The 72089-nt window shown below is 40.1% G+C and overlaps 1 protein-coding gene, 1 long non-coding RNA gene and 1 pseudogene across 4 annotated transcripts; 2 read left to right on the plus strand and 1 right to left on the minus strand.

Annotated features, from left to right (window-relative positions):
* Positions 1-1965: 1965 nt before the first annotated feature.
* On the plus strand, positions 1966-2513 carry LOC307113685 (large ribosomal subunit protein eL21-like; annotated as a pseudogene). Its single transcript has one exon. The product of its transcript is annotated as a large ribosomal subunit protein eL21-like (transcript).
* A 20353-nt stretch (positions 2514-22866) lies between these two features.
* On the minus strand, positions 22867-32933 carry LOC307093494. The gene is made up of 3 exons (XR_013812976.1): positions 32824-32933; positions 25944-26049; positions 22867-22984 (listed from the first exon to the last, which is right to left on the minus strand). It is a non-coding gene; the product is annotated as an uncharacterized lncRNA (long non-coding RNA).
* A 138-nt stretch (positions 32934-33071) lies between these two features.
* On the plus strand, positions 33072-46973 carry ARRDC3 (arrestin domain containing 3). Of its 2 annotated transcripts, none has more exons than XR_013814400.1 (8): positions 33072-33608; positions 37505-37586; positions 39281-39428; positions 40300-40402; positions 40911-41167; positions 41504-41666; positions 41899-42091; positions 44254-46973. XR_013814400.1 is itself a non-coding variant. In XM_079788012.1 (8 exons), the coding sequence occupies exons 1-8, from the start codon at positions 33329-33331 to the stop codon at positions 44308-44310; spliced, it is 1245 nt and encodes a 414-aa protein (XP_079644138.1). In that variant the 5' UTR covers positions 33072-33328; the 3' UTR covers positions 44311-46973. The 2 variants fall into 2 exon arrangements, 1 of the variants encoding a protein (XP_079644138.1); XM_079788012.1 differs by having other exon boundaries at positions 41937-42091.
* The last annotated feature ends 25116 nt before the right edge of the window (positions 46974-72089 follow it).

Here is a 72089-nt window from a genome sequence, read left to right on the forward strand (position 1 = left end):
TGGTGCAGTACCTCCCAGAAGGCTTCCAGATGTCTGCAGGTAGTCCATGCCACCAGAGTGAGCTCCCACACCAGGCCTCCTCACCAGCTGCTGGGACCCAGCATCCTAGAATCTGGATCCCATAGTGAGTGTAAGCCAGGGGAACCCTGTGCCCCACCTCTGCCCTGGACCCCAGAACCATGCTGCTAGCCTGACCCGGAGCTACCCAGTGCCCGCTCCACACCCCTCCCCCCCAGAACCTGCTCTTGGGGAAACCCGGAGCAACCCAGAGCACACCCCAGACCGGGCCACAGGGGAGCTCTCACTGTGCAACCCAGAGCAATCCATGCCCACTCCACCCCGGCCCCCAGGACAGTCCTGCTGGGGCCATCAGGAGCAACCCAAGGTGCACCTCACCCCAGGCAAACGGGGAGCATGGACTGAGTGACCCAGGGCAACTCGACCCCTCTGTACACTGAGGAGGGGCAAACTGGAGCAACCCAGGTCACATCTCATTCTGGGCTTTAAGAAAGCAGGGACAGCTGAAACCGGTTTGGCTCAGTGGATAGAGCGTCGGTCTGCAGACTGAAGGGTCCCAGGTTCGATTCCGGTCAAGGGCATGTACCTTGGTTGCGGGCACATCCCCAGTGGGGGGTGTGCAGGAGGCAGCTGGTCGATGTTTCTCTCTCATCGATGTTTCTAGCTCTCTATCCCTCTCCCTTCCTCTCTGTAAAAAATCAATAAAATATATTTTTTTAAAAAAAGAAAGCAGGGACAGTGCGACCCAGAGTAACCCATACCCACTGAAACCCAACACATGACTCACTCCGGGCCATAGGAAACCACTGCTGGGGCGACCCATAAGAAGCCAGAGTGCCCAGAGAGGGGCCACAGGACCGTGCCACAAGTACACTGCCAGAGGGATCTAGGGTTCCACCCTGCCACAGGTGCCAGGGCTGCACAGCGAATTGCATGCCAGAGGGCTCCAGGTCTTCACAGGGAGTCGCACATCAGAGGAACTGTGCACATGCTCCCAACACCCCAAGCATCTGAAGCAGACAACTGAAGGACCAGATCCATGGGAGAAGGAGATAGAACACAGAACAGAGACAATAAAGGTGTGAAACTCAAGGCAGACACAGCCTCTGGGCTAACGATTTTCGGACCCATTGCCCTGATAGTGTCTTCAACCTCTCAAACCCCAAGCAGGGTGCCCAGGGCCAGAAAGAGACAGCAAAAAAAATGGGGAGACAAAGAAACAACCCCCCAAGGAAAGAAAAGGGGGGATTGCTAGAAAAGGAACTAAATTAAATGGAGGCATGCAATATGTCAGAAAAATGATTTATAGTAAGGGTCATACAGTTCATAAACCGGATGGATGAGAAAATCAACAACTTATGTAAGAATCAATAGGAAATAAAAAATTATATAACTATAATAAAAAAAAAAAACACATCTGAAGGTTTCAACAGTAGACTAGAAGAAGTGGAGGACCAAATTAGTGAGTTAGAGGATGGAGCAAAAAACACATCCAATCTGAAGAGCAATTGGAGAAAAAATATTAGAAAGCAGGAGGAGAGCCTAAGGGAGCTTTGGGACAACATGGAATGAAGTAACATACATATAATAGGGGTGCCAGAAGGACAAGAAGAGGAACAAGGATTAGAGAACCTATTTGAGGAAATAATGACAGAAAACTTCCCTATTTGGGGAAGAAAAAAGTCACACACGCACAGAGAGTCACAAACAAGAAGGACCCAAAAAGACCCACACCAAGACTCGTTGTAATTACAATGGCAAATGTTAACAACAAACAGAGAACCTTAAAGGCTACAAGAGAGAGAGTGAGTTACCTACAAAATATCTCCCATTAGACTATCAACTGATTTCTCAACAGTAACACATCAGGCCAGAAGGGAATGGAATGAAGTATAAAAGTGATACAACCTTTTGGCCTGAAGCGCCATCTTCCAGTAATTCACCAAAATGACTAACACAAAGGGAGAGAGGAGAGGCACCCGCTATATGTTCTCTAGGCCTTTTAGAAAACATGGAGTTGTTTCTTTGGCCACATACATGTGAATCTACAAGAAAGGTGATATTGTGGACATCCAGGGAATGGGCACTGTTCAAAAAGGAATGCCCCACAAATGTTACCATGGCAAAACTGGAAGAGTCTACAATGTCACCCAGCATGCAGTGGGCATTATTGTGAACGAGCAAGTTAAGGGCAAGATTCTTGCCAAGAGAATTAATGTACGTATTGAGCATATTAAGCACTCTAAGAGCTGAGATAGCTTCCTGAAACATGTGAAGGAAAATGATCAGAAAAAGAAGGAAGCCAAAGAGAAAGGTACCTGGGTTCAAGTGAAGTGTCAGCCTGCTCCACCCAGAGAAGCACACTTTGTGAAAACCAATGGAAAGGAGCCTGATCTGATGGAACCTATTGCCTATGAATTCATGGCATGATAAGTGGGAAAAAAATAAAAAAGACTTCTGTGCTGACAATAATAATAACAATAATAATAATAATAATAATAATAAATAAAAGTGATGGAAAGCAAAGGACTGAATCCAATACTCTATCCAGCAAGGTTATCATTCAAAATTGAAAGAGAAATCAGGAGCTTTGCAGACAAAAAGAGGCTAAGAGAGTTTATCACTACTAAGCCATCAATTCAAGAAATGCTAAAGGGACTGTTGTAAAAAGAAGAACTACAAAGGAAAGAAGGAACACAGGCATAAAGAATAAAAATGGCTACAAACAGATACCTATCAATAATAACATTAAACATAAATGGACTAAATGCTTCAATCAAAAAACATCGAGTGACTGAATAGATAAGAAAATATGACCCATATATATGCTGTCTACAAGAGACCCACCTCAGAACAAGGGACTCACACAGACTTAAAGGAAGGGATGGAAAAATATTTTTCAGGCAAATGGAAATGAAAAAAAAAGCTGGGGTAGCAATACTTATATCTGACAAAATAGACCTCAAAGTGAAGGCCATAACAAGAGATAAAGAAGGCCACTTCATAACACTAAAGGGATCAATACAAGAAAAGGTAAACATATATGCACCCAATGCAGGAGTACTCAAATACATAAAAAAAAAACTTCTGGAAGATGTGAAGGAAAAGATCGACAACAATACAATCACAGTAGGGGACTGTAATACCCCATTGACATCACTGGATAAATCCTCCAGACAAAAAAATCAGCAAAGAAACAGCAATCCTAAATGACTCACTAGATCAGATGGACTTAATCAACATCTTCAGAACATTTTACCCCAAAGCTACAGAATATACATTCTTCTCCAGTGCACATGGGACATTTTCAAAGATAGACCACATTTTGGGACACAGGGAAAGTCTCAAATTCAAGAAGACTGAAATCATATCAAGCATCTTCTCAGATCACAATGGCATAATATTGGAAACAAACTACAATAAAAACTATCACAAAAATGCAAACACTTGAAGGCTAAATAGGATGTTATTAAACAACTAGAGGCCCATTGCATGAAGATTTGTGCAATAGGCCTTCCTTCCCCTGGCTGCTGGCACAGGTTTTCCTTCAGCACCCGGGATCCAGGCCTTCGCTCCGGCAGCAGCGTAGAAGCCAAGCCTCAAGGCTAGGCTTCTCTGCTTTGGCCGCAGTCAGGCTTGGCTTCTCCGCTCCAGCTGCAGTGGAGAAGCCAAGTCTCTTCAGTCTTCAGTCTTCACTCCATGCCTGTGTATGCAAATTAACCCACCATCTTTGTTGGGTTAATTTGCATACTCACTCCTGATTGGCTGGTGGGCATCACAGAGGTATGGTCAATTTGCATATTTTTCTTTTATTAGTGTAGATGATTATGTTACCAAAGAGATCAAAGAAGAAATAGAAATCATCCTGGGGAAAAAATGACAATGAAAACACAACAATTCAAAATCTATGGGACACAGTGAAAGCCGTTCTGAGAGGGAAGTTCATAGCATTACAGGCCTACCTCAAAAAAACAAGAAAAATTGGTAATAAATTACCTAACTATACAACTTAAAGAATTAGAAAGAGAGCAACAAGAAAAGCCCCAAGTAAACAGAAGGAAGGAAATAATAAAGATCAGAGGGGAAATAAATGACATAGAGACCAACAAAAAATCAATAAAACCAAGAGCTGGTTCTTTGAAAGGATAAACAAGATTGATGAACTTCTAGCCAGGCTCACCAAGAAGCAAAGAGAGTGGACCCAAATAAACAAAATCAGAAATGAAAGAGGTGAAGTAACAACAGACCCCACAGAAATACAAAGGATTGTTAAAAAAAAATACCATGAACAACTCTATGCCAACAAACGGGTCAACCTAGAAGAAATGGACATATTCCTAGAAAAATATGACCTTCCAAAACTCAATCAGGAAGAATCAAAAAATCTGAATAGGCCTATAACTATGGAGAAAATTGAAGCAGTCATCAAAAAACTTCCAGCAAACAAAAGCTCTGGACCAGACGGCTTCACAGGGGAGTTTTTCCAAACATTCAAAGAAGAACTAACATCTATCATCCTCAGACTATTCAAAAAAATTCAAGAGGAAGGAATACTTCTAAGCTCTTTCTATGAAGCTAGCATTACCCTAACCCCCAAACCAGATAAAGACACTACAAAGAAAGAAAATTTCAGGCCAATATCTCTGTGAACATAGATGCTAAAATCTGCAACAAAATCCTAGCAAATTGGATCCATAATTACATTAGAAAGATCATACACTATGACCAAGTGGGATTTATTCCGGGGATGAAAGGATGGTACAATATCTGCAAATCAATAAACGTGATACATCACATAAACAAATTGAGAGACAAAAATCACACATAATCATATCAATTGATGCAGAAAAAGCACTTGACAAAATCCAACATCCTTTCTTGATAAAAACTCTCAGCAAATTGGAATAGAGAGATCATACCTCAACATGATAAAAGCCTTATATGACAAACCTACAGCCAACATCATACTCAATGGCAAAAACTAAAACCATTTCCCCTCAGAACAGGAACAAGACAGGGATGCCCACTCTCACCACTCCTGTTCGGCATAGTACTGGAAGTGCTAGCCATAGTGATCAGACAAGAAGAAGAAATAAAAGGCATCCAAATTGGAAAAGAAGAAGTAAAACTGTCATTATTTGCAGATGACGTGGTATTACTAGTATACATAGAAAATCCTAAAGACTCCATCAAAAAACTATCAGACTTAATAAATGAATTCAGCAATATAGCAGGATACAAAATTAACACCCAGAAATCTACGGCTTTTTTATACACCGTAATAAACTCACAGAAAGAGAAACTAAAAAAAAAAAAAATCCCATTTACCATTGCACAAAAAAGTTAAGATACCTAGGAATAAACTTAACTAAGGTGGTAAAAGATCTGTACTCAGAAAACTACAGGACGTTGAAAAAAGAGATAGAAGAAGACAAATAAATGGAAGAATATACCGTGTTCATGGATTGGTAGAATCAACATCATTAAAATGTCCATACTTCCCAAAGCAATCGCAGTGATGGGCAACCTTTTGAGCTTGGTGTGTCAAACTTCGCCAAAAAACTGAGCATAACTCGGGTAGTGTGTCACTTTGAGGAAAAAACTAACTCCAAGACTCCAGTCGCAAATGTTTCATCCACAGGAGCAGCAAATGTTTCATACTCGGCATGCGGCCGCATGTCATCAGAAATGGCTACGCGAGTCAGTGCTGACACGCGTGTCATAGGTTCACCATCACTGAATGTAATCCCCATTAAAATACCAGTGGCATATTTCACAGACCTAGAACAAACTCTCCAAGAATTCATATGGAATAAAAAAAAAAGACCCAGAATAGCTGCAGCAATCTTGAGAAAAAAGAACAAAGTTGGAGGGATCACAATACCAGATATCAAGCTGTATTACAAAGCTACTATTCTCCAAACTGCCTGGTACTGGCACAAGAACAGACATGTAGACCAATGGAATAGAATAAATAACCCAGAAATCAACACAAGCCATTATGCTCAATTAATATTTAACAAAGGAGGCAAGAGCATACAATGGAGGCAAAACAGTCTCTTCAATAAATGATGTTGGGAAAATTGGACAGATACATGCAAAAAAAATGAAACTAGACCACCAATTTACACCATACACAAAAATAAACTTAACATGGATAAAGGACTTAAATGTAAGATGGGAAACTATAAAAATCTTAGAAGAATCCATAGGCAGCAAAATAGCAGATATATGTCGTAGCAATATCTTTATTGATTAAGCTCCTAAAGCAATGGAAACTAAGGAGAAAATAAACAAATGGAACTACATCAAAATAAAAAGCTTCTGCACAGCAAAAGAAACCATCAACAAAACAACAAAAAAGACCACTGCATGGAAGAACATATTTGCCAATGTTATATCTGATAAGGGCCTAATCTCCAAAATTTATAGGGAACTCATACATCTTAACAAAAGGAAGATAAACAATCCAATCAAAAACTGGGCAAAGGACTTAAATAGACAATTTTCAAAAGTGGACATACAGAAGGCCAAGAGACATATAAAAACATGCTCAAAGTCACTAATCATCCAAGAGATGCAAATCAAAACGACAATGAGATACCATCTCACACCTTTCAGAATGCCTCTATCAATAAATCGACAAATGACAAGTGCTGGTGAGGATGTGGAAAAAAAGGAACCTTTGTACACTGCTGATGGCAATGCAGACTGGTGCAGCCACTGTGGAAAACAGTATAGAGTTTCCTCAAATAATTAAAAATGGAACTCCCATTTGACCCAATAATCCCACTTCTAGGAATATATCCCAAGAAACCAGAAACACCAATCAGAAAGGACATATGCACCCCTATGTTCATAGCAGCACAATTTATAATAGCTAAGATTTGGAAACAGCCTAAGTGCCCATTAGCAGATGAGTGGATTAAAAACAGTGGTACATCTACACAATGGAATACTATGCTGCTGTAAAAAAGAAAGAACTCTTGCCAAAACCGGTTTGGCTCAGTGGATAGAGCGTCGGCCTGCAGATTGAAAGATCCCGGGTTCGATTCCGGTCAAGGGCACGTACCTTGGCTGCGGGCACATCCCCAGTAGGGGGTGTGCAGGAGGCAGCTGATCGATGTTTCTCTCTCATCGATGTTTCTAACTCTCTATCCCTCTCCCTTCCTCTCTGTGAAAAATCAATAAAATATATTTTTTTTAAAAAAAGAAAGAACTCTTACCCTTCACAACAGTGTGGATGGACATGGAGGGCATTATGCTAAGCAAAATAAGCCAGTAGGAGAAAGATAAATATCACATGATCTCACTCATTTGTGGAATATAATGAACAATATAAACTGATGAACAAAAATAGATCAGAGACAGAGAAGCATTGAACAGACCATCAAACTTCAGAGGGAAGGAGGGTAGGATATTAAGAGATCAATCAAAGGACTTGTATGCATGCATACAAGCATAGCCAATGGACACAGACACTAGGGGGATTAGGACATGTGCTGGGGGTGGGGGTGGGGGTGGCTGGGAAGAGGTCAATGGAAGAAAAAGGAGACATATGTAACGCTATATGTAATACTTTAGCTAATAAAGAATTTAAATAAATAAATAAATATCACAGCATAGCCCTAGCTGGTTTGCTAAGTGGGTAGAACATCAGCCTGTGGACTGAAAGGTCCCGGGTTCGATTCTGGTCAAGGGCACATGCCCAGGTTGCAGACTCCATCCCCAGTAGGGGTTGTGCAGGAAGCAGCCAATCAATGATTCTCATCATTGATGTTTCTATCTCTCTCTCTCCCTCTCCCTTCTTCACTGAAATCAATAAAAATATATTTTTAAAAAATCACAGCATAAGCAGAATATTTCCATAGAGATAATTGAAAGCATCTATGTACACTATTCTTAGGATGGTAGAAATTTCTGATTTGTGTCACAATGATTTAAAAAATTAAAAAGCATGCAGGAGGCAGCCAATCAATGATTCTCTCTCATCATTCATGTTTCTATCTCTCTCTCCCTCTCCCTTCCTCTCTGAAATCAATAAAAACATATATTTTTAAAAAGCTATATGGGCTTTTTACTCTGAATTTCACAGTTTATTAAAACATGGAGGCCAAAAAATACTTCTTTATCACTTATTTGGTCCTTTAGAAAATTCCTATAGAAAAATAAAGTTTAGCCCTAACCGATTTGGCTCAGTGGATAGAGGGTCAGCCTGCGGACTCAGGGGTCCCAGGTTCGATTCCGGTCAAGGGCATGTACCTTGGTTGCGGGCACATACCCAGTAGGGGGTGTGCAGGAGGCAGCTGATCGATGTTTCTAACTTTCTATCCCTCTCCCTTTCTCTCTGTAAAAAAAAATCAATAAAATATATATTTAAAAAAAAAGAAAAAAGAAAAATAAAGTTTAGAAGTCAAAACAAAATAAATATGTTTTAAAACTTCCTTTGATTACACACAATAGTAAAACATTACTTCAAGGCAGCTATTCTCAACCTTGGATACAATTACTCCTGTCCATGCCACACTCCAAACAAATTAATTTTAATTAGAATTTATGCATATAAGAACCAGGCATCAGTATACTTAAGGGTCCCAAGTGATTCTGATATGTGTTAAAAGTTGCAAACAATTGCTTTACAGTGTATTCCCAAACAGCTGGCAAGAACAGACAAGAATACATTTAAGAATATTTGCTATGATTTAATTCAGAGGGAAAAGCTGTACAACGTACCAAAGTCATTCCCAGACTTTCCAGATGGCAAGAGGTCCTCAAAGTAAGAAGATTCAAGGTAAAGATTATTTCAAGGTTGTGGCTATAAAGACTTTTTTAAAATATATTTTTATTGATTTCTGAGAGGAAGGGAGAAGGAGAGATAAAAACATCAATGATGAGAGAGAATCATTGGTCAGCTGCCTCCTGCACGCCCCACACCAGGGTCGAGTCCGCAACCTGGGCATGTGCCCTGAGTGGGAATCAAACCATAACTTCTTGGTTCATAGGTTGATGTTCAACTGCTGAGCCACGCTGGCTGGGCTGCCAATTCTTTATACTCCTCAGATTGAGAGGTAGAGTCTACATCCCAACCCCTTGAATCTTGTTACTGTTTTGACCATCAGAGTAGGACAGAAGTGATGCAATGTGACTTCCAAGGCCAATTATTGTGCCTGTCAATAACAGAATGCTCAAAAACATGAATTGACTGAGTGGATAAATAAAGAACCTACCTGCTGTAGAAGTAGGGCAAAAGATTACTTTAAATATTAATAATTGTATATAGTCACATAACCACTTTTTGGAGATTTACTTTGTGCTAGGAAGTGTGTTAAGTGCTTTTACACATGCATTATAATTGTATTTTATTATGATCATATAAAATAAATAATATAATCTGCACTTTATCAATGATCACAGAGAGATTAAATAATCCTATATAATAAAAGGGTAATATGCAAATCAACCGAACGGCAGAACAACCAGTCGCTATGATGCGCACTGACCACCAGGGGACAGACATTCAATGCAGGAGCTTCCCCCTGGTGATCACTGTGCTCCCACAGGGGGAGCACCACTCAGCCAGAAGCCCTGAGCCGGGCTCATGGCTGGCAAGAGCAGCAGCCATGGCGGGAGCCTTTCCCACCTCCACAGCAGCGCTAAGCCGTCAGTCCAACATCCCCCAAGGGCTCCCAACTGTGAGAGGGCACAGACCAGGCTGAGGGACTCCCCCTCCAGTGCATGAGTTTCGTGCACTGGGCCTCTAGTGTGATTATAATCATACTGTTAGTAAGTGGCTAAATGGGTATCCAAACCTGGGTGCCTCTAATTCCAGTAGTTTCTTTCCTTTTTTTCTTCCTTCTTCCTCTACTTTATTTTTAACTTTCTTTAGTTAGTCATATAAATGGTCCAAAAAACCCAGAAACAGTACAAAAGAGTGTATAGTGAAAAGTACATTTCCCTCTCACTTCTGATCCTAGTCTCCCACTCCCCTTCTCAAAGAAAAGTACTGCTACTAGCTTCCTGTGTATTGTTCTAAATACATCCTTGGCACATACAAATATATGTGAGTGTCCTTTTTACACAAACAGTAGTATTTTAAACATAATAATTCAACATTTTTCATGTAGTCATTTGTCTACAAAATCTTTAAACCATATATGAATTCCCATCCATGCACACACACACACACACACACACACATGCACACGTGCGTTAAAAACGGAGAAATCTCAAAGTACTATGAGGCAGTCTATTTGATAAATAAAACATCCATGTGGTCAAAACAAACCAAATATTTTATTCCTCCACTTTCTTTCAATTATATTTCTTAAATATCAGTTCTAACCCTGTCACACTTTAGTATTATGTTCATCAGGCATATAAAAAATATGTGATATAACTTAAGCAATAATATTAAAGATCTATTCAAAGTACAGACTCCTATAGAATCTTGAACAAAGGACAAAGGGCAGAGGTTTAGGTCTGACACTATTCACTGATTTTTAACTAACCACTAGGGAAAAAATACTAGAAATATACAAAGAAAATATATAGACATTTTCCACAATTATAAAATATTTCTTCTTAAACATTCTGAACCTATAGCCAATTACCATATAGGAAAACATTATCTTGGCTACTCCTTATACTGAGGTTGCTTCGATCTATTATTGATGCAAAATAAAACTTAAGTAGAAGTTTTCTGAAGAGGTAGCAGAAAAGTTTTATTAGTATAAAAGAAAATATAAATTTTATAAAAGATAAAAGAAACATTTTTGCAATATGAAAGATTAATTCAGTACTTCAAGAATCACTCTCCTGAAATAAGCATTTATGTTAAAAAATATGAGCAACTTATCAAACTGCATCTTTCAGTATAAATTTCACTGATAAATGTCATGAGGAATAAAACTATCAATTAATAAAATCTGTCTTTCCTTTAGTAGTAAGAGAAAAATGACCCAAATGTTTGGTTATAAATTTTTTATCATACATGGGTAGATTATACATCAAAATGACACCTAAGTAATATATATACATGAATAATTCACATTTGTCTTCATTTGAATTTCCCCCAGAAGCATACTTTGTGCAAAAATTCTAGTTGATTTGGGAGGAGATTTCAGAAAACACTGTGGTAGGTGGAATGGAAAGTCAGTGAAGGGGGTTTCATCAAGACCGTTAACACTGTGGGCAACCCGACTTGATACCCAAGGAGGATTCTGACAGTTGTTATGGAATATGCCCAAACGTGGAATGAGGGAGCTGGGGTATTTATCCACTGTCATTGGTGAAGGGCTGCTCCCAAAGGTGTTGATTCGTGGACACTTCTAATAGGCAAGGGTGCTCAGGCCAGAGAAAGCCCTCAGAGAGTGGCAAGATCTTGACACCACAGAGGTGGGACCTGCAGGCATACGGACAGCCTCTGCTAAGTTTTAGACCAGTGGTAGGCACACATTATCTGTAAAAGTCCAGAGAGTAAATAGTTCAGGCTTTGCGGGCCATTACAATCTCTACTGCGACGGCTCAACTGCAGTTTTAGCACAAAAGCAGCCATACACAAAACATAAACAAATGAGCATGGCTGTGTCTCCATAAAACTTTGTTTATGGGCACTGAAATTTGAGTTTCATATAATTTTCATGTGTTACAAAATGTCACTCTTCTTTTGATTTTTTTCAAGCACTCTAAAGTGAAAAAAAAAAAAACCACAAAACTATTCTTAGTTTGCAGACATACAAAAACAGATGGTAGCACTAGCTGGTTTGGCTCAGCGGATAAAGCATCGGCCTGCAGACTGAAGGGTCCTGGGTTTGAGTCTAGTCAAGGGCACATCCCCACTGGTGGGTGTGCAGGAGGCAGCTGATCATTGATGTTTCTCTCTCTCCCTCTCCCTTTCTCTCTGAAATCAATAAAAATATATTTATAAAAAAAAAAAAAAACAGATAGTAGGCTGTGTTTGGCCCACTGGCCATAATTTGCTAACCCTGTTTTAGATTATGAAAATATTTACCAAATATTTATAAAATCCCATGGAAGATAATCCTCAATTTGCAAGAATCCTATCTAATAAAGAGGAAATATGCAAATTGACCATCACGCTGTAACAAGATGGCTGCGCCCAGAGCAGAGGCAGGGATTCTGTAACACAAGATGGCTACACCCACAGCAAAGGCAGGGATCCCTAACACAAGATGGCTGCACCCACAGCAGAGGCCAAGTTCCTGTAAAGAGCCTTAAAGAGCAATCAGCAGGGACCTGAGGCTGCGTAGCACTGGGCCGGGTCAGGGGACCTGAGGCTGCGCCCCCCACCCTGGCGCCAGGCTGGGGACCTCAGGTCACACACCCAGCCCCAGCGCTGGGCCAGGGGACCTGAGGCCGCGCCCCCGCCTTGGCGGGCTTGACAGGGGACCTCAGGCCACACCCCCTGGCCCGGGCCATGCGACCTCAGGCCGCACCCCCCGGTGCCAGGCCAGGCAACCTGAGGCCGCGCCCCCACCCGGCGGGGCTTGATGGGGGTGGGGCTGGCCGGGTCTGGACCTAGCCTAATGGGGGTGGGGCCGGCTGGGTCTGGGTCTCACACGATTTCGAGGCACATGTGGGTGGGCGGGGACCTGACTCTGGTTCCCGTGGCGTGCCCCAGACTCTGACAGGAGGAAGATTTTCATATACATTTTACTAATTTTCTTTCATCTCTGACACTTCTATTATAAAGAAAGGGCAAATAGCAATATTAAAATATTTCCTCTAATTAATTCCCTTTTAATGGTGCATGAATTTCGTGCACTGGGTCACTAGTATCCTATAATATTTAATAACCAATCTAACACAAAAACTCCCTAGTGTTTTGAAATAGTTTATTTCCATTTTAATCCACTGATCTATGCTAGAGTTACTAATGAGTTATTAAATCACGTGAAAAGGTATATGAAAATGCAAGTGATACAAATTATCTCAGACTTGATAAAAACCTGATAGAGTTCATCTCATTAACCTGGTCTTTTAAGTCAGAGTAATATATCTCATGACTATCCCCCCAAAATGCATGAATTACTATATCACAGACAATTTTTCATCAGTCTTAAATGCATTGTGTTAATCTGCATATTTAAATTAACTGTAAGTCTACATAATGCAAACTAAGGACCTACAGAATGTCACTTTACAGAATGGACTTAAATAAACTGGTTGAAAGATGGGGCTCATCCTGGTATAAGTTTGCATAACAACATTATTTTTTTTTTAGACTGTAAATTTATTTGGAATTGGCTTATAGGATACAAAAGTGATTTTCAACCTTTTTCATCTCATGGCACACAAACCAATTACTAAAATTCTGTGGCACACCAAAAAAAATATTTTTGCCAATCTGACAAAAAAAAGATATAAATTTGATTGATTTACAAAAAAAAATCACAATTACCTACACTTTTTGCTCTAAAGTGATTTAAAAAAAAAAAAATCAGGTGCCTATACTTGTATATAAGGATTTCTGCTACTTTTTTTCCCCTGCTACTGAGAATTAACCAATCAGACACAACCTTATTATGCAGTGCGACCAATAAGATGCAACTCTATTACATGACCTATATATTTATGGTTCAAGACAAGGCATTCACACCAGACAGCTACTATTATATTGGCTGTTGTCATTTTCTTTTCTTTTCTTTTCTTTTCTTTTCTTTTCTTTTCTTTTCTTTTCTTTTTCTTTTTTTTTACAATCTAAGGGAAAAGAGGTTAGTGCCCCTAACTAAATAGGCACTGCATATTTTAAAAATTCCTGCAGCACACTGGTTGAAAATCGATGGACTAGAAGGAAGAAATGTAGATTATAGAGGGGCATAAAGTCTCCTCAAATACCCTTCTTTGCCAACACTACAACAGACAATAGTCAGAGAACCTAAGTGCAGACCTTCCAAGTGTAAACCTTGCGTTACCCATCTGAGCTCTCTGATCATCATTCATTCAATGAACACCAACTGAAACTACACAGAAAGCACCTTCCTAGATATGGAAATAGTCATGCTCTGTCTTCTGAAAATCCAAAATTTAGTGGACAAATCACAATAATTCACATGCTCAATTATATGTGTACACAGTGTGGTGTGGGATCCCAGAAAAGACAATGACTAACAAGCTCCATACTTAATACTTCAGCTAATTTTTAAAGAATAATCATAGCATTTATCCTGCAGACAATAAAGAGATAAGAGGTCTCTGAGACAGAGTGTGACATGAGCTAAAGCACAGGCAGCAAGGGTGAGATGAGGAATCAGACAGAGAGACATGTCTAGGCTAACATTGGCTGGACTTCCCCAATGAGATCTGGAATGAATGGGGCAGTAGTCAGTGAGGACTTAGACTACTAGGTTGGTGGATTGCACTATTGTGTTAATGTTGATCTTGATATACTGTATTATATAGGAGGAAAAGAAGTTCATAACAGTTTGGATTTTAACAACGTGTGTTTAAGATACCCACAATGTATCCAGAATACTCATAGTAATAGCCTAACACTAAAAGAAATGTCTGGGCTACACAGTTAGATTTAGGAGTCTCTAATCTTTAGAGAGCTGTGTGGGAAAATAGAAGAGGCTGAAGACAAAATCCTGGCAAACACAAAAATGTTCCTGTTAGTAAATGGAGATAGTGAGGCACCTTAAAGCAATCATGAATGCACAGAGAGGCTCCAAGAGGTTCTGTCAAAAATTATTTATTTGTTGAGTCAGCAAAAATTTATCAAATACCTCCTAGGTACCAAGCCCAGTGCTAGGCAATAGGTTTGCAGCAAAGAACCAGATAGATACATTTTATGACTAATAGAATGTATAGTCTATGGACACAGATGTTTAACAAGTAAACAAAGAAATAAAATAATTTTAGACTGTTCCAAGTAGTACAAAAAAATGAGTAAAGGATTATGATAAAGAGAATAACAAGGACCCTATTAGAATTTTTTTTAAATCCTCACTAGAGGATATTCTTCCATTGATTTTCAGAGAGAGTGGAAGGGAGAGGGAGAGACAGAGAGAGAAAAACATCGATGTGGTTGCCTCCAGCATGAGCCCCACCCAGGGCCAGGAATCAAGCCTGCAACCAAGGTACATGTCCTTGACCAGAATCAAAACTAACAGCCCTTCAATCCACAGGCCAACACTCTATCCACTGAGCCAAACCAACTAGGGCTCCTTCTTGCATTTTTAAAAAGAAAATTTTTATATTAAACATACACATGCATGCACACATATACATCCGTAGCTCAATCTTTTAAAGAAATGTGCCCTTTTAAAGAAAAAAATATTTTAAATTTTATTGAACATAGACAAGTCTAACTTCTTTTGGGAAAAGAATCTTCTTTTGTATTGAGAAGTAGGTGGCATGCATATGAGCATAACCAATGGACACAGACAGTAGGGGGGTGAGAGAATGTACTGGGGGGATGGGAGTGGCCAGGGAGAGGTCAATGGGGGGAAAAGGAGACTCATGTAATACTTTAAACAATAAAGAATTTAAATTTAAGAAAAACTAGGTGGCAGTTTTATTTGTGTAATGCTCTCAAAAAATAAATCAAGTATAAATATTAAAAACTTACTCAAAATTGAAACTCTGTCATATAACTATAGGAAGCCTACTGTAGAGAAACATGTCTTTGTTTTATATGTACCAGTTAATTACATTAATATTTGAGATACTTTTACTTACTTAATGGTATTTATTAGAAAATGTAAAGCAATTCAATGTTTCTTGGAAAATGTCTCAAGAGGGAATTTGAAAAGTTGGCATTTGACCAGCAGATGGCGCTAAATTCCCAAAAATCTTTTTGCCAGGCAAAGAAAACCGGTTTCAGAAGTTAACTTAGAGCTGAAAGTCCATTGCTTACTGACTTTTGTTCCTGAAGCCATCTTGAAGAATCATGGGAAATTATTTCCTACAGGTCAAGACTCCTTTATGTGATCCCACCAGACTTGTTTTGCTGTTCCTATTTTAATCTATCCAGGAGAAAAAATATTTTTTAATGCTAGATCTTACCACATAAGTTCATTTAAAGTTAGGCCATATAAAAAATATTAAAGTTATTCCCAGCTTTCAAATATTAGTTATTTAAAATCCGAAGAAACATTGTAGAAACTGATTCAAACCAGCTTTTTCAGTACCATTAAGATTTGTAGTAGAGAATGGAAATATTTTATATGTATTAATGAGACATGGAAATTCTATTCTTAAGGACTGCATATCTGCTTCTTTTCAAAGGAGTTTAACCTTCATATGTATTTTATGAAGGTTTTTGCCACTTTTCAGTGTTCCATTGTGTGTTTTAAAATCTGTCCTACACATAGCTGGATGATACTATTAGATTTTGAGTCTTCGTTGTTTATCTCATTAAAATAATTCAAGTTCCAACATTCCATTCTTTTATATATGTATATATATTTTTTAAGTTGACTTCAGCCAGGAAGGGAGATGGGGAGAGAGATAGAAACATCAATGATGAGAGAGAATCATTGATTGGCTGCCTCCCACACTGGGGATTGAGCCCACAACCCAGGCTTGTGCCTTGACTAGGAATTAAATGGTGACCTCCTGGTTCATAGGTCGATGCTCAACCACCAAGCTATGCTGGCAGGGCTGTAGGTGTCATTTTTATCTATGTCATATCAGCGAGGAAAGTGGAGCACAGAGAGGTTAAACCATATGCCCAAGGTCTCACAGTTAGAAAGGGATAGAGCCAGGACTCCAGAGCACCACACTTTATCACACCAGTAGCCTCTCAAATGGGGTATAACATTTGAAGAAGACACGTGGGGAAGAGTCCACAAACAACAGGTAAAGCAGAAGAGAGAAAAAATAATATAAGCAATGAATTGTAGTGGGTATGAGTATGGGTGTGGGTGTGTGTGCGAGCTTCTCTCTCCCCCTTTCTCTCTCTCTCCCTTTCTAATTCTCTCTCCCTCTCTCCCTCTTTCTTTCCCTCTCTCCCTCCTCACCCTCTCTCCCCCACTCCCCTTCTCCCTCTCTGTTGGGAGTATAAATGGGTACAACTTCTTAGGGAGGAAATGTAGTAATGTCTATCAAACTTACAACTGCACATATCTTGTCCTACAATACCACTACTGTGAATTTATTCTATGGGTATGCATGTACTAAAGCAAAACAAGCTCTATATAAGTTTACTCATTACAATATTGTTGTAAATGCAAACAATCAGAAACAACCCAATGTCCTTCATTAATTATGGTACATCAATATAATGGAAAACAGTGGTACAATGAAAAAGAATTAGCTCTCTATGTAGTGATAGGAAAGATAGCACTACTATGTGTGTGTGTGTGTGTGTGTGTGTGTGTATACACACATACATATACACATACACACACGTATATATTATAGTGAAAAAAGTTAAGGTACAGAACAATGTATGTAATACATTAAATTTGGTGTGAACAAAACAAAAGAGTAAAGTAAAAGTCAGTACTCATATTGCTTATATGTGCATGAGGAAATCTGAGAGGGTACATAAGAAAATAATAACCGTGGTTACTTGGTGGGAGGAAGGATAAGAACTGAGGAGCCAGGATATTAAGGAGACTCAATAGTCCATGATTTTATACTTCTGTTGAAATATGTATCTTTATCATCGACTCAAAAACCAATTTTAAAAATGCCTCATTAGACATTTTTGTTTTTTTCAAAGTCATTCCTTCACCAAGCATCCCCTTCCCTTTCCTCCCTCTCTAAAGGGACCAGCAAGCTGGCTCCTCACTCCTCCTACTATTCCCCAGAATCTTTCATTCCATTCTCCTCATAAATACCTCAAAATCTGGCCCTATCCTAAATTCTACCTCCAAACCTACCTAGCAACTCTTTAGGGAAATCACCAAAACAAGAGCCTTACATGAAAAGCAATTCTCCCTTATGGGGGTGGAGGGTGGGGAGGAAGGACTATTCTTAAGTAGTTTATTGAAATTTTTTTCTAAATACCTATATTCTTTGCCTAAGAGAAACTCCAGGTGGGATTTCCGCCATCTCACGAAGTTCTCATTTACCCACTCACTAGTGGTGCCCCTCTTCCCCCACATAGAGCATTGTCCACTCTGTGGCCATCTCCTGCTCTTCATTCGGGCGGGTCCTGAAATGCACGGGCCACCATCCCTCTTATCTAACATTGAACTAAGCTATATCCATGTGTAAATAGGCCAAAGGCTCTGCCCAAATTTGGAGAAACATTAAAGAATTAGTCAAAATTGAGGGCTTTTGGCTCAAATTCAAAATGAGAAGGATAAACAAACCCTGTCCGAATGGAATCTAGTTCTCATACATTTTCCTGCCTTTCTAATTAAAGCCAAATGTTTGAATATTTCCCAAATTACCTCTGGTGAAATGCACTGCACTGTTTTGCCTTTCAAAAGCAGATGAACTTATATTTGCATTGTTAATAGACTTATTCAGTGCATTCTAGTTTTTCAGTCTGTTTGTCACATGGTACTGTGAATCTGTACCGTGGTGGGCCTGATGAGCTCCAGTCTTTGACAGACTGATGGACACATCTGCTCCCTGGGCCACATGTGCATAAAAAAAAATTATGGGAGTCCCCAGTTGATCAGAATACTATCTCACGCAGCTTTTTGTCATTATTTTTATCCCTGCCATGAATACAGGGAAGCCAGGGAAAAGGAATCCGTGATATTAGGGAAGAGTTAACCTCAACAGTGGTGAAGCCTCCACTTCACCATGTTTCAAAATAATACTAATAATCCCAAATACTGCAGTGGAGAATTTCAGAACCCACTGTAAGTGTTTTCTCATCTGATTTCCACAATTTGAGACGGATATGTTATTTCCATTCTGTGAGGAAATGGAGATTCAGAGATGATAACTGAATCTCCCCAGATCCCAGAGCTAAGAAACAAGCCTGTGAGTTGCCTAAATTAGGCTTATCTTCAATGATCTCAGAAAATGTCTGTGATTATTAAGCTTAATAACTCTATTGGTAATGGGCATTTCCAAATTCAAATTAGTTTAAAATTTCATGAGGCTATCTAATGCCTCGAGAATGGTGGGAATTCCAGAAAATAAGAGCTAAAAAGGTTAATTTATTCTGATAGAAGGATGATTCATTCAAGGTAAGATTACCTGTCTCTCATTAACCTAGTCCATTATTCAGTTCTTAACAAGGATATGGCTAGCAGAAATGTCACTCAGAAAGAATTCAGCTGAGAAAGTTTAAAGAGAGTATCACTCTGGGAATAATCATCATTATATGTGTTAGCCATAGGGAATGCTTAAAATCATCTTCAGATTTAAGCTAAATATGAAGAACCTAAAATACATCTTTATTCAAATCTCTGTTAAGGGGATTATGAGACATAAGATTAACAAGTGCATTTTGACATCTACTAAATTTTTTTAATGTATCTCAAAGGTCTAAAAGGAAACTGTTTATTTTTTTAAAATCAATACCAATCCTGCTTATTACATTCAAAGCCTTTCTGATAAAAAGTTAAACACTGTTACTGAGCTATGTTCTTGGCTGAGCAATCCTATATAATAAAGAGCTAATATGCTAACGGTCGTGATGCCCTCACCCATAACGACCGATCAGCAGGAGGCTGCATGTGCAGCAGGCACGTGCAGTTAGGCAATGCTGCGTGCGCAGCAAGGCATGCGCGGGTGGGCGGGGACATAACGTTGTGTCCCCCGCTGGCAGGACTTGACAGGGGTGGGGCCAGGCAGGTCTGGTTCTCACCCAATGGCAGTCAGACATCTCCCAAGGGGTCCCAGATTGCGAGAGGGTGCAGGCTAGGCTGAGGGACCCCTCCCCCGTGCACAAATTTCGTGCACCGGGCTCCTAGTGATTTAATAATAGGCATACTAGTAACTCCTCTCCTTCACTCTGATAGCCATTTTATACCTACCATATTCCAATAGGAAGCCAGACAAAACAACTAAAATATTATTCATTAATAGTACTTCTAATGCTGCTTTAACTTCCCCTAACTTAAAATCTTAGACACTGAAGAGATCTGGTTTGCCATATTCTGTGAGTAAGTGTGTGGATTATTTCTTTTCATTGTAGGCTACAGTATCAAATAAGAATGAAGGATATTATTTAGTTTAGTTTTAAGCTATAATAATAGACTGTTCATAGGGATTTTTCCTGCTGCCTTGGAATTGGCTATTATGACTAAAAAATGATGACAAAAAAGGCATGATATGTCCATGCTTTTAAAAACCTAGCCAACCATTTGGGCCAAAAGCCTTCCTGAGGACTTATTCGGAGGCAGGAGAACCACTTCTGCTACTCCCAACCAACATCTCAGCCCTGGGTGGGCAGAAAAATATTTCTTCTCAACCCACCAGATGCCAACTGAAGGCAGAGTCTCAGTGGAATACGCAATGTGAGTGCTGGCAAGGAGAACAGATGCACAGTCTGCCACCGAGCTGAATACTTGCAGAGTCAGGGACCCAGAGACCAGCCCAAAGCTTGCCTTCATAGTGCAGCAAGCCCTATGAGGGTGTCAGGGCAGAATTTGACTTGTGTCCCTGGGAATTTGGGAGCTAATCTGAACACCAAGGATTGTGCCTGTTTATTTTCTGAGATTTTAAAGGAGGAGCACTTGCTGGCTAAGCCAAGGAACGTGGGACAAAAAGAGACCACGCTATAGGATTTTAAGAAGGAGGTGAAGAAAACCGCTAACCCATTCCTGGTTTCCTAATCTACCAGAGGATGCAGAGGAGGACTTCCATGTTTGACTTGATATGAAGGAATATGGAGAAGAGAGGAGAAAGCCTGGGGTACCCGACAGCTGCTTCTTAAGGGGATTGGGATGTAGACCAAAGGCAGACGAAAGACATGAGTGTCCGAAGTTATGTGGTGGACCAAAAAAATTGCAGGAAGTTATGAGGAGCCCACCATATCCTCTGTGACCCCCAGAGCAGCAACAGAATCGTGTACGGTCCTGTGGGGAGAGGTACTTCCTCATCTCCAATAAGCAACCCCTGCCATCTCTCATATTTTTCCTCAACCAAGGGCTTAGATGCTAGTTGAGGGAATTGAGAGGATTACGTTTGAATCATATTTCAGATTGGATTTTTACACTGGAGTGAAATTAGTTTGGTTTTGCTTTGTTTTTTTAATAACTGAAAGTGATGAGAAAGTTATGGAATGTGCCCAATAAATTATCTTGGGATGTTCTATAAAGCACTATTGGGAATTTTAATCAGAAAAAATAAAAACATTATTGTGTTAATACACACCAAGTAGAGTCTACTCAATAAAACCCTTTACACTAAAATGTTGGCTTTCTAAGGCAGGCTAGAAGAGGTGGGAGGAAAGGGTTACACGCCATTCAAACCTAGTTGTGTCCTGACATAAACTCTGTTAACTTTATTATGTCACTATTTCTTAGTCTTCGTTATACAAATAAAAGTATTTTCTTTGTATTAAAAAAAAAAGAATTATTCACCTCAACCTTTCAACATTCATTCATTCCATTTCTTTTTCTTTTAATGTTCAATGACCTCTGAACTTTTCATTGGCCTCCTTCCCCCACACACAAGGAATGCCCCACTTCTGTTGCCTCTAACGCCTGAGAACTTTGCTGTCCTTGACCTCAGACACCACTTTGCCATCCACAATCCTGCTGGTGGTGGTCTTCTGGATGGATTGTACGGCGTGGCTGCTGTCCAGGGCATCACCAAGATTAAAGTCATCCCTTTCTTCCAGCAGGTGGCGGTAGGTGGCAGCTCAGCCTCTAGCTTCACCTTGGTGTTCAGCAGGGCCTTCCACTCCTGAGCCATTCCTTCATTTCAATCTCTCTCTAGCCAATATCCTCAATTTACTTTGCCATGTCTTTCTACTTAACTGATAAAAACTTCCTTCTCCACTCCTAGCACCGAGGGCTGTAGGAGAAAATACTGTAACTGTTCAGGTTGGTGTCTCAACTGATTTTCAGTTTCTGTTCTCAGATCTTCCATATCACCCAGAAATCTTTCTGGTGTTTTTTTTGTTTTGTTTTGTTTTTTGTTGTTGTTGTTGCTCATTTCACTTTCTCATTCTCTACAGTGATTTCAGAACTTTCCTCAAATCTCCCACTAAATCACTCATTCTCAGCAATGTCTGCACCGGAAAGTAAAAGCCATAGAATGTAAATTCATTCCTCTTTCTGCCAAGAAAGTTTCAAACCAGCCTATATTGAACCCATTCTTCCCTCCCACTCTCTATTAAAGTGGAATGTGGTCTTTGTACTAAAAACTAATCCTCAGGCCCTAGCCAGTTTTGCTCAGTGGTTGGAGTGTCGGTCAGTGGACTGATGGGTCCCGAGTTCGATTCTTGGTCAAGGGCACATACCTCGGTTGCAGGCTCAATCCCTGGCCTCAGTCCGGGCCCATGCGGGAGGCAACCAATCAATGTGTCTCTCACATCGATGTCTCTCTCTCTGTCTCTCTCCCTCCCTTCCACTCAGTCTAAAAATCAGTGGAAAAAATATCCTTGAGTAAGGATTAAAAAAAAAAAACCCACAAAACAAAACAAAAAACCTAATCCTCAGGATTGCATTCTGGATCCTAACTCGTTCGTTCTTCTACCTTCTGAGAGAAGTGGCTTTATCAATTACTTCTGTCTCTTTCATATCTTTAACCTCACCCTCAAGATTGGTACCTGATCAAAAAAAATGTCTTTCCTGAATGAGTCTTCTTTTAGCTTCTGACCTATCTTCCTTTTCTCATTCACAACTGAACTGAAATCACTGTATACCTACCCTGCTTGTGGCAGAAGGTGGGCAGGGAGGCAGGGGAGTAGGAGAGAAGGTGGAAGAAGCATGAGAGTCAGAGCCTACCTGATACCAGGTGAAGACAGCATCTCACAACGGCCAGTCCAGCGTGGAGAGGCCAATCCTGAGTAGGGTGAGAGTATGTCCATGTAGGGACAGTCGGACGTGGACAGCAGAGCCCGCTCAGGGGAAGAATGCACCTACATAAGAGAGGGCAGTGGAAAGGAAAGACTGATTACACACAGGGGATGCTGATCAGATAAGTAAATATAATAAGGCCAATAGGAACCAGGTTTCTCAGTGTCAAAGAGGGTTACATATATGGAAAGGGTGATAATCAGAATAAACTCTGAGGTGCTAGATTAGAACTGATGTTGTCAATGTACACTCATGATTAGACAGACAGACAGGTAGGTAGATAGAATACAGATGCATGTATACATTAACCTAGTTCTCTCACTGAGAAATCCTTGAAGTGCTACACTCCCAAAAGCAAAGAGCACATCTAATACCCAGAGCTTGTATTCTAAATGTTATTCTCTACTAAAAAGACTCTGGCTAAAATGGGGATTCCAGGGCTAGGGCAGGGAAACTTTAAGATGAACTGGTTAATATCTTGTGCCAGAAAGAAAGTCAAAAAGTGATGAAACATGTCAAGAAATCACATAAGCCACATGGAAGGGCTTCCAGTAGCTAAACTGCAAACAATTTGAACATCATGATATATAATGATAGCAATGAATGAAGGAGCAGAGTTTTTCTTTTAGTTATTAAGGGAAAATTAGGTCATCTTTCCAAGAGTTAAATTTATACAAACAACCTTAATCCACCATTGCTCATGCTTTCTGATATCTTGCAAGTACCCAGAATGTAACATCTCATTTCTATTCATAAATCCATAAAAAATTTGCTTTTCCACAGCACGTATTAAATCATTTTTCACCAAATTATTTGTTTCTAAAATAAAAATATATTTTTAAATATGTAAAAAAAATCATTTAAAAATAATATATATTTTTAGTCACCAGGGTTTCACATACCTGATTATTGAATGTATCAAACCTATGAATGAATAAATGTTTGTCTTTAGAAATGTTTTTCATGGTTTTAATTTCTAAGAAAGACAGCATTTATATATATGAAAGCCTAAGCGACCGTTACTACTGGACAACCAGCCGGTAGCTATGACACACACTGACCACAAGTATTTCAGGTGTTATAATACCAAGGGGCAGACACTCAATGCAGGAGTGTGCTCCCACAGCCAACCTCCCACAGCTGGCCAACTTCCCATGGTCCCTCCCCCCAGCCGGCTGGCCCAATCGGCCACAATCAGGACTGGGTGAGACGGCCCCATCAGCCCCGATAGCCGGCCAAGCCGAGGGACCCCACCCGTGCACAAATTCGTGTACCAGGTCTCTACTCTATACATAATCTCAATATGTATAGCAAATAAAACATTATATAATCAAGACTTTTGAAATAAACCTTTCTGTTACCTACTTGAAGAAGCTGTTCAGAATACTTTACTACATGTCAGCTATGAAACTATATTTAAAAAAACAGATAAACAATATTTCAAGTTTCATTTAACCTCTCCCAAATTCTTACAGTCAGGTTTTTTGTTCTCTGCTATGGCACACAATTGCATTTTTCCTAAGCAATCAAAAGCAGGCTCTTGATTAATCCGTTGTAAAGAATATAGCAAATGTAATATAAGTAGAAAAATGCTGAAAATGGACATATGTATTTTTAATATGAAAATTACTTTCTAACCACAAAACTTTATTTTAGCACAAGCCAGTAATTCTTACTTACTTTGACTGGGATTGGACAATAAAATATCATGATGATTACCTTTTGGCCACCAGCATACATTTACAAAATTATGGTCTGAACTTAGGTCTAATGTTTAATTCATCAGTCTCATGTGGTTTCACATGGTTATCTAGAAAAAATTCCCAAAAGATTCTACAATCTTACAATAAAAAATTGCTTTAAAATAACATTCCATTAGCAATTTATCACATATTGATAAACATTTAGTGAGTGTGTATTATGTGTTGAGCACTATGCTAAGTGCTGGAGATATAAAAATGATTAGCACTTGAGCAATAGGTAAGACATGAAGAGTGCCCTTGAGAGGCTTGGATTATGATGAAAGAGACAATAAATGTAAAAATTACAAAAAAGATTGTTAAGGAATAGGATTTTTAAAGGGTTCTGTGAACACTGATGAGAAACACACAATCCAAACTAGGGCAGGGGAGGTTGTTTACAGAAGCCTTCTTGTAGGAGGTATTAATAAATAAGCCTACTGACTTGCTGGCAGTATGGCCTACTGATTAAGATCACAGGTTCAGCTAGCACCACCTGTTAGTAGCTACATGAGATTGGTCAAATTACTTTATCATTCTAAGTCTGTTTCCTTGTTTATAAAATAGATATAATGTAATAGTATTACCTCATTGGGCTGTTAATAGAAGCCAATAAGATAATGAGCAAAATACATAGGATTATAAAGTAACTAGAGGCCCAGTGCACAAATTGGTGCACGGGTGGGGTCCCTCCCAGACAATAGGGGCTGGCCGGCCGAGGGGAGGGACCGCGGGAAGTTGGCCGGCTGCAAGAGGTTGGCTGTGGGAGCACACTGACCATCTGGTGGTCAGTGCACGTCATAGCTGCTGGCCGGTCTTCCAGTTGCCCGGTCGTAACAATTGCTGAGGCTTTTATATATAGAGATAATTGTATTAAAATATACTAGTATTCCAGGTGTTATAATGATGACCTCTTTCTCACTCACACTCACACACCCCACCAGTGTACTACCTCGTGGTTTCTGGACTTCGTAGCTAATTTATACATGTCCTATGCACCCATAAAAAAAAACCCTGCTTCATTCCACCAACCCTGACAGCCTCCTCCCATCTTCCATAATCAGCCAGACTTTCCAAACCCCCCAAAAGTCTTCTTGACTTCCTATCATTACTAGGCATGCCTGCACCATGTCCACTCTTTGAATGTGAGCCTAACCACTGAAGAGTCTTGGGACTCTCTGTCCACAATAACTCTCCATTCATATTTCTCTGTTCCCACATCCCCCAGAGGATATATCTCTTGCCCTTCACCCTCACATTGCTCTTTGAGGGCCTTTCTTACCTTTGATTTTGTGATTTTTATGCAGTTCACTTAACTAGCTTTGTCCTCCAATGACTGGTCACCATGAGCCAATGGCCAACATTTCGTTTCATTTGGCTGAACATCACTGAAGAGATAGAAAGGAACAATGTAATTAGAACACAAAAACATTGAGGTTTATGAAGATAAGAAAGGCTAGTGCTAGAAACAGAAAAATGGTATGGCCTTTTGTTCTTCCCCACAATATCCTCTTTAGGATCATTACTGTTTTACAATCAGTCTTTCCCCTTCAACAATCTCCCATTAGCCATTTGTCTATCAAGTGACTTCTTCTCTTCTTCATTTGCAGAAAGACCTAAGGAAGGGGGCAGGGCTCAGCTCAGTTTCTTTTTATACATTCACCTTTCTAAAGGCTTCTATCAAATTTCACCAAAACAGATCCAAATAATTGCAAAAATAATAATGGAAAATTAAAGTTAAAAGACTTCTCCCTATTAAAGTAGCCCACTGGTAGAAATGAAGTGTTTCTTATTTCTAGAAGTACATGTAAAAGATATGATTTGACAACAGAATTATGTAAAACTAGAGGCCCGGTGCACAAAATTCATGCACGGGGGTGTGTGTCCCTCAGCCCAGCCTGCACCCTCTCCAATCTGGGACCCCTCGAGGGATGTCCGACTGCCCGTTTAGGCCCAATCCCAGTAGGATCGGGCCTAAACGGGCAGTCGGACATCTCTCTCACAATCCAGGACTGCTGGCTCCCAACTGCTCACCCGCTTGTCTTCCTGATTGCCCCTAACCGCTTCTGCCTGCCAGCCTGATCACCCCCTAACCACACCCCTGACAGCCTGATCGATGCCTAACTGCTGCTCCCTGCCAGGTTGTTTGCCCCTAACTGCCCTCCCTGCAGACCTGGTCACCCCAAACTGCCCTCCCCTGCAGGCCCAGTCACCCCCAACTTCCCTCCTCTGCTGGCCTGGTCACCCCTAACTGCGCTCCCCTACAGGCTTGATCACCCTCAACTGCCCTCCCTTGCAGGCCTGGTCCCTCCCATCTGCCCTCCCCTGCTGGCCATCTTGTGGTGGCCATCTTGTGTCCACATGGGGGCAGCCATCTTTGACCACATGGGGGCAGCCATCTTGTGTGTTAGAGTGATGGTCAATTTGCATATTACTCTTTTATTAGATAGGATGATATCTACTCTAGCTTCCAAATTTTGTTTTTAACCCATACCTTATAAAATTATTTTGGTGCCCTGGCCAATGTGGCTCAGTTGGTTAGAGTATCATCACATGCACAGAAGGATCTTGGGTTCAATTCCCGGTCAGGGCACATACCCAGGTTGCTAAGGTAGGGGCTGCCTATGGGAGGCAACCTATCAATGTTTCGCTCTCACATTGCTGTTTCTCTCTCTCTCTCTCTCTCTCTCTCTCTCTCTCTCTCCCTCTCTCCCTCCCTCCCTCCCTCCTTCTCTCTATAGAATCAATGAAAAACATACCCTAAAGAGTGAGGATTAAAAAACAACAAAATATTTTGGTTTTACTGAAACATTACTCCCACTTTTTTAAAATATGTTTTTTATTGATTATATATATAGAGAGAAACATGGATGAGAGAGAATCATTGATCGGCTGCCTCCTGCACACCCCCTACTGGAGATTAAGCCCAAAACCCAGGCATGTGCCATGGCCTCCTGCTTCTTGGGTTGACACTCAACCACTGAGCCACACTGGCCAGGCATTACTCCTACTTTCTAAAGACCAAAAACAGACCATATTATTTAATTTGTAAATTATTCCTGATATACTTCTGCTCCTTACTTTGGCTATTTTGCTCTGTGCATGTGTACGTCCATGCCCATAAAAGCCTTCATATGTTTCAAAGTCCAAAATATTAAAGTATTAAATTTCTTTCTATCACATTCTCTGCAACAAAATAATTTGAAATTCATACATAACTACAAAAATGTTATATCAATTTGGGGCAGAAATTTTCAGTTGCTTCATGATTCCACTAAAATATATTGATTTAAGTAGTTTATACATGAACTAAAGAAATGTTTATCCTAAACAACAACTATAAAACCAGTTGCTGACTATCTACATGTGAATTTACTAGATCATAGATTAAAAAGTGTGATTTTTAAGGTTTAGCTATCACCTAACCTGTTTCCTGACCCATAAACAAAAGTTCATTTGAAACACTTAAAATTCTGGAGGCAGTGAGTCCTCAGCAAACTTTTAAACTTAAATTTGTCCCTCTTCCTTACAGCTTTTCCCCAACAACAGGAAAGACAGTAGCATGAAAACTGAGCTGATCTCAGATGGGCAAGAAGTAATAATTCTCTCTTATAATTTTTAAGTTATGATAACATAAGGATAATAGTTAACAACAGTAAATAAAACTAATCTTAACCTTAAGTGTATGACCCTTGAAAATTGCTTACATTAAACAGTATTAAGAAGGTAGTAGCAGTAAATAGCAAGTTTGGGGTTTTTTAAGTCATTTATAATAATTTTCTCTTCATCAACAGAGAAAATGTAGATGAGTGGAAGGACAACATTCTCCAAGTAAGATTATCAAATATAAAGTTTGTTAGCCAAATATGAATTTGATATTTAAAAGAATGAGAACTGGTTCTTTTGAATTATATTTTGCCACTAAAACTTAATATCCATCAAGAAGATATTAGTTACTATAATTAGAATGCTTTTACCCTTGTTACATAAAGTTGTGCCTGGTCAAAAGTTATAAAATATTTCAGAATTTCTGATCCTACCTGTAGGCCCAATGCCACTTGAGCCTAGATGACTAACTGTCCCATACACCTATTACTAACTCATCTAAGTTAGCAGGCCCTAAATGTTACAAATCCATTCAAGAGACTATCCCTGAGAGGCACTAAATAAATCTGTAGTCAAAGAATTCTCCATGATAAAAAGCACTGTCGTAGCTTAACTGGCAATGCTCTTCTTTCTTACTTATACATCTGGATAGAAATGTACCAAAAAGTTGACAATGGTACATCTGTGGGTGGATAGTAGAATTATAGATGATTTTACTTTAAATCTATTTATTTATTTATTTATTTATTTAAATCCTCACCCCAGTATATGTTTTTATCGATTCTTAGAGAGAGAGAAAGGGGAGGAGAGAAAGAGAGAAACAGAAACATCGATCTGAGAAAGAAACATTGATCAGCTACCTCCTGTAAGTACCCTGACCAGGGATGGAATCTGCAACCTAGGCATGTGCCCTGACCAGGAATCAAACCTACAACATTTTGGTGTAGGGGATGACACTCCAACCAACTGAGCCATCTGGCCAGGACATTTTAAATCAAGGTGTGGCTCAGTTGTTGAGTGTCAACCTATGAACCAGGAGGTCCTAGTTTGATTCCCAGTCAGGGTACATGCCCAAGTTGTGGTCTTAGTCCCCAGTGTAGGGTGTGCAAGAGGCAGCCAATCAATGATTCTGTCTCATCATTGATGTTTCTCTCTCAAATCAATAAAAAATATATTTAAAAATAAATAAATAGATTAAATGGTATTCACATGACATACATCACACTATTTTTTTAATGAGGAAGAACAAAAACCAAATTTGGTTCTGAATTTTCTCATGAAATCCACAACACATTTAAATGTCTATTAAATATGAAGAATGCAGCAAACACATCATATAATTAACTATCAAATATAAAAACAAGTCTTACTCATTTTGCTAATACTATAGCAAATCTTATCTCCAATCTCCACACCAAAGTCCAATTTGTTGCATTCTGAAGATGTTAAAGGGTTGTCAGAGTTACAAAATACTCAAATGCAGAATTAAGACTTAAAAAACAAATAAACAAAATAAACTTCCCTTACCTTCGTAACACTAAAGCCTGTCAGGTTAGTTAAAATAAAAATTAAGCATGGATTTCACGGTTTTCTTTAAGATACAGGTTCGGACTGCTGGTATAGTTTTTCTTACAACCAAAACTTTCCGTTGAGATGACTTCCTTTTTTTTTTTTTCTATAACAATTGGGTATTTTGATCTAATAAGCAAAAAACTACAGACTTGGCAGTAGAACAGACACTGAATTAAAAATCCAAGAATCAAATACCATAAAAAGAGATTTCCATTTAAGCTCTGAAAAAAAATCTATAGAAAGGGGAGGGGGACTAGCTATTCTGTGCAGCTGGAATTTCATTAAGTTGTGCCAACTAATCTGGTGGAGGGGTTAGAAGGGAAAGGAGATGACACAGCAGTGGGATGTTGTTCTGGACATGGAAAGCAGCATGTAACTGCACGTTGGCAACAGTGAGACAAGCTAACAAAGGGGACAGAGATGTACTTGATGGTAGCATAGAGAGCTAGCAGTTGAGTAGGAGGAGGTAGCATATGAGACGTAGGCTGGGGTGCAGTAGGAAAGATCCCTGGTGGTAAAGTTGAATAGCTTAAATTTAATACAAAATACAGTAAGAGCCCAATGAAGCAAGTCCAGAAGCTCAAGGTAACCAACAGCTACAGTACAGCATTTGAAGCTGTCTAATGGATAGATATTGTACAAGGAACCTTTAAAGAGGAGGTTATAAAAGTTACAAGAGAAAACATTCAAAACTTAGTCATGTTTTCCTTTTAGAAACAAAAATGCAAACAAGGATTTAGAGGCACCAGAGTTGTTTGTTGTTTGTTTGTGTTTTCATAATTTGAATAAATAAGAGGAAAACAAGATGAAGTAAATCCAAGTTTAGGCACTTAAGAAAGTTGAGTCGTATAATCAAACCCTAAGAGAAGAAAGGCAATAATTAAGGTGAGTAGGCTCTTAAGTGAAAATGATAGGGGATAAAAATTTCTTGGCAACTTTTCAGTTACTAAAGTGTTTAGAAAGACAGTAAAAATACAATACACAGAAACAAAATAAATAACAAAGACAATGCTTTATTATATCCTAAAAGCTTCAAAAAAAAAAGAATGAGATAAGACAGTGACAGGAATGAGTCATTTAATGTGATAAAATAATTTTCCAAACTACAAATAAATATCTTAGGATTCTTTTTGTTTAAATGCAATTCTAGTTTATTTAAACAGCTGACTCTTATTTTTTCAGAAATCAGTTATATTTCAACTGAAGAAATTTTACTAAAAATTCTGAAGAATTCAGCCATTGTTCAGTAATACTTAATAATTTAAAACAAGTTTAGTAATGAAGACCTTATTGTGCACTACACTTTTAAATTCATTCCTTGCCTAATGTCATTTGAATGTTTAATATATAAGGCTGAGAAGCTGACATTTTAGCAAACTCACTACTTTACCACTAGGTGGCGAAAAAACCCAAGTAGTATCTGTTACCAAAGCTAGTACAAAAATCCCAAGTACTTGAACTAGAATTTCCACCAGGTGTCAACCAAGAGAGGAAAAAGAGAGGGACTATTTTCTCCATTCAAATACACAAATTCATAGATTTATGCATAACTATCAAAAATAAATGGCCTGCCCATTAACTATCAAATATTTTGCATATTTATATCCTCATATAATGCCGTTGAGTCCAAGATATTGCCTTGTCAACTAAAATCCAACTAAATAAAATTTCATTTCTTCCAAAAAAGAAAAACAGAAAGCCCAATGAGTTTAGTTTATTGTGACTCATAGGTTCAACCTATCCAAATATATGACACAAAAGAATCTAAAATGTTTTAGACTTGGGACAGCCAAAACTCTTCAAAGTATATCTGGATATACATATACATATGTATGTACATATATATATATCCAGATTCATATTTTTTCTTTCTATATTTCTCTAATAAGCAGGTCTGTTGATTGCAAAAGTCTAGATAAGTGTATGCTGTTATACTTCGAATCTCATTGTGATTTTATGAAAGCAATACCATGTTACCAAAACTTTCACAATAAAGAGACAAATGTACCTGCTTTTAAGATATATTAGAATTATTATTTTGAACAGTCCAAGACTGAAAATTAAAATTAGAGCTTTGCAGAAATAAGCCCTATTTATAAACCAAATCATGCTTTTGAAAAACTAAGGTATGTGCTTCACTAATTCCTAACAAAGATTTTTCCGATCTTGTTGTAAACATTACGCCAGGTAAAACACTATGTCATGCTGCCTTTTGAAAGGTGGTACTTTTTTAGGCCGAACTCTATTCTTAATCCTCTGGACACAGGAGTTATAATCATGTCATACCCTGCAAATTTTAGCTGTAGGTGGTGTCTCAAAAAAGGACTTTTTCTTCCTTCGAGGAAGTGGTCAAGCCTTTCTTCCCCTTAGTGTCATCATGCAAACAACCTGGTTGTTTCTCGTTGCCATCTAATTAAGAGATGGAAAAGAAAGCAGCTGAGGAGAAAGCAAAACCCACAGATTAAATTATGCTTGCTTGTCTTCCTTGCTCTTTACAGTATTCTCTTTTAAGATTCCTTTGGCCTCCAATGAGTTCATTTCCACCCTGGCTGCAAAGCACTGGGTTTTTTGTTGTTTTTTTTTCAAACAAACCAACAAAAATATCCAAGCCAAGAAGGCTCTCGCCGGAGAACACTATTTCTTGTCTGGTTTTATTACTACGTTTTCTTCTGAAATTCGTTAAGATTGTGCTCAGCAGCCAGCCGCTTGCCCAACCGGTTATTCCCCTGCCCCCATCTCTCCTCACTCATCACTTTTTTCCCCTCTTCCCAGCCAGGCACGGCGGTCAAAACCCTGCGGTGCCCGTAAAGCACGCTTTGGGGCTGGACACTCGGCAGTGTATCCTTACTTGGCTTTGCAAACGGCTCCCCATCCAACCCTGGTCCCCCCGGGCCCCCCTCTGCCGTTATCTTTAAATAGAGTGCTCTCTCTCCAAAGGGGCTCCAGGCGGCACGTCGAGGGTTTACGGTAGCCGGCCTGCCTACCAATAGGAGCTCCCAATGCAGAGAAGTCAGGTTCAGCCTCCCGGCAGCCCCAGGGCCGTCTTCCCCCGAGCTCACACCTACTGTACCCGCGAGCGAGGGAGCGAGCCCGGCGCGGGAGGGAGGGAGGGGGCGCGCAGGGCGGGCGGGCGGCCGCCGCGGCGTGCGCATGCGCACCGGGGTTGTTTTTCACAAAGCTGCTGCTCTTAAAGTGAGCTGGCAGCCTCCGACCGCCCGTCTTTGTACGGAGACCGCGGGGACGAGCGGGAGCGCGGAGCAGGAGCCTCGCTGCTGCTGCTGCTGCTGCTGCTGCTGCCCTGACTTTTTAAGAAATCTCAATGAACTATTTGTGAGGCATCGCTGATCGCGCCTGGGAGCTTTCTCCACGGCCAAGACACCGATCAGGGTTAAGTGAAGATCCCATTTTATATGCGATCTTGACTTTTGTGGGGTGTTTTTTTTTTTTTTGGTCTTACATTATATTTTTATAGATTTTTTTGTTATAAACATGGTGCTGGGAAAGGTGAAGAGTTTGACAATAAGCTTTGACTGTCTTAATGACAGCAACGTCCCTGTGTATTCCAGTGGGGATACAGTCTCAGGAAGGGTGAATTTAGAAGTTACTGGGGAAATCAGAGTAAAATCTCTTAAAATTCATGCAAGAGGACATGCGAAAGTACGCTGGACCGAATCTCGGAACGCCGGCTCCAATACCGCCTATACACAGAATTACACTGAAGAAGTAGAATATTTCAACCATAAAGACATCTTAATTGGACACGAAAGAGGTAAGTTTTTTTTATATGATTCAGAAATCATTAACCCTGCTTTCTTGGGGGAATGTACCCTCTAGTTTTTCTGAATTAATATAATTCTACTCCCGGCATAACCCGCAGCAGTGTGATAAGAGACGAGCAAAGTTGGACGATGTGGATTCCCCTTGACATCCGTCGTGTGTGGAGTCGCGGAGCCCGCAGGCATCTGCAAAGTGACTGCAAACTGCGCTCACTCCGCCCCCCGCCCCGGCTCGGCCGGTGCCGCCCGCACTGGCCATCCGTTTGCACCGCACTTCAGTGCTGCTTAGACCCGACCCAGGGGCTTCGCTAGTGTGTTTGTAACCGAATTGCCAGAAGCTGCAGTCCAGTGTGAGATTTCTTTTCCCCTGGCACTCTGCAACCTTAGATCTTTTTAAAAACTAAGCTTCCCATCAAGAAATGGAATAACATCTTTGAGCGGGTTCATAGGTGTTATTTCATGTTTAATATTGACACGCAAAAGACTTGAGAGAATTGATCATTGTTCTTTGGCAAAGGGTTTCTGGGGCTTATTTTGACATATGGTATGGACACCCCACGTGTTTGGGTTTTTTTTCCCCCCTATTTGCAGTTCCTTTAGAAATGAATTATCATTCATTCTCTATTCGAAAGGACTTTTACCCATTATATTCATAGGTTTCAAATCAGGCTTAGAAGCCATTTAGGGCAATGTGCCTTTCTGAGCATCATGCCTAACTTTGAAACGTGCATTCAATGAGACCCACGCCAGTCAGATGAAATTGAAAAGTATTCGGCACATCGGTTTTGATTTTTGGTTAGAAAAGGGGCGATGAAGGGTTGTCAAACATTGGAAGGGGCCCGAGGTTTCCAATCTGTTGTTTAAATCGCTACATGGTGGAATTATAGAAGACTCTAAGCTTGTTTTTCTAAGTTTCCACCCTTTGTTAGAAGCGGTTCAATCCTGTTTGGGACCAGTTCTGGGGGGTGGCGAGGAGGGGCGCTCCCTCCGCTCTCCGCAGATTGGCTGCACGCGTCAGGTGGTGGCGATGACTTAATTCCTAGACCAAGAAGAATATAGTGTTAAAACTGGTTATGTAATTTTGTACTTCTCCTTTTTAATGCGATATTTAGTCCAAATGCGGGCTATTTTCGAAAAGTGGAGCACATTTTTACCTTCATTTTCAATGTTAAATATGCACATGCCTGAGGAAGTGCTGATGGAACCAAAGCAAGTGTAGAAATAAAGGATGCTTTCAGCCACAGCGTTAATGCACTGCTTTTAAAAAATATATATTAAGGTGAAATCAATTCTTTCGTTAGGTTTTCAGTTACACATAGGTAATTTGCATCCTGACATATTTCTAGTTCATCTCTCCAAGCAGTGACGCTGACCAGAAGCGCTAATGCCTAATGACAGGCGTCCTAGTTGTTGAAAAGCATAGACAGGAGTTTGTGGGAACCTTTCTGGATATTGCAGCTTTTTGTAAAATGGTGGGAAGAAACAAAGGTTTTTGTGTGTTTTTTTTTATAGAGTTGAGACTGTAGAACAACGACTTATGGGGACAAACACAATTTATTAGCTGCTCCATGATTTCATGGTAAAATAAACTATGGGCTTTTGACCCCACGAAATGCCCCTGAACGTCTGCAAAGTGCAGGCCAGCTCTGAGCCTGGAATACTTTCAATGACTTAAAACCGGGACCTCTCAAACTAGCCTGGCGACGGAGGCCCCGCCCCGCGCGGCCCGCGATAGGCGGAGCCGGGTTTGTTAGCCTGTTGCTAAGGCGATGCCAGCCTCTGATTGGATTGGGTGCCGGCGGTGGGGAGAGTGGGGCGCGCCCGTGGGGGCGAGGCTTGGAACCGGCGTGCGCCGGTAAAGGTCCCTCCCGAGCGGCCCCCCGCCCCTGCTCGCGCCCCTCCCCGGGCTTCTGGAGGTGCCCACGTCTCTCTCATCGCGTTCTGTCGCCCCACCGTGGCCTGTTTTGGGCCCCGAAACACAGGACTTGGGGTGTCAGAAGAGTGGACGCGAAAAGCTCCTGTCGGCCTTTTACAGTGCCGAGGGGCCCTGGGCGCAACTTGCGCTGCCAGTCCTATTCCGGGGCAAGTTGGGTGGACAGGGTTCGCGGGAGCCCATTCTCCTGTTTTCCGAGAGGAAGGCGTCAGATACCTTCCGTGAACGCTTGTTTTCCTCTGAGCGAAAGCAAAGCCTGTCTACCGACGGGTTACAGACCGGCTCCCTTGATTTGACCCCGGGGAGAGCGCGCAGAGGCTGGGCTGGAAGGGACGGAAAAGTGATGGGAACATCCAGAGCTGGGTAGGGCCTCGGCGAGTATTCCCTCCCCCGCCCACTGTTTTTCCGGGGCGTCTGGTCCTCCATCTCCCACCCGGCACCGTCCCGGTCTCCGTCGCTGCCATTGGAAAGGTTGTCAGGGTGGCCCGAGCCAGCTCGAACCGGTCACCGGCTGGGGCGTGTCAAACGGAAGCGCCGCGGCCGCCCGCCCCGCCCCGCCCCGCCCCCGGCCCAGCAGGCTAGGCTGCGCGGGCGCGCGCGCGAGCCGGCGACGTATGCCGTATGTATAGCGGGGCGCGCGGGCGGGGGCGCGCGGCGGCCGGCTGGGATCTGCTCGCGCCGGTTTAGGCCGGTCCTCTCCTGCTCCGCTCTAGTTCTTGATTGACAGCCCGGCACTTGTTTACCACGGCGCGGCCGCCGCCGCCGCTCGCTCAGTGAGACTGCTGAGCTGGCACAGACAGGAGCGCGGCGGGGAGGGAGGAGGGGAGGCAAACGTCGGGGGCTTAAAGGGCCCCCCGTTCACCAGCCGGTGTTGGCTGCTGAAACCCGTCCAGAGGGGTCGCCCAGAGGACGCGGGGAATAGTATACGATGAAAGCATCCGCACTTAGGCGCATTTCCCATTTTTATCAGGGAAGTGCCACTTTTCCGTGTCTGTTCAGTACTTTGGGGAGGGACAGTTAAGGGATGACCATTGCGTCCGCTTTCATGGTCAAGTGCTAGTGACCAAGATTTCTACGCCGAGAAAATGACCTGGATCCAGTTAGAACACGAAGAATAAATCATTTTAAAAATCCACAATTCCCCCACTCCCACTTTTTTTTGTTTTTTGGGGGTGTTTTTTTTTTTTTTTTGGTTTTTAGTTAATATGTTTTGGAGACATGTTTTACATAATCCAGTTGAGCAAAATAAATGGGTTTCTTAAAAGGAAAGGTCATCCCTGTCTTCCCGCCGCTGGCAGCCGCCCGGCTGGAGGGCAGGTCCCGGGGTGCGGGGCCGGCCGCCCCTCTTAAACCGGAGGCACGTTTTTTTATACAGATGCACATTTTTAGCTGTTGCTAGGACAGACTGGATATGGTCATCCTTTTAGGTTCAATAAAGAATTTATATTTTTAACGATGAAACTGACATTTAAAATCCCTGTGCCTTTTTTTTTTTTAGCTCCAACATCTATTTAACAAAGTTTTCTAATGGTTTTGTTACTGTCACATTCACATCTGGGTCGACTGGTTTCTAAAGGTGTATGTGAACCGTTCTCATTTTATATATATAGTTAATGTGATAAATTCAAGAAAATAATTGGAGAGGCAGCTAACCCCTTAGCAGGAAAAGGGAGCGGCGTCTCCAGCTGAGCGGGTGGCTCAGTGGGCACCGCCTCCCGGGGCGGGTCCTTCCCGCGGGGCGCCGGCCCGCACGCGCCCATTTCACAGATGAGGCAGCTGGAGTCCCCGGGCGTTCATTTTCCCCGGAGAAGCGATGAGAAGCGATGAAGTTGGAGTTAGAGCTCAGATCTCGCAGACTCCAAAACCTGTGGCCTTGGTTATCCGACCGTGCCACCTGCTGCGTGTGTGAAGGTTTAATAACGGGGTTTTTGTTCCTTTTCTTTTCCTGTGTTTTAGATGACGATAATTCCGAGGAAGGCTTCAACACTATTCCTTCAGGAAGGCATGAATATGCATTCAGTTTCGAGCTTCCACAGACGTAAGTATTAGAAGGAACAGGCACTTTCCATAGACATCCCTTCTTTTAAAATTAAAATTATTCCAAGTTTAAATGTTTTTAGTTTAAAAAAAAAAAACCCTTTTCATTACCGAATCTTGCTAGAGGAAAACAATGTGTTCAAAAAACAAAAAAAGCTATTTTATAATGTAGTGTGGCAAAATTATAGAAAGCAAAGCTTAATTCTTAGTGCTCTGCCTCAAGATTTATGAGGTTTTTAAAACTTGAATAAGATTTCATTTAACGTGAGTTGAAGGTGCTAGTAAAATAGTGAAGCCCTGTGTGCTTAGTTTACCATCAGCATTAGCAGAAAAGGGAAAACGTATCAAGTCTCATAAGTCATTTGTAAAAATGCAGGCTTCTTTCTTTTCTGCTAACGTTAACCGGCAGCAGTGAGCTAAGAACATAAACGCATTAGGAATATCCTGACTTTAGGAGTGATGTGCTTTGGATATGAATTCACTAGCTTTTGTGCAAAGAGCTATTGAGAAGGTCACACAAGAGATATTATGACTTGGACTTAAAAGGAAACATCCATCAGAGATACCTTAATATAAGGATTGGGATCTAATAGGAAAGGAAGATGGAAAAGTGGTATAATCTTAATGTAATAAAAGATGGTTAGAAGAGATTATTCAATGTTTTTAAAATAATGCCTTTAACAGATTATCCTGACAGGCAAAGTGGGACTTGTGATCATTGTTTTGGAGGATAAACTTACTAGAAGAATTTATCAAGTGCCAAATGTACATAATTCTATATCTTATCTGTAAAGCACTCATTTGAAATAAACTCTAAAAGACTAGCAAACTATTGCATTTTATTTCTCTGTGCTATGCAAATTAATGCAAGGCTCTAAAATGCAAAAAAAAAATTGTTTGTTAAAAACGTAACTACTCATTCTAACCTAAGTTAGCACTCTACCTTGTAAGTAACTGAAAACTGGGCATTTTTCTAATGAAATTATGAGAAAGAGACTAAACTCACTAAAATAAAATATTTCACAAGTAATAAAATGGGCAAAATTGCAGGTTCTGATTCCATTGATACAGGTCAATAGAAATGTTTCTTTTTCTTTAAGCCTATAGAGTAAAGTTTGAAAACAGCCAAAATAAAACATGAGAACACTGGGAAGTAAAAAAAAAAATTTAGTATTTCAGTGGACTTTATGAAATGTGAAATTTTTGAAACTATAATGACTATTCTAGGCCTTTTCTAGACCTTCTTAATTAGTTACTATAAAAAGATATTAACTCCTGGCAAATGAATAGTGGAGCACTATAGGGAATTTGGTCTGAATATTTAACCAGTGTCTATAATTTCTCAATAGAAATAGTAAACCATTCTTAACTTTATTTTAAATTAAGTTCTTGACCTTTTCAAGAATTATTAATTTCCAATTTTTCATAATTTTGCCACCAACATTAAAAGTAGCTGCTGCTTTATTTAAAGAGATTGTATATTTCTGGCTTCTTTAAGCAAAATTTCTATAATATTTACCAACTATTTGTTTTATTTGGAAACAAGACTTTTCCCCAATGACTTATCCCTTTGGAAATTTTCAAAAATTATGTGTGATACCTCACTGGTATATAAACAGTACAATATGCTAACCTGCTGTGTAATTATTAGAAAGAGGTATAATATTAATATATTGACCTTTATATTCTACACAGACCACTTGCTACCTCATTCGAAGGCCGACATGGCAGTGTGCGCTATTGGGTGAAAGCCGAATTGCACAGGCCTTGGCTTCTACCAGTAAAATTAAAGAAGGAATTTACAGTCTTTGAGCATATAGATATCAACACTCCTTCATTACTGGTAAGAATTGACTGAATTCTTCATTCTTTGTTTTGGCATACCAATACTAAAGAATAATCACCTAAACTTAAGCTGTAATTTTATAATTTTAAAATAGTGGCTTTATTTTAAAATTCAACAAAATTAAAACAAATAAATCTGTTCCCTGGATAATTGTAGTACAAGAGGAACAGTAGTATTAATTATTATTTTAACACAATATCACTTACTTTGAAAATACCATAATGGATAATTCGTATTGCTTTGCATTATTCCAATGTAGGGATGTCAAACGATGGGGAGATTGTCACTTTCTTCAAAACATTTAATTTCACCTTAAAAGAAATCCTTTTTAATTGTATTTTTTTCATAAGATTCAGATTTAACTTCAAAAACATTAATTGGTTTAAACAAATGATAACATCTTTAAGCAAATAAGAATTAATTTTTAAAATGTGCAGTTTTCCCTTTTTTACACATTAATTTTCACATTCTCAAAGAAAGATGTTAGCATTTGGGATTTATAACCAAATTGCTTTCCAAGCTGCATTTTTATTGAAGGCAGTTTGATAAACTGGAATGTGGAAAGGGTTTTTTTTGTTTGTTTGTTGGGTGGGTTTTTAATTAATATATATAATGTGGGCTAAAATGATGTTTATGGTGTTAAGCCTTGCACCCTTTTTCCTTAATTGAATAGGAACTTATATAAAAACAAAAATAATTCAGATCCATTGGTTAGTAAAAAATACATATATATGTATATTTGGCTACCAACAAAAAGCAGCACTGCTTTTAATTTTTAAATCTCCAAGAATTTAGATTGTATTTTAAAACATTTTATTACTCTCCCAACTCATACATTGATCTTTTTGTCTAAATTTGTTTCTTACAGTCACCCCAAGCAGGCACAAAAGAAAAGACTCTCTGTTGCTGGTTCTGTACCTCAGGCCCAATATCCTTAAGTGCCAAAATCGAAAGGAAGGGCTATACCCCAGGTACGTATGAAGTGGATTCCCACAATAAAACAATATTTTTTCACTTAGTTTTTGTGTTTATATTTATGGTAAATACATTCTGTGGTAAAATAACATAAGCTGTGCTTATCCAGTTTTCTTTCATAAATTGAAACTTAAGTCTCCTTTACTTTTATTTTTTTATTGATTTTTTTTTTTTTTTTTAAGAAAGAGAAACATCCATTTGTTGTTCCACATATTTATGCATTCATTGGTTGCTTCTTGTATGTGCCCTGACCAGGGATGGAACCCATGACCTTGGCATATCGGGGCAATGCTCTAACCATCTGAGCTACCCAGCCAGGGCCTCTCCTTTTTTAAAGAGCTACTGTAGTTCATTTTTATAACTAAGTTAATTGCCACTCTTAGGACAGCTTTTCATCCATGTAGTCTGCTGAACTTTCCAGCGTTAGCCTAAGAATCTACATTAGTTTTGGGGATTTTGTTTGTTTTGTTTTGTTTTCTTACCAGATAATTTTTCCCTCTCTAGGTGAATCAATTCAGATATTTGCTGAGGTTGAGAACTGCTCTTCCCGAATGGTGGTGCCAAAGGCAGCCATTTACCAAACACAGGCCTTCTATGCCAAAGGGAAAATGAAGGAAGTAAAGCAGCTTGTGGCTAACTTGCGTGGGGAATCCTTATCATCTGGAAAGACGGAGACATGGAATGGCAAGTTGCTGAAAATTCCACCCGTTTCTCCATCTATCCTCGACTGTAGTATAATCCGTGTGGAATATTCACTAATGGTATGTATAAATTTAAGGGGTTTTAAGTTTTAAAATCACAAGGATATCATTTTGTCTTACATCCAAGATTTGATATTTATATTCCACATAAGATATATACAAATAAATATAAATCTTTATATAGTTTGCATTGTAATTATTAATTTTATCTTATATGTATGTGAATGTATTAAAGGTATTTTACATATGGATAAACTTTTCTTATATATCATATGCATATAAGTAAAAAATGAAGTAAATGAGGACCTCAGATAACATTAAAACTGGGTTATTAGTTTTTTTAAAAGGAAATAATACTTGGCATTCTAAACCTTGCTTCTCCTTTTACTGTTTTAGGTATATGTGGATATTCCTGGAGCTATGGATTTATTTCTTAATTTGCCTCTTGTCATCGGTACCATTCCTCTACATCCATTTGGTAGCAGAACCTCAAGTGTAAGCAGTCAGTGTAGCATGAATATGAACTGGCTTGGTTTATCCCTTCCTGAAAGACCTGAAGGTAATTTGATATAATGTATATCTAACTTTAATCTCCTATTATTTTCAAGAACATAATCTTCTGATATTTTACAATTAAACTTTTGTCTATACCTAAAAAAGAGTGTATATGTCCCTAATGTTAGATTTAAAACCTAATCCCCCTAGTTTTGAACACAAAACAAATAATTATTATTTTACTTTGATATTTCTTTTTAATATCTACTATTTCTGTATATTTTGACATGCATCAGAACATGCTGTTCGAATTGCGTGTATCTTTTTCCTTCAGCACCACCCAGCTATGCAGAAGTGGTCACAGAGGAACAAAGGCGGAACAATCTTGCTCCAGTGAATGCCTATGATGACTTTGAGAGAGCATTTCAAGGACCACTGTTTGCATATATCCAGGAGTTTCGATTCTTGCCTCCACCTCTTTATTCAGAGGTAAGCAACAACTCCTCAAGTATAAAATGGGCTGTCTGTCTTGCATTGCAGACTTTTTAAAAATACAGTTAGTTTTTTATTATGATAATTTAGAAAAACAATTTAAAAACACAGATTAAAGATTAGATTAGGGTTGTCAATATTTACTGAGTAGGACTGTTCACTTCTATTGGTAAAATAATCTCACCTCATGCTTTTCAAAATGCCAGTTAAAGGAATAATTTACATTTTAAAGCATCAATAGAACTATCATTTTGCAAGCATTGATTAATAATTAAAATTTATCTTATCATCCTTTTCCAATTTAATTCTTGCATATTTTAACATTCTCAGCCATGAGGGAAAATAACATGTTTGCAATAACATCTTAAACCACATTTCTACACGTTAGATTATTTTTATTCATTTCATATTGATGACAGGCCCTTATGTTAATAAAACATGGCCCTTAGTAGGAAAAACAAACTTAGCAGCAAAATATTATATAACAATTAGAAAGGAATGTACAGTTCATTTGAGGATCAGCGTATTGGGCCCTGGAAATCAGGAGGGACTTCCCTGAGAAAAATTATTAAAAGTAGTACTCCTCAAAAGGTAGGGTAGTTCAGGTATGAAGAGCAAACAGCCAGTGCAAAAAAAAAGCCAGCATGTGCAAAGACAAGTAACTAAAAGGTGTGGGGGATGCAGCAATTTCAGTATACTTCAGAATGCATATATACAAAATACATGTTTTGAGGGGCTTTAAAGTTAGCCTTGATACCAGTATAATGCCAAATAATTTTGTAAATCACTGCAATTAGCTTTTTCCTTTTGGTTACTGTAATTGAAACAGATATTTTACAATGAAATATTACTCCCAAATAAGACATAAAAGGGATGTTTCACTCTTCAACAAATTGTCGTCGTTCCCCCCCCCACCAACATCATGACTGGAAGAGTCAATTTTCTTTTGAATCTAGCCAATATGACATGCACTTTATTCATTGATTACAGGATATTCACAATCTGTTTTTGCAAATTTTTGATTAGACATAAATTTTCTATCCAACTTTTCCTATTCATAAAATTTTCTATTCAATGCTAACAATGTTCTCCCTCTTATTACAGATTTTGTTACTACCTTTTTATTCAGACATTTCTGTCTTGCTTATTAAGTCAGGTGTTTCTCGTTGGATCTGAGGCTTCTTCACTGTCCAGGCATTTTTAAAAGAATGGCAATCTAAATATCTACTTTTAAGTAATGTGTCATAAAATTCTTCCTCCTTTTAAAAATGAACCAAAGAGAATTAAAAACTTTTAAAACACTAAATTGGTTCATGTTGTGATTTAGTTAACATCTAGTCACATAAAGGGGAGCTTAAAAAGCTATTTTTACTTTTTTTTTTCTTTACAGGATAGTTATTAAAAGAAAGAAAAGTTATTTAGCTTTTTTTCTTCAAAAATGGGATTTACCTAAAGTGTCTGAGGCACTTTGGATTGTCCCACATGTAAATGCAAGTAAATAGGTCTTATCCAAAAGGTCTTTCAGTAAAAGAAATGTATTAAACCCAATAATTTACCTTCCTGTGCCCTTTCCTTTATACCTGAGAAGCAACAAAAATACATTCACTTTTATTAAACGCATGTGTATATGAAATGCACTCCAAAGATAGAGAAGGTGGAAAGCCTCTCTATCTCTGGTGGGTTCAGCATTACTATTTCTTAGTATACACTATTCCTAGGCCCTTTCTGAAGTTTTATACCCATGAGTTACCAAGAATATTGTTTACACAACTGCATTCTTCCTAAAGCCTACAGAAGAGATTTTTTTTATAAAAGAATTAAGGGATACTTTACAAAAGGATATCATTGCTATAGAGATGTTTTACATTGTATTTGAGTCTTAAGTACTAGTAAGTGCTAAGTAAAACTCCATTCACTGGTAAAATTTAACCATTAGCTTTTGTGAAAGAGAACTAGTCAGGCATATTTTTATGAATGTTATTAATCTAGTAATTGCATATCAGGCACTTTATAGATAATACTAATACCCTTTCCTCCCCATATTAGCTACGTATGTCCTTTCTAATTAGATTTTATCAACTAATACTCACAATCTTAGTCATTTGCTACATTCTTACTAGACCTTATCAAGTAACTTTGAATTTTTTTTCTCTTTTAAGATCGATCCAAATCCTGATCCATCAGCAGATGATAGACCATCCTGCCCCTCGCGTTGAAGGAACATGTGGTTAAATCAAGTTGATGTGAATTCCAAACTGTATCTCTTCCCAGCTGAGGACAGAGAAGTATCTTGGAGACACGTTTTCAGAGGAAGTGGAGTTGCTTATGCCCAGAAAAATGGCAAATACGTGAAACAACCAGTGATCATGCTTTAGAAGCCTATAGCAACATTCTGGGACTGCTCCAACATGCTTGAAGATCTAAGCTTTTCTTCTTTGAAACTGGCACATACCAAGAGCAGTCGTCTTAGCCTATGGTCATACGTGTCAAGACACCACGTTATAAAGAGGGATGATTTCCTTCTTTTGATTTGAAAATTTGCACATGCTCAATGCTTACATTGTGCGGTTCAGTGTCACTACAGCTTTTTTTTTTTTTCCATTAATGCCAGACTCTTGATACTCATGTAAAACTTGTTTGTGGTCAGCACAACAAGGAACAAAAGAAAGCTTTGAAAAAAAAACTTTAACATGAAAAAAACGCACTGACATTTTTTTTTTATTTAATATAGCCTGGACTTTACCTGCGTATGCACATGCTCAGAATTGTCCTACTAGGCTGACCATGTATCACCTCTTCAGCTTGGATCCTATTGTGGATTTATTTACAAACATCAAATGCCTTCAAGCCAATCCTTCTTGCTGTATGTTTTGCAGCCTACTGTAGTAGATACGCAACAGATATGTGGGAAAAGAGATAAGAGGAGGAAGCTAATAAGAGACTTTGTCAAGATTGTATACCTTCTTGGTTTCTTTTAAGAATTTGTTGCCTTTCTACTATTACAGCAAAGCAGCATTTTGTTACTGACTGCCTAAAATCACTTAATCTCAGGTGAACGCATCACTTGCCAAACTGTTGGAATGCTATTTTGTGTTTTGTTGCACTGTTGAGTTATTTTTTTGTTTGGTTGGCTTTTTGGAGAGGGAAATTTGGAAAAGGGACATACACAAAAGTGATAACCCACCCGCATTCCCTTTTTATCATTACATATAAGAAGAAACTAGAAGAGCTAAGAATGGAGTAAAGAAAGGCAGTATGGCAGGCACCAGCAAAGAGTTAAGGGCTGTTGCTCTTAAAAATTATTGTGTTTTGTTTTTTTTTTAAAAAGTATGGAAGTTTTCCAGTCACGAGAGGAGGAGAAAATACATTTATTTTTATACACAGTTACTTAATTACCTCCAAACACATATGTTGGAAATCATTTTTGCTGGTGCAGAGTATTTTAATGAGCAGGAATAAATATCAAGTTATGATTAGAGAGCTCAATTTATATATTTTTTATCCTGCTCAAGATCTACAAAGCTTGAAAACCAGTTTATTCTAAAAGTGTATACCTTCAAAATTATAAATACTAGAATATGTGCTGGAATAATAAATGTTATATATTTTTATGTGTTTTTTTTTTCCATTACCTAAAGAACATTTTGCTAAACATGAAAAATCACTGACTTTGAGTATAAGTAGATAAGATAGGGAAATGATTACATCAGTAAATTATAGTTTATATTAAAGATAATTTACAGTTGGCTCATAACAAATATACCAGCATTCATGGTGACACTTAAAACAGCATTTTCTGAATACTCAGAAAATTGTCTTACTTTAGAAGGAATTCAGCTCTGGTGTTTTTGGAGAAAATCAGCATCTCTGATGTACAACATATGTGTGAAATGGGTGTTACATCTATCCTGCCATTTAACCCCTCAGTTAATAAGGTGACTGAAAATAATAGTAACTGGCTTGGTGCTTGACCTGGTTAATACTGTCTTAAAGCTTCATACAAAACAAATAGGCTTTTCCATAAGTGGCCTTTAAGAAAACATGGAAGACAATTCATGTTTGAAAAATGCTGACAGGGTGAAGAAAGCCCAATGTAAAAATGAATCGCGTTTTAAGTGATTCGGTTAAAGGGTTTGGGCTCCCGTAGCAAACTAATACTAGATAATAAGGAAATGGGGGTGAAGTATTTTTTTATTATTGTTAAATCATTTTGTGAATGCCCCCCTCAAAAAAAGCTAATGGAATATTTGGCATAAAGGGCATTTGGTGGTTTTATTTTTGTTTGGGGAGGGGGGTTGTCAGAAAATCCCTTTTCTTTTTTATGTCTAACTTCTAGGGAACAATTATTGATATGCATAGTATTGGAATACTTATCACCATATACTCATAAATAACACATGAAAGCAAGAATGACCAATATTCTGGCAATTGGCACTAGGTCACAAAATAATATTTCACAAAATTATAATTATATAAAACTTTATAAAATAAAGTTTTGTTTTTCCCATTAGAGTATTTCTTTACTTTTTTATTTAGAGGCATTACTTTACTCTTCCCTAAATATTGGTCAATTTCTGACATAAGACGTGAGGTTCACAGTTGTATTCCAGTATTCGAGATAGATTCCTGATTTTTCAATTAGGAAAAGTAAAATCCAAAATGTTAGCAAAACAAAGTGCAATATTAAATGTTTGCTTTATAGATTATACTCTATGGCTGTTTGTAATTTCTTTTTTTTTTTTTTTCCTTTTTTATTTGGTGCTGAATATGTCCTTGTAGGCTCTGTTTTAAGAAAACAATATGTGGGAAATGATTTGATTTTTCCTATTGCTCTTCCTTGTGGAAAATAAAGTGTTTTGTTTTTTTCTTTTTTGTAAAATTGTTTGAAGATTTATTTGAATCATATTAGTATCATACATGCAAACACTTAGGACTACAATTAAAACTCCAGCCATTCTGGGTAAGAATTGTTTCTAGATTCACTAAAGAAAATTACTTAAGGCTTAAAGGAATTTTGAATACTACTTATTGTTTTACTTAATAAGTCATTAAGTTATGGATACTACCTTATAAAACTTGTCATATATATGAACCAAACTTAACCAGGTAAAGTACTTTCACGTAGATACTAGTTCCCTCTCACTGTGATATGTCCAAGTTTCTAGTATTTCAATAAAATTGGACAGGTACATGCAAAAAAAATGAAGCTAGGTCACCAACTTACACCATACACAAGAATAAACTCAAAATGGATAAAAGATTTAAATGTAAGTCATGAAACTATAAAAATCCCCAGAAAACAGCCAGCAAAATCTCAGACATCTCTCATAGTATTTTTGCCCATGCATCTAGGGCAAGGGAAACAAAGGAGAAAAACAAATGGGACTACATCAAAATAAAAAGCTGCACAGCAGCAAAAGAAACCAACAAAATGAAAAGGGGAGCGTATTGTATGGGAGAACAATCTAATGGGTTAATATAAAAAATATATCAGGAAATCATTACTTAACAAAAGGAAGATAATCCAATTAAAAAATGGGCAGAGGACCTAAATAGACACTTCTACAAGTGGACATGTAGATGTCCAAGAGACATGAAAAAATGCTCAAAGTCAGTAGTCATCAGAGAGATGCAAATTAAAACTACAATGAGGTATTAACCACTTCAACCTGTCAGAATGGCTACCATCAACAAATGACAAGTGCTGGCGAGGATGAGGAGAAAAGGGAGCTCCTGGTACACTGCTGGTGGAATGCAGACTAATGCAGCCATAGTGCAGCCACTATGGAAAACAGTATGGAGTTTCCTCAAAAAATTAAAATATGGAACTGCCATTTGACCCAGTGATACCACTTCTAGGAATATATCCTAAGAAACTTGAAACACTAATCAGAAAGAATATATACACTCCTATGTTCATAGCAGCACAATTTACAATAGCTAAGATCTGGAAACAACCCAAGTGCCCATCAGTAGATGAGTGGATAAAGACGCTGCAATATATTTACACCAGGGAATACAATGCAGCATTAAAGAAGAAGGATCTCTTGCCCTTTGAGATAGCATGGAGGGACCTGGAGAGTATTATGCTAAGCAAAATAAGCCAGTCAGAGAAAGATAAGATCACGTGATCTCATTCATATGTGGAATCTAAAGAACAAAATAACCTGATGAACAAAATAGTTCCAGATAAATAGAAACATGGAATAGACTAATAAATCCCAGGGGGAAGGTGGGGGGTGGGGGGGGTGGGAAGAGATTAACCAAAGAACTTATATGCATACTAGAGGCCTGGTGCACAAATTCGTGCACATAGGGGGCAGGGACTGCAGGAGGTTGGCCGCCGGTCGCAAGAGGGGAGCCAGCCCTCAGCCCCCCTGGGAAAGGGGCCGAATCTGCCACCACCCTCCCCTGGTTCCCCTTCCCAGTGCGGGTCTGAAGGCCCCGGTGGGGTTGGGAGAGGAGGTGACCATCACGGGGCTGGGTGCGGAAGGAACCATGAGGTTCCCCTCCTCCTTCCCTCACCACCTTGCCACCACCGTAGCAGGTCGGAGGCCCCAGGGAAGGGACAGGATGGGAGTGAGACAACCCTTGTGTTGAGGTCTGACTTTCAATAGATCGCAGCGAGGGTGTTGCTCTGCTAGGTACGAAACCCCAACCCAGAAGCAGGTCTCTCCGAATGGTTTAGCACCAGGGGCCAATGGGGGCCAGCCGGCTGGGGGGAGGGGCTGTGGGAGAGTGGCTGTGAGAGCGCACTGACCACCAGGGAGCAGCTCCTGCATTGAGTGTCTACCCCCTGGTGGTCAGTGCGCACCATAGCGACTGGTTGACCAGTTGTTCCGGTCGCTTGGTCGTAACAGTCGCTTAGGTTTTTAGACTAGAGGCCCAGTGCATAATTTTGTGCACAGAGGTGGGGTCCCTCAGCCCGGCCTGTGCCCTCTCACAATTGGGACCCCTCAGGGGATGTCCGACTGTCAGTTTACGGGCCTAAACCAGCAGTCGGACATCCCTCTCGCAAACCAGGACGCTGCATGCACCAGTGACCATACTTCTCATACAGGTGAAAGGCATCTTGCTGTTGTATGGGCAGCTACATTTTTTTGCCCTGATTATAAAAAGTAGTACATAACATGATGCTTCTGAGGCAGTAGTACCATTTTCCCATCTTATGGGTGGAAAAACTGAAGCAGAGAGAAGTTAAGTAATTGGCTTTGTCACGCAGTTATAAGTGTCAGAATCAGGGCTGACCACAAAATGTGCAAGCCAGAGTCCATGCATGTCATCGCTGCATCATCCTGTTTTCTCAGTGTTAGAGTAGCCTTGCCAGGTTTTTAAATCTAAGAGACTGTTCCCAATATATAGGGTAGGGTCCCTAGGCCTGGCCGGCAATCAGGGCTGATCTGTGGGGCGACCAGTGGGGTGACTGGGGGGACTCCACTGGCACCCACATTGGCTGGCAGCATGGCACTGCCTGCTCCTTGGCCCCGCCCCCCACTGACTGGTCGTTCTGCTGTTAGGTTGATTTGCATATTAGGGTTTTATATAGATATGCATAACCCATGGACACAGACAATAGGGTGGTGAAGGCCTATTGGGGCAGGGGGATCGGGGGGGGGGGAGCAGGCTAGAAGTGGTCAATAGGGAAAAACAGGACATCTGTATACTTTCAATAATAAAGATAAATAAAATAAAAGTTACCATATTATTCTAATCTTATGAAAACACAATTTTTCTAACTTTTAAAACAGTAAAATTTTGAGAAAAAAATCTTTCTCAAAGAATGTCTAAATTTTATAGTTATTTGTAAAATTAGAAATACTTCTGGAATCACATTTAGAATTTATCTTTTAGTGTTTATACATATACTAGAGGCCTGGTGCATGAAATTTTTGCACGTGGGGGGGGGGGGTCCCTCAGTCCGGCCTGTGCCTTCTCACAGTCCAGGAGCCCTCAGGGGATGTCTGACTGACAGCTTAGCCATCAGTCAGACATCCTTAGTGCTGCCACGGAGGTGGGAGAGACTCCCGCCAGCACCACTGTGCACACCAGCCATGAGCCCTGCTTCTGGCTAAGCAGTGCTCCCTCTGTGGGAGAGCACTGACCACCAGGAGGCTGCTCCTGCATTGAGCACCTGCCCCCTGGTGGTCAGTGCACATCATAGCGACTGGTTGTTCTGCCGTTCAGTCGATTTGCATATTAGCCCTTTATTATATAGGATATGGATGAGCTGTCAAGTTGTATATGTGCCTTACTATATGATTCTTCCATATTCTCATATATATATATATATATATATATATATATATATATATATATATATACAAAAACATATTACAAAGAAGCAGACAAATATGTTTATAATCCATTTCATAGAAGTATACTGTCATTTTTGTTGATTAAAAGCAAGTAATCTGCCCTGGCCAATGTGGCTTGGTTGAAGCGTCATCCCTTACACCAAAAGAAGGCAGGTTCGATTCCCAATCAGGGCATATACCCAGGTTGAGGGTTCAATCCCCAGTTGGGGTTTGTACAGGAGGCAATTGATGTTTCTCACATCTACCTTTCTCCCCCTCCTTCTCTCCAAAGTCAATTTTTTTTTAAAAAAGCAAGCAATCTACCCAACATCCTCATACAATAAGGAATGGGAAGAAGAATGATAACATCAAAAGGGGAGGCCTAGGTTCTGTGTTCAGTAACTAGAAGTTTCCTTGAACAAGATGTGTGCATTTTGATTTCTTCATCTACAAAGTGGAAAAGTAGCTATCCAAAGTTCTTTTCTTCCATCAAGTAGGAAGTTATACATCTTTGGATAAAGAAATAAAGCTCTAAGTCAATTATAACATTGAAAATTAACACATTGCTTCTAAATTTGCATTAGAATACTTTTAGAATGATGTAAGTACATGTCTCAAGTTTAAGAGTGACAGTTATCTGGCTCTGCTTTAGCATTAAATCATCTGTACTTATCAAACTACCCTTGTCACTATGGCCAAGAATGGGTATTTATGAGGATTTTTTATTGTAACAAAGGGAGAAACTCAGACTAGCTTAAGTAAAAAGCTATTAACAAGCAATTCTGGGAATAAACTATTAAGCACATTTAGATCCAGAAATCCAAATAATGCCCTGGACACTCACTCTTATCTCTCCTCTGTTTACTTAACACCTTTTTTCATATTAGCTTTATTCTTTCATGTTAGATGAGCCAGGAAAGATGACCCCAGCTTTTATAGGTCGTGGAAGAAATGCTATCTGGAGTCCCTAAGTCACTTGTTTGGGGACATTCTGATTGATCAATATGTGGGTCATGTTTCATGCCACATAGAATGGATTTCCCAATAGAGAGAGTTCTATTTCCAGAAGAAAAGAGAAAAGAGGCCACTACATTCTTGCTATTTCAAGTGTTGTCCAAATCAGGAATAGTGGCATCACTACAAAGATAAAAAATATGAACAATAAAAGGCCAATAAATACATATCTATCAACAATTGCATCTAAAAATCAAAATAAATGAGCATGCAGAACAGAAATAGACTCATAGATATAGAGAACATTGTGATTGTTGTCAAATGGAAAGGGGTTTGGGGGGATGGGTGAAAAAGGTGAAGGGATTTAGTAGTTATAGAAATTGGTAGTCATAGAAAACTCATGGGGATGTAAAGTACAGGACAGAGAATATAATCAGTAATTTTCTAATAACTATGCATGGTGTCAGATGGGTATGAAATTTTTCCCTTAGCAAGTTATATAATGTCTAATCACTGTGGTGTACACCTGAAACTAATATAATATTGTATGTCAACTGTAATTTTAAAAATTAAAAAGTGATTAAAAATAAATAAAAGTAATAGAGCTACATGTTTTTTAACTTAAAAAAAAAATCCATCCCAGAATATTGACCCAAAATACCGTTTACATGATTCCCAGGTGATTTGTAACTACAGTAAAGTCTGAGAAGCTCTGTAACACACCAAAGCAAAGTAAGAGATGAAAACACCGAGTAAGCAACTTTGTTTTCATGACTCGCAAGCTGTAACTGAGTTGAGGATTTAGGGCACTTAACAAGTGAAAAATATACCAATTTTAATCCTAAAGCATATTTATCGCTTAATATTTTTGAGAAACAACATTATAACTATTGAGATGGTGGCAATTATATGCCTTTGGAATTCAAATTCCTGTGTCAACAATCAGCAATCCAAAACTTCCATGACCAAATGATGAAATATTTTGCCTTTTCATTTCTTGATTTCAAAATAAATACAGAAGGGAGATACATTTTTCAATTTCTGAGAAAAATCTTATTAATATAGCAGGTCCTCAAATAATGTCATTTTGTTATAATGTTGATGAGAAAAAAAAAAATTGATTCCTGCCAAGGCCACTATGGAGTTTGCATGCCCTCCCCAAGCCTGTGTGGGTTTTCTCTGGGTTTTCTGGTTTCCTCCCACATCTCAAAGATGTGCATGTGAGGTGAATTGGTGTGCCTACATCTCCAAGTCTGAGTGACAGTGGGTATGAGTGTGAGTGTGCCCTGCAATGGAAGGGAGGCCTGTCCAGGGTGAGGTACCACCTGGCACGCTAAGCTGCAGGGACAGGCTCCTGCCAGCCATGACCCTGAACTAGAATAAGCAGGTTGTAAAAGAATGATCTTGCTTTTATTCACTTTTTAAAAATGTATTCATAGCTCACATTTATCTCAATGTTTAATATTAGAAGTGTTTGGGGTCTTTATTTAGAAGTTTGGAAAAGCATTTGCGACCATAAACATGTGTGGGAACTTAACTCTTGTTCATATCAATTGGCCTATGGTAAAACCGGTTCAATTATGTGTCATTTTGCTGAAAGTAATAGTTTCTAAGACCTATCAGTGATGTGAAGTGAGGACTTACTGTTATTGTATAAAGAAATTATTTTGACTTTTGAGGAATGTGGTCTTCAATCTTTATGAAAAAACTAGAGGCCCAGTGCACAAAATTCATGCACAAGTAAGGTCCATAGACCTGGCTGGCCGGCGATCGAAGGGTGAGCATCTGGCGTGGAAGGGCATGTTCCAGTTGACCTCTGGGCCCTGGGCAGCACCTGGGCCCCCGGGCTCTGGTGCGCCCCCCTCCACCTGGGTCATCAGGCCCCCACCTGGCTCCCTCAGAGCCTGGGAGCCAGGCTGCGGCCCCGCCCCCCCCCCCCACTGCTGCTGGTTGCTGTCTGCAGGGTGATCAGTGGGGCAATTGGGCCCCGCTCGCATCCACCTTGGTCTGGTGCTGCCAGCTCACCTGCTCTACCATCCCGCTGCAGTCCAGCTCTCCTCAGGGCCCATTGGGGCCAGCAGTCCACTGCTGCCCACTGCCAGCGCCGCGTGGCCAACACCCGCCACGTTCCGCGCTGCCCCCTGGTGGTCAGTGCACATCATAGCAAGCAGTCAAACTCCCAGTCGAATGGACAATTTGCATATTAGGCTTTTATTACCGTATTTTCCGGCGTATAAGATGACTGGGCGTATAAGACGACCCCCAACTTTTGAGAAGATTTTCCTGGGTTAAAAAGACGTCTTATATGCCGGAAAATATGGTATATAGGACTAGAGGCCCCGTGCACAAAATTCGTGCTCAGGTAGGGTCCCTAGCAGCTGCCAGCTGCCAGTCAGGGCGTCGCTTCCCCAGCTGCCGGCTGCGGGCCAGGGCCTTCCTTCATTCCGCACCACCCCCTGGTGGTCAGCGCACGAACTCCCAGTCGGTCAAACTCCCGAAGGGACACTTTGCATATTAGGCTTTTATATAGAGAGATAGTTTAAAGAGCTTGGTCGGCATGGCTTAGTGATTGAGCATTGACCAATGAACCAGGAGGTCACCATTCAATTCCCAGTCATGGCACATGCCTAGGTTATAGGCTCAATCCCCATGTGGAGTGTGCAGGAGGCAAACAATCAATGACTTTTTTTAAAAATCTTTGATGTTTTCATCTCTCTCTCCCTCTCCCTTCCTCTCTGAAATCAATAAAAAATATTTTTAAAAAATAGTTTAAAGAAAATAAACCAGGAGATGTGGTAAACACATGAATATGGAGAGGTCACTTCAAATCCTAAACAACTAGTAGTTTAAAAATTCCAAAGCACATGCCCAAATGGAAGTAGAACCAGTAGCGCTGTCTTTGACTGTTAAATGGCACAAAGTTCAACATATAAACAAAAGAATTTTTTTTTTCAAACCCAATTCACAGATACCAACTTACATAAGTGATGTCAAGGTGTTCTATAGAACCAAAAAGCAATAAATTTGTTTTATAATAGTTTTTAGCATTTATATGTTGAAAGTATATAGCCCAATGTTATTTAAGAAAACAAGTGCTTATAACATTTATATTAAGAAATTCTGATATATTATAGATGCATTCTACTAGAAATGGATTTTTGCTACTTCTAAATTCAATACTTACATAACCTCTCAACATTAGTTTCCAATCCAAACAATATAATTATTACCTCTGGCCCTGGTAGATCCTGGGGAACATTAATAAAGTTAAAAGAGTGAGTTAGGACATCACTTTGTATAATTTAGATGTCTGTTTACTAGTTATACAAAATAGTCTTACCAGTTAATAGAAGGATGTGAAAGATTAAAATATACTTCCCTAATTATTAAGCTTATAAAATGATGTTAATTTTGCCAACTTGGATACCCTACAGTAATGATACTAGTGAAAGTCAAAGTATTATACTGTTACTACTTTTGATGACATGATTTTTTTTTTGCAAAAAGGAAACGCTATCTAAACTTTATTGCATTCTTCTCCAAATTATTAATTCCAAAGTTGCAAAAGCAGAGGAGAAATGTTTCCTCCCCTTCACTGTTCTTCCTCCCATTGGAGAGCCAACTCCAGGAAATCCTTGCAAGGAAACAGCCAGAGGAGCCCATGCTGTGCAGGAAAGCAGCAGACAAATTCCCCTTGCGGGTGATCTTTTATGAGTGCCTGGAGCATATTGATCAGGAAAAGCCCAATAAATGGCCTCATTCCACTGTTCCCTGTATTATTATTAATTTTTAAATCTGTTTAGTTGATTTTTAGAGAGAGAGGAAGGGAGAGAGAAACATTGATATGAGAGTGAAACATCATTCTGCCTCCTGCACATCCTCTACTGGGGATCAAGTCCACAACCTGGGCATGTGCCCTTAGCTGGGAATCAAACTGGCAACCTTTTGGTGCATGGGGTGATGCCCAACCAACTGAGCCACACCAGCCAGGGCACCGTTGTCCTCTGTACTAGTTTCCTATAGCTGCCTTAACAAAGTACCACAAATCAGAAGACTTAAAACAACCAAAATTTATTCTCTAACAATTCTGGAGTCTAGAAGTCCAAAATCATAGCAGGATTCATTGCAAATCCGGAAGAGGAAAATCTTTCTTTGCCTCTTCTTATTTCTGGTGGTGGCTGCCATCTTTGGCTTTGCTTGGCTTGCAGATGCATCACTGGAATCCCTGCCTCTATTATCCAATGGCCATCTTTTCCTGGTGTGTCTCTGTCTCTGAATACAGCTTTCTCTCAGTCTCTCCTCTTCTTATAAGGACACTAGAGGCCTGGTGCATGAATTCATGCACAGGTGGGGTCCCTTGGCCTGGCTGGCGATCAGGGCCGGCCAGGGGGAGGGACCACGGGAGGTTGGCTGGCCACAGGAGGTTGGCTGTGGGAGCGCACTGACCACTAGGGGCAGCTCCTGTGTTGAGTGTCTGCCCCCTGGTGGTCAGTGTGCATCATACCTACTGGCCGGTCATCCAGTTGTCTGGTCGTAATGGTTAATTAGGCTTTTATATCTATAGATAGTCATATTGAATTAAGGGCCTAACCTATTCCAGGATGACCTTATATTAACTAATTACATCTGCAATGACCCTTTTCTAAATAAGGTCACATTCTGAAATATTGCAGATTAGAGCATCAACATATTATTATGAACCCAGAACATTCTCCTTCCCTCTAAAAAATGAACAAAATAATTTAACAAACAAAATAGAAACAGAAGCATAGATACATAGAACAGACTGATAGCTGTCAGAAGGGAGGGAGGTTAGGAGGCTGGGTGAAAAAAGACTTTGTCTTCAGAAAGCCCCAATTAGCCTAAAATTCAGGGCCCCATAAGAACTAAACACTAGGATGGTAAATACTGCTAGTAGGAGAAGAGAAGAGGTTGGAGGAAATAAAATACTGGGTGTGATTGTCAGCAGCCCTAAGTCCTAAGGGGGGAGCAGGAAAAATAAAGGCAGAACACTGTAGATAGCCTTCGCACACATAACTAAGTCCTGACTGTCAGTAGCAGGGGCTGGTAGAGGGAGAGAAGACAGTGAGAGCAGAATTACTAAGGATAGAGGAAAACCTAGGTCACAGAGCAGGGCCAGGCTCTCCCAAGCTCCTTCCCCCCTGCAAATGCTTCAGTGGATGTACCTGTACTAGTCCGACTGTCAGATGACTTCTCTGAAAACTGTGCTAATTAACCCTTTCATGGTGAAAGGAGTTTTTATGGGTAAAATAGGCAGGTTTGGGTAATTTTAGGAATTAAGGGGTCCACGGAAAAAGCACAGGGCTACAGAGCCACAGAAGGTCCATTTCCATAGAATAAGGGAGTTGAGAGCTGCAGAAGGTCCATTTCCATAGAATAAGGGAGCTGGGAGCTGCAGAAGGTCCATTTCCATGGAATAAGAAAGCTGGGAGCTGCATTTACAGAATAAAAGGAAGGAAGCCCCTCATTCAGAGAGGGAAGAGGAAAGCCCAAAGGGAATAGGGAAACAATAAGGGAGAAGAGGAGAACCTCACGTACCTCATGGGAGGTTTGAGCTCTGGAGTTGCTATAGTGACCAATCAAAGGGGACAGTGACCAATCAGAGGGGGTATCAGGGCACAAAGAACTGCAGCCTTTATAAACAGTAGAAAAAAAGAACTTAGTGGGACTCTCTCCCCCTCCCCAGGTGGGAGTCTGTGCTTGTTTCTCAATAAATTTCTGTCTTTTACTATACCACCTTTTGTCCATGGTTTCATTCTTCAACTCCACTGGACAAGGACCCGGGAATCATCCTGCCCAGAGAAACATCACGCATTCCAGTCCAATTTTCACATTTCAGTGGGATAGGAGAGCATTTTAGTTAATTATTTCTTCAGTGTGTGAATAGTAAATAATGCTCAAAACACTCAATTAAATGGAAGTGGGAAAGCTGCTTGACTTCAAAACATCTGAGGCACACTAGGCATTTTGGATTCTAAATTTCTAACATTCATTCATTCAAACATCAAGCCTCCCTCCTTTCCATAGCACTACGTGTTGTGCATACCCTGAGAAAGTCAGAATTAAATTCATCACATTTTCAGGAGTCTTATACCATTTGCTATTGCTAGGCCCTTCAGAGTAATGATAATAGCTATTAGTTCTTTTTCCATACATCTCTCTACATATTTTCTCAAATAAATCATTTATTTCCTTAGCTTCCATTATCAACCCAAAGATAATGATTCAAAATACCCATTATTTCCTATCCTACTTTTTCTCATCTCTTTGCCCTTATTCTCCATGACACTACAGACATTTTACTCAGTAAGTTCTCCAAGTTCTAAAACTGATATTTCTAAAATAGACTCCTCATCGTTCCCTATGTACCTAATGTCTCCCCCCTCCCCCCATATCTTCCCTCCTTCTGGAATTTCTAATCTCTATTAAAAGAACCAGTCTTCTCGCCCATTCATTCCATGCCTCAGTTATGAAGTCCTCTCTATGCCAATCAGTTATAAAGTTTTCTCATTCTCTGTAAGACCTCTATGGTACCTGGCCCTTTCCCTCCATTCCCATTGCTAACCTCCTGATGCAGGTTTTTATCCTGTCACAGATGTGTTACTTTCTTCCACCCATTCCAAAATCCCAGGGTAAGCCTCAACTCCTCCATTAAGTGTTCTGGACCACTCCACCCTCATTGATCCCTGCCACTCTGGAGTTTCCGCGGCATTTATTCTACCTCACAGCATTTGTTCTAGTTTATGATCTACTGGTGATGCCTCCCCAGTATTTTGTTCCACTCCACTCCACTCCCAATTATTACATTCTGATCCAGCCTGAGTACAGTTAAGATGCTCAAAAAAGCCTAGCCGGTGTTGCTCAGTGGTTGAGCCTCGACCTATGAACCAGAAGGTCATATGCTCAGATTGATCTCCAGTAGGAGGCCTGCATGAGGCAGCCAATCAATGATCCTCTCTTATCATTGATGTTTCTATCTCTCCCTCTCCTTACCTCTCTCTGAAATCAATAAAAATATATGTATTTTAAAAAGATGCTCAACAAATACTTAGGAATCATTAACATCTGAGCACTGCTGTTTACTGAAAGTGGTCCTCCTCCAATTCCTATGTTGAAATCCTAATGCTCATGCAACTATCTTAAGATAGGGTCTTTAGAAGGGAAATAAGGGTAAATGAGATCAAAAGGGTGGGGCTCTAATGTGATAGGACTACGGCTTTATAAGAAGAGGATGATCTCTCTCCCCGCCAAGTGAGGAAACAACCAAAAGCAGCCACGTTCAAGCCCGGAAGAGGGCTCTCACCAGAACCCAATCATGCTGGCACCTTGATCTCGAAATTCCCAGCCTCCAGAACTGTGAGAAATAAATGTCTGCTGTTTAAGCCACACAGTCTATCACATTTTTTAAATAAACTTTTTACAGTTTATTTCATTACAGTTTACATTCAATATTATGTTGTGTTAGTTTCAGTTGTACAGCATAGTGCTTAGTCAGTCATCCACTTTACAAAGTGCTTCCCCTGATATTTCTAGTACCCAATGGGCACCATACATTTTAATATTATTGATTATATTTTCTATCCTGTACTATACATCCCTGTGACTGTTTTGTAACTTCCAATCTGTACTTCTCAATCCCTTCACCTTTTTCAACGCCCCCACCCCACATCCATCAGTCTGTTCTCTGTATCTGTGAGTCTGTTTCTGTTTTGTTTGTTTGTTCATATTCTTTAGATTTCACATGTAAGTAATGTGGACGAAAGGGGCCACATGCTAACCTGACAAGCTCGAGGAAGGCCTGCATGGCAGTCTTGCAAACTCAAAGAAACGTAACCACAAAGGATGGTCGGAAATTAAACTTGAAAAGCAGTTATGGTGGATAGTCACCTCCTAGGCTGGATCTTCCCTGACAAGGTCAATCTTTACCTTAACTGAGCTTATTGTCTTTTTGCATCTACAATAACATATCATTGAAATGTCAGGCTAACTTGTAACTTCTGTTTTTTCCAGACCCCTCAGGGTACAACCTAATGTGCCTGGGTGCCAGGACAGATACCACAAATTCCTTCATTGTTATTGTTATCATGTTAATTGTTGACTGTTAACTATCCTGCGCCCACCTAAGTATGTGTCTATCATTTTACTTTTTATCCAACCCCAGAGGGTCCCCCCACTTTGCTTTCTCCCACCTCTCTCATCTATCACCAATGGATTTCATGTAACCCACCTACGTCCCCTCCTTTAATGTAAGGTATGAAACTAGGTGCAAAACCACCATGCTCCGGAGCATTATCTCAATCTGTTGAGATTCTGCTTCCCGGCAATTGTTGACACTTTGGCTCAAATAAACTCACCAAAGTTCTTTACAGGTTTGAATGTTTTTACATTAACAGTAAAATCATGTGCTATGGCAGCCTGTGCTGACAGGCACCGAGAGAAGTTGGTGTTACCAGTACTGCTTTCCTTCTCCTTTTACAAATTCAGGTTTTATCCTTGTGAGGAAAACAGAAGAAAAGCTGCCATACAAAATAGTTTTTCTCTATGTGAAGTACCAACTGAAAGGATGATCATAATTAGTGAAGGTTCTTCCCGGCTATATAACTTCTTAAAAAGGTATCTCAGTCCAGTTTTCTATGCCTCCTTCTTGTTAATAGTTTTCTTTACTCTGTAACTTTTAGGTATGGATGAGCTAATAAAGAGTACACCTTGCCCTCGCTAGTGTAGTTTTGATATGTGGAAACATTCAAGGATGGGCACATGACCCAGTGCTGACCGGAGGGATATAAAAAGAATTTTGTGAGAAAATTCTGGGAAACTTCCTTGTTCTCACCAAAGAGTTGGTATTCTCTCGTCCAGAGGAAGCTGTTATGTGGGGGACTACTTCAGCTGTTTATATACTGTGTAGGAAACCGGGCTAAAAATGACGCAGACAGAGAGGGGCTGAGCTGGAGCCTTGATCTGATTACGCCTGAAGCCTGACCGCCCCCTGCACCTTTCGGCTCTGTGAGCTAGTGCATTTCCTTCACTGACTTCAATTACCTGCAACCAGAAACATCTTCCTCATAGACAGGAGAACTAAGCCCATTACAATGAGGAAATTATTATTCACAGGAGAAAATTCTTCTCACTCTTTGTGTCTCAGTCTGACACCAAATGCTTTTTAGGACATTTGCCCCTACTCTCCAGTCTGTACCTGTGAACATCTGGGCATGAACCAGTTTCCTAAGGCTTCCTCTAATCCAAGGATTCAGTTTGGAGACAGTATTTGCCACCCATGGAGAGTTATACGTTTATTTTCCCTAAGATGCAGTGCATAAGAAATGTAAAACGACATGGCAAAGACAGTGTTTTCTCTTAATGTAATTCCCTGTGAAAAAAAGAAATTGATTGCCCAGATTGTAGGCAGGGGCTGCAGTTGTGTGAGACACAGATTGTATATGTTGGAGGGAAATCGCATTGTGCACACACGCTCTGCCTGCTAATGACACGTATGTTCCATCAGAGCCCCTAGAGAAAGTCGCATGCTTTTACTAGGTTGATGTGCAAAACACAGTGCAGAATGTTCTGATGATCTCTACATTACACTTCAGTGTTTGGCTTCAGTGATCAACTATATAAACGAGCGATCAACACCTCCAGAGCTTTTAAATTCTGAGAGTGCCTAAAGGGAAGTGTAGTTTGATCCCACCGTGTCTGTAAACTCAGATTCGTACTAGCCCCTGCTGAAATACAAGGAAACATTTCTTTGAAACAAACAAACAAAGAAATGTCCTGGGAGAAAAGTCGGAAACAATCTAGAGCTCCTGAGTGGGAGATGGTGCTGAAGTGCTCTGGGTGGAAGAAAGAGGCCTATCGAAGAGTGTACTTTGTGGTCTACATTCAGAATGCAATGCTTTCTGAACATTAAAGAAAAAAAAAAAAAAAGCAACAAATCTTTCTAAACTCCGGTTATCTGCCAATAATGATTTGGAACTGAATCATAGACCATTCAGTTGAACCCATCTGGGGAAGGGAAAGGACAAAATCCAAGGGAAATTTTCCTTCCTTGAGGCCTTTGAGAACAGTCTGCCAAAAGGACAGTTCGTGGTGGTAGAATGTGGGAGGTGGGGACAGGGACACGGAAATGCCTTCTATGCTATAAAAATACTAAAAGATCCACTCTCTTTAAAATTATATTTTTGGGGGGTGGCATTGGTTCATAAAACCATACAGGTTTCAAGTGTACAACTTAATAAAACATCATCTGCACACCGCACCATGTGCTCATTGCCCACAGTCAAGTCTCTTTCCATTCCCATGTATCCCCGCTTTGTCTACCTCTACCTAACCCCATCCCCCTTCCCCTCTATCACCGCACTATTGTCCTAACAGATCTACTCTCAGTCAGACCAATTATACTAAAATCCTTATGCTAATTTAATTTTACCTCCTTTTAAAGAAAGTTATGAACTATTTAAAGAACAAAATGTAGGGCTAGATTCCCCCCGCCGCCCCCCAAGTAATCTCTACAGCTAGTCGAATTTAGAGATTTTTTAAAATAGTAACTTATTTGGTACATTTTTTTGCCAGTCCTAAATATAAAGTGTTAAGTAGAATCTCTAATGCCTTAAACATGAATTATTCTTCATGTGAATCTAAAATATCCAGGCCCTATGTTCGAGAAGAGGAAAAAAAATCATCATCTGCCCAAATTCTAATTTACTGTCTGTGTCTGTGTTTGCAATGTGCCTGCTTCCTCTCAAAGAAATGTTATGTAAATAATCAGGAGCATATCACAGTCATTCCGGAAGATTCTGTCGGAGTTAAAAAAAGAAAACCTTGAGAAATACCTTCTTAAAAAGTTTAGGCAGAAAAGGTTTCTCGGTGTATTTATTTTTCCTGTAGTGATAGAAGGATGTAGAAAACTTAGTTTGAAATAAGGAAACAAAATTTGATAATGAGATCAACCAATGAACTTGTATGCATATATGCATAACCCGTGGACACAGACAATGGGGTGGTGAGGGCCTGGGAGTGGGGGGGGAATGGGAGCGGGCTGGAAGAGGTTAATGGGGGATAAAGGAGAATCTTTGTAATACTTTCAAAAATAAAGATTTTAAAAAAAAATTGATAATGGACAAGCCCCCCTTTTCCAGGTCAGTTTATTTTTTCCTTATTATTTCTTATTTGTACAAATTGAAATTTTATTGCAGAATACTTCCCCAAACATTCAGTTTTGTTGTGATTTTCATCTTAATTATTTTCAGAAAAGCTATTCTGAAATTCTAAACATTTTTTTCAGAGAATTTCAACCAAATCAATCTGTTCATATAGAACAGTGGTTCTCAACAGGGATGATTTTATGTGTTCCCTACCTTTGCCAAGTCCCCGTGGACATTTAGCATTGTTCAGGGAACATTTTTCATTGTCATAGCTGGGGGAGCGGAGGAGGTGCTCCTGGCAACGAGTGGGTAGAGATCTGGGAAGCTGCTAAACATCCTACAATGCGTGAGCACAAGCCCCATAACAAAAAATTAGCTCATCTAAAATGTCAACATTGTCAAGTTTGAGAAGCCTTGATTTCTCTTTATTTGAAACTGGAGGCCCAGTGCACAATATTCATGGACTTGGGGGCCGGGGGGCCTCTCAGCCTGGTCTGCACCCTTTTGCATTCCAGCTGTCGGGGGATGTCTGACTACCACGGAGGCGGGAGAGGCTCCCGCCACCACCACTGCATTTGCCAGCCATGAGCCCAGCTTCTGGCTGAGCGGCGCTCCCCCTGTGGGAGCACACTGACCACCAGGGAGCAGTCCTGCATTGAGCATCTGCCCCCTGATGGTCAGTGCATGTCATAGCGACTGGTTGTTCTGCCGTTTGGTCGATTTGCATATTAGCCTTTTATTATATAGGATATGCAATGTGACACAGAGCCCCTAGCACATAATTTAGTGCACACAGAGAGAAAACAATTTAACACAGACCATTTTTGCCATGAGCACTTTCAACACCCTAAAGTATCCACCATAAATTCCTGTGTGGACTTCTCTCATAGTCTCCTCACTGGCCTCCCTATTTCTACTTCTGCTCTTTCTATTCCATTCTTCCCTGGAGCAGCCAGAATAGCTTAACTGACGGCTATTTCCCTTTCTGTAGACAGTATTAAGGTCACTGTCCTATGAGACCTGGAAGAATCTACTTTCCTCCCTTCTACCCTCCTTCCCTCTCTGTCTCCTCAAACCACAGTGGCCTCTTAGTTGCTCATATGGTCATGATTCCTTGTACCTCAGGTCCTTCCAGTTTTGCCCCCACCCCTCTTTATCCCTTATCTTTCTGATCTAATCTCCATTCGAGGAAACCTTCTTTAATCAGTCTTCACTAGATGAGGTCAATCTGCTATAAACTCACATAGCCCCATGTACCTTTTTCTTAATACTATTTATAATGTACATTATACACTTGTGTACATTTTTAAAAACAATATCTATCTATGCAGTTGACTGTAAATTTGTGAGTGCAGAGTCATTGTTTGCTCATCGTTCCCTCTCTGAGGTCCAACAGAGTACCTGATATAGTAGCTCAATTAACATTATTAAATAAATGGATCCCAGGTTTTGCCTTCTAGGATAGTTAACACATATTGATGGGGATGAAATAAATGTCTCTTATGTTTATCACTAGAGGACTGGTGCACAAAATTTGTGCACTGTTGAGGGGGTTGTCCCTCAGCCCAGCCTGCACCCTCTCCAATCTGGGACCCCTTGGGGGACATCCCTCTCACAATCTGGGACTGTTGGCTCCCAACTGCTCGCCTGCCTGCCTGCCTGATTGCCCCTAACCACTTCTGCCTGCCAGTCTGATCACCCCCTAACCACTCCCCTGCCAACCTGATAGATGCCTAACTGCTCCCCTGCTGGTCCGATCGCCCCCAACTGCCCTCCCTGCCAGCCCAGTCGCCCCCAACTGCCCTCCCCTGCTGGCCCAGTTGCCCCCAACTGCCCTCCCCTGCTGGCCTGGTTGCCCTCAACTGCCCTCCCCTGCAGGCCTGGTCCCCCCCACTGCCCTTCCTCCCCTGCTGGCCTGGTTGCCCCCTACTCCCCCCTGCTGGCTTGGTCTCCCCCAACTGCCCCCCCCTGCTGGCCTGGTCACTCCTAACTGCCCTCCCCTGCCAGCCATCTTGTGGTGGCCATCTTGTGATCACATGGGGGTGGCCATCTTGTACAAGGGCATGACAGTCAATTTGCATATTACCTCTTTATTATATAGGATATCTTAATGCATCTCCTTGTTATGGAAGGAGAAACACTGCAAGGCATATTTTACATGGGAAGAGTTTAGCTCAACTATTAAACTGCTCTGCACTATAAAATAAAAATTAGAAGGTTTTTTTAATTTGATTATGGGAGAGGAGAGACCTAGGGCCCTAAAAATATAACTGGGAGTGATGACTTCCAGAGTCAGAAATGCTCTCTGACAAGGACTAACTGCTAGATTTTAGGAGAGTGATGGTAATGATTTTGAGGATGCTTCCTGTACTGTACAGCTCTGTAACTCTTTGTTAGTACGAATTCCAGTACAACAATGAATTTACAGACTTGACCTTGTATTAGTTGTGCTTTGTGAAATGGGAGCAATCCAGGTTGCGTCCAAAGTTAGGAACAGGATGGAAAAAAGTTATCAGAGAAGGACAGAGACTGAGATTGCAACAGATAACAGCAAATTGGAGTAAGATGAAGAGAAATGTAAGTCCCTTGAAATTTTTGGAGATATTGAAATAAGATACCCCTTATTATCAAAAGGTCTTGAGTAGATGTTATGCCACTATTAGAGGTCTAGTTGCTCCCCAGCAGGACAATGGATGCTGGCAATCGGGGTAAACAACAATGTAGAATGACTAAAGGAAGGGTTAAGCTAGTTGATATCAAAGGTCTCTTTTACACACATTTCCCCTCTTTATTCTAACATAATTAAAGGCTGAATCTGAGAATAATTGCTTTTAATGTTAATATTTGAATGTGTGAACATTTCCTTTGGCCTGAGTGTTATTTCTTTTGTTCCTTAAACATTCATCTGACAAACTGGCAAATGGCAATCACACTTAGCCTGTATTCTGCAGTTCCCAGAAAGGTTTACAACTTCCTAACTGAAAGTCACCAAGTGACTCACTGTGGAAAGAAATGGGAAAAACCAACTCTAACGGGGTATGGGAAAAAGAATTGCAACTTTTTCACATTAAGTGTTTAGACGGTTCTGTTAGCTAACATATACACGTTAGATTCTATTTTTAAGTGCTTTCGTATATCAATCAATTCACTGAATGTTATCAACTCTGTGAGGTAGCTATTGTCATTATGTTGTAGGCAGTTTGACAGACATGAGCAGAGCAAGGTTGATGGGCCAGGTACAAGTTCACCTGGATGGGACATCCTGAACATCTAGCTATGAAAAAGAACTGGTAGAGCAGATATTGGAAATAAGTATTGTTATTCAGGACCTCACCCCTAAGATCCCCTCTTCACCCTAGAATGCCTCCAGTCATACAGGTGAGATTCTTCTGGTCTTTTCTCCCCTGGCATGTGGTTAGTCATGTGATAGTTCCCCACCCTTAGAGGAGAACAAGGGGGCTGGACAGGCCCTGATAGGTCAGTTTGAAAAAGGAAGCAGTTCACTCCATCCGAGGGGTTAAAAGGAGCCCTAGCTCACTCCCCAGGGCAACTTTTTGACCCGCCTGCTTGAAATGTCTCTTCCAGTGTACTTTCTCTTTGCTTGCCTAATAAATCTTATCTTCTCTAGCGAGTTTGGGTCTTGGCTCTGAATTCTTTTCTTAGCCAGAACTAAAGTACCGAAGTTGCTGAACCCAGGTCCGGTCTGACCCCACCGGTCAGACACCTGGTGCCGTTCCTGCTGCCTACAACAAGTATGCACATTTCAAATAAAAAAAATGTTGAGCAAAGGTTAAGTAACTTGCTCAGTGTCACACAGCTAGTAAGTGGTGAGTTAAGATTAGAACCTAGGCAGTCAGCCTCCAGAAGCTACACCCTTAACCAATGTGCATTCATGCTTCAATCTAATTAAGTTCATACTGATTGGTAGACAGTGCAGAGCTCAGTAAAACATAGATGACATCTCAGTTAATGACACCTCTGCCCTTTATTTACTCAATCCACAGACACATTAATGAATTCTGTCTTTCTCTTACATCCCACATCCTTTCTTTCTCTTACATTCCACATTTCCTAAATTGTCAGGAAACGTCAATGGCTCTGTTTTCAAAATACACCAAGATTTTAACCACTTCTCACCATCTTCACTACTACCATCGTTGTCTAAGTCACTGTCACCTCCCCACTGGATCACGGCACTAAACTCCCAAATATTTTCTCTGCTTCCACCCTTGCCCTCTTACAAGGTATTCTCAAACAAGGCAATCAGAGTGATCCTTTAAAAACAAAAATCAGATCAAGTACCTTCTCTGCTCAAAACCATTCAGTGGTTCCCTATTCCATTCAGAGTGAAAGCCAAAACAGCGGTAGCCAACTGGTGGTCCGTGAGGTCCGAAAGGCTGGCGACTGCTGGTCTAGGAGATCCTGTACTCTCTCTTCATGGTAACTTCATTTCCTCTTACTTTCCCCCACACACAGAACCATCCAGCCACCTCTAACCACTTGCTCTTCCTTTTCGAACATTCCACACAGGCTTTCTGCCTTAGGACTATTGCACTGGCAGATCCCTCTGCCTGGAATCCTGCACAGTCAGCTTGCATACTTCCTATAAGTCTTGATTCAAATAACAGGCTTACTCTGAAAGCTTTATTTTATTTTTTATATTTAAAATTTTTCAATTATAGTTTACATTCAATAGTATTTTCTATTAGTTTCAGGTGTACAGCATACTGGTTGTTAGACAGTCATATACTTTATAAAGTAATCCCCCCGATATTTTAAGTACCAACCTGGCACCGTACATAGCTATTACAATATTGATGACTATATTCTCTGTGCTGTACTTTACATCACCGTCACTGTTCTGTGACTAGCAACTTGTACTTCTTAATCCTTTCTCCTTTTTCATGCAGTCCCCCAAGTCCCCTCCCCTTGGACAATCATCACTCTGATCTCTGTATTTATGAAGTTAAGAGAATAAATTTTTCTGACATTATGTCGTATCAGTGGGAAAACCAAAGCACAAAGACATTAAATTACTAACCAGGCTCACAAATTCTATTTGTCAAAACAAGAGTTTCCACATCCAGTTGTACAGCCCAGGCATAAATGACAATTTCACTTTGTGGATACAAACAGAATAGCATTTCTTGGAAAATAAGTGGCATGCCACTTAAATTTGAATTTGCTATCCCTAGCTGGTTTGGCTCAATAGAGTGTAGGCCTTTGAACTGAAGTATCACAAGTTCAATTCCCCATCAAGGGCACATACCTGGCTTGTAAGTTCGATCCCTACCACAGTCAGGGCGAGTGCAGGAGGCAAGCAATCAATGTGTCTCTCTCATATGGATGTTTCTCTCTCTCTGTCTCTCCCCTTCCTTCCAGTCTCTCTAAAAAATCAATGTAAAAATATCTCCGGTGAGGATTAACAAAAATAAATAAATAAATAAATTTGAATTTGCCAAACTATTCTTAACATCTTATTAGACTGGTAATGCTTTTCTGAGGATTTTTAAGGATCATTGCAATCATAGCATAACATAAGCTTCACAATTTAGCACTTCTATATCAAAATACTGGATAACATATAGTACTAGAGGCCTGGTGCATGGATTTGTGCACCGGTGGGGTACCTTGGCCTGGCCTGCGGGGATCGGCATTCCCTGAGGGGTCCTGGATTGTAAGAGGCTGCAGGCCAGGCTGAAGGAGGGACTGTAGTGTATGATTGGGGCCGGGGAGGGACCACAGGAGCGCTCCAGGGCGTGTTCGGCCCGTCTCGCCCAGTCCCGATGGGGACCAATAGGAGCCGGGGAGGGGCTGCAGGAGGTTGGCCAGCCAGGAAGGGACTGCAGGAGGGCTCCAGGGCATGTCCAGCCAGTCTCACCCAGTCCTGACGCGCACTGGCCAAACCCCAGCAGCTAGCTAACCTATTGGTTGGAGCGTCTGCCCCTGGTGGTCAGTGCGCGTCATAGCAACTGGTTGAATGGTCAAATGGTCGGACACTTAGCATATTAGGCTTTTATATATAGAGATTCCTAGTGAAACAGTTCAATAAATGTGTGACAACTAATTCCTCTCTCCATGTTGCTCTGCCAGCACTTGGTACCAATCTTCGTTTTGTAATGTACTCACTATATTTATCATAATTATATGCTTACATCTTACTGTCCCACCGCGATATGAGTGTTGCAATGGTGAGGACCCCATTTTACTCACTTTTGCATTATCTAGTACAATGCCTGACTCATAGTAAGTGCTCAGTGAAAGTTATTGAATAAATTTGTGGATGGGTGAATGGATTAATGATTTACTAAATGAGGTTTGCCATATTTGATGTCTTGAAATTTGTGGATGGGTTGAATGTTTTTTATTTCCACTTTGTTCATATATTTAACCCTTTGCACTCGCTTGCTTTTTTCTCGATTCCTGCTACCGATGCTAACCGTGTCGAGTCACACTCGACATCTGAGTGCAAAAGGTTAATACATATTTCTTGAGCACTGCTATGGGTCAGCCACCACACTAGGCATAGGAGAAAACGCAGTGCAAAAGGTAAAAAAAAAAGGTCACTGTTATATGAAACTTAATATTTTAATATTTTTAGTGGAGGAGAGGACACTAAATAAACATCTAAATAATTTCAAGTAGTAAATAGTGTAATGGAGGAGGAAAAAATGGGATCATCTGGGCAGAATGACTAGACTGGAGGTGAGGGAACTCCCTAAAGTGACGGAATTTGAACCCAAACCTGAATGATGATGGGGAGTTGGACATGCAAAAACCATAGGGTCCACTGCCTCAGCCCAGAAGTGACACATCTTCCTCATGCTCACATTTCATTGGCTAGCACTGATCACATGGCCTCAGCTTACTATAAGTGGGCTAGGAAGTAGAGTCTCCTCCTTGCCCAAGAAGGAGGGGAGGACAGATCATGGGGAACCGCCCCCCCCCAACTGTTCTACCCAGTGGCTCAAAGAAAAGAAAATGACTAAACAATAACTTTGCTGTTTGGAAAGACAATTAGTATTTAGTATTCAGACAATTGTTCCAGGCAGAGGAAGCGGCAAGCGGTTGGCACATGAAAGGAACAGGGAAAAGGCCAGTGCATGGCTGGAACACGGGAATAAAAAGCAGTGTGGTAGGACACGAGGAGCTGGAGGATACAGCACAATGTGGGCCAAGCCAAGGGGTTTGGATTTTACTCTAAGGGCAGGGAGATGCCTTTATGAGCTTTTAAGAAGGGGAGTCAGGTAATCTGATTTAAAATTTAAAATATCTCTTTGTTGTGTGCTCAATATATTACAGGGGAAGGGAGGGAGGCAAGAGTAAAAGTGGGAAGACAGTGAAGGGGGTTCTGCACTAGTCCAGGTGAGAGAGGATGGTAAGTAGGCCTGAGGGAGGGTAGCAAAGAGGATGAAAGGTAGATTTTTAATATATAATAGATAGGACTTAGTGGTGGACTGGGTGTGGAGCGTGAAAAATATCACCCAAAATATTGCTAGATAATTATTTTTCTCCCCATCCTTATTTTCATAAACTGACAATGCCAGAATATATGCTATACTATGTTCTTCAATGTAAAAGTTGTGTGAACTATATTAAATAAAGTAGATTAGACATAAGGTAGTAACAAACAACCTTAAACTTGAAAATGAAATAGATTTAATAATGCTGGCCAAGCCAGTTATTTTTTAAAAATAGAGATTATGCTGAAACCGGTTTGGCTCAGTGGATAGAGCATCGGCCTGCGGACTGAAAGGTCCCAGATTCGATTCTGGTCAAGGGCATGTACTTTGGTTGCGGGCACATCCCCGGTAGGGGATGTGCAAGAGGCAGCTGATCGATGTTTCTCTCTCATCGATGTTTCTAACTCTCCATCCCTCTCCCTTCCTCTCTGTAAAAAATCAATAAAATATATTAAAAATATATAAAAATAGAGATTATTCTTGACTTTGTATTTTACAATATATCTTATGATTCAGGGTGCACAACTGCAGAATATAAATTTGTGAATTTGCATTGAATGTTTTCTAGAAGTTAGTCTATGATCTGATGTGGCCCATGTATTAGAGTAGCAATTGAATTTTGTAAACCTCTGCATTTCATAACTCACTATAATCATTAGTGGCTTTGTAATTACATTGCAAGAGCAACGTCCCTAACCTTATTTTTAGAAATGCTAACTGCAGTCTTCTATCCTTTTTTATTCTGTATGGAAACATAGAGGTTATTTTTACATAACATTCTTTTAATGTTCACAGATTTTAATGGAAAGGTAAGCAAAAATGAAATATAAGCATTGGATCTTCAGATATTTACATTTGTGTTACATTCTAAGCAACATTGAGTCGCAACAGATCAGGCCACTTCCTGTATGAGCCACCAATATATGAGACTAAACTGAAGCAGAGCTATGGGAAAATCTATTTGTTTTGTTGTGTAGGAAGAATAGACAAGTTTAAAATGCAACAGAAAGTGCGTGACATCTTCCATGAGGCTGAGCACCAGTGTGAAGCAGCTTGTGTGGTGTCATCACAAGATGAGGCTTGTGTGGTATCATCACAAGACCAGGCTCACAATAAGAGGCAGCTTTTACATGCCCTGGCACGTTAGCTCAGCTGGTTAGAGCATCATCCTGATAGGCCAAGGTTGTGGGTTTGATCTTTGGCCAGGGCACAGGAAGAAACCAATGAATGCATAAATAAGTAGGACAACAAGATTGATGTCTCTCTCTCCCTCCCCCCCACTCTCTCTCTTCAATAAAAAATAAATAAAATGCCAAAGAAAAAGGGGCGGTTTGCAATATTTTATCTATTTTTCCATATCTTAAGCAAGAATTTCAGATCTATCTATAAATAATTTTTGAAGCATATTATGTACAATTTTTTTTTTTTAGCAGATGTGGAAACCTGTCCAGGAAGACAGACAGGGTTCCAGACTGATGTAGAGACCTGCTAACCTGTCTTGCTGTTTTGTTTGCTCGTGCGAACCTGGCTGATTCTTGGAGTAAGATTTATTCTGTTAGTGGCACAAACTACTGCCCTGGTTTCCTATTTTGTGCTGGTGAGACTAGATTGGTTTCACTAACACTGCCATTATTTTTTTATTTATTATAAAAAAATAATAATATAGTGAGGATCTAAGGGGATTTACCAAGATGAAAGATATAGTGGAGAGAGAAATAGAGTGCCAACACTGAAGAGGAAAAGAAAATTAGGGAAAGGGGACATTCCAAGTTTTGAGGATTTTGTTTTTTGTTTTGTTTTGTTTGTGTTCTTTTGCAACTTTTTTGGGGGTGGGGATTTTATATCTTCCTCTTTTTCAGATTTGGAATGTGTGTGTTTGTGAGGTAAGGAGTTACTGTAAATGCATACATCTATTTCTCCTTTTTTTGCTGAGAAAATTGCCATTAAACATGCTGCTGTTGCTCCCTTATTTTGCACCAAGTAAATGTTTAAATCTTCTAAGATAAACATGTTTCAGCTGACTGCTGGATGAGATTCATTACCACCAGGAGGAACTCAGTGGAACTGTTCAAGGAGATCTGGTTAATATCCCCATGATTTATGCTTGCGGTGGAAATTGCAC

This window comes from Cnephaeus nilssonii (genome assembly GCF_951640355.1).
Source record: "Cnephaeus nilssonii genome assembly, chromosome: 2".
NCBI lineage: Eukaryota > Metazoa > Chordata > Mammalia > Chiroptera > Vespertilionidae > Cnephaeus > Cnephaeus nilssonii.

Bases quoted from the DNA above. Each gene is read 5' to 3' on its own strand.
- ARRDC3 (XM_079788012.1), top strand. From the start codon at position 33,329: ATGGTGCTGGGAAAGGTGAAGAGTTTGACAATAAGCTTTGACTGTCTT. The intron at 37,587-39,280 runs GTAAGTATTAGA...TATTCTACACAG, and splicing joins AGTTTCGAGCTTCCACAGAC to ACCACTTGCTACCTCATTCG. The intron at 41,168-41,503 runs GTATGTATAAAT...TTACTGTTTTAG, and splicing joins GTGTGGAATATTCACTAATG to GTATATGTGGATATTCCTGG.